General features: G+C 38.5%; 1 long non-coding RNA gene across 5 annotated transcripts; it reads left to right on the top strand.

Annotated features, from left to right (window-relative positions):
- The first annotated feature begins 12,393 nt into the window (after window positions 1-12,393).
- On the top strand, window positions 12,394-56,531 carry LOC123334670. Of its 5 annotated transcripts, XR_006552694.2 has the most exons (5): window positions 12,394-14,541; window positions 23,332-23,442; window positions 23,569-23,645; window positions 54,292-54,394; window positions 56,254-56,531. It is a non-coding gene; the product is annotated as an uncharacterized LOC123334670 (long non-coding RNA). The 5 variants fall into 5 exon arrangements; XR_006552698.2 differs by lacking the exon at window positions 54,292-54,394 and having other exon boundaries at window positions 12,403-14,541; XR_006552697.2 differs by lacking the exons at window positions 54,292-54,394; window positions 56,254-56,531 and adding an exon at window positions 32,383-33,565 and having other exon boundaries at window positions 12,403-14,541.
- Window positions 56,532-72,089: the final 15,558 nt, after the last annotated feature.

Here is a 72,089-nt window from a genome sequence, read left to right as displayed (position 1 = left end):
AAAATTGAAATACTCTAAAAAACATCTTTTTCATTGTATATGGGGGAGAGCTACATCAAACATCTGCTCTTTCTTACATAAATTCACACAAATAATCAATCCATAGCCTCTTCTATAGCTTTGCCTTATATTTCCTTATAGCTTTTGTTTCTTGCCTCTCCAGCTTGGTGGCTCTGACCCTCTCATCCCCACTAAATCCCCATATGTAAATTTTATGTGGATAAAGCATTGTATGTTTTGATCCACTGTGTAATCCTAGTGTTAGCTATAGAATGCAAGCTAAGTAAATATTCCATAAATATGTAGCAGGGTTGTTGTGAGATAATAGGGGCTAGGAATTCAGGGGTCCAAGTTACTCTCTATTGCATCTCATATTTTGCATATTGCAGGAGCAACACAAAATATCTGGGTCTCCCAGAAGTCCAGAGTTTAGCTAAAGCAGTTCTTTATAAAGGACTTCAAAAACTCTGGTAGCTACCAGTCTCAGTCAGGTCAAAGATCACCTTGATTAGCAGACATCCCTGTGAGTCAGTCAGTTCATCAGATAACTGATCCGTTGCTGATAACGTTGTTGATAACTGATCCGGATAACGGAGTTAGAGCATATACCAGGCATGTTTACATTAATCCTTAGAGTAATTCACAGCGTGATATATATATAAAACTCTATTTTACAAATAAGGTTATAAAGTTCAGAGAAGTTGAGTAACTTACCCAGGATTTCACAGCCACTAACTGACCAAACCAGGATTTGAATTTAAGTTTGACAGATTCAAAGCCCCATGACCTCACCTCCACCCAACTTTGTCTCTAGTCAAAATAGTCATTCTAACAGAGCTGGGGACTCATGGCTAATTACAGCCCAATCATACTTTAAAATATCTTGCTTTTTTGAAAAGGATGAAAAATTTGTCAAAATTCTACTTTCCTTTTCATTAGAGTCCAACAAAATATTGGCCTGTTGATGTAAATACAGCATGTGTAATTAAAAGCTGGGTGGTATCTTCTGAAGAGAAAGAAATCATCTATCTTTTCTCAACTGATTTTCTCATAACTAGACTTCAGCTAACCTTATTAATCACAACAATGAAGAAAAATTCACATGGCCCATGAGTCAGTCCATGTCAGATTCTCAGTGTCAGCAAGTGGCCTCAAAATCCAAATAAAGTCTTTTCACATGATGCATCTTGGACAGTTTATTACAGAGGAGGTAGAAGAAGAAGAAAACAGTCTGTTTTGTGATCCATCCAGGGTTGTAGTTAAATGTCTCTATCCCCAAAGGCAATTTGGCAGCTTTGGGCTTGGTGACCATGTTGTTAAAGCTGTGTCTATTCTCAAGTCTCTAGAATTGTTTTTATTTAATATTTTAAATATTCCTGTTTCCTCGTGTCCCCTTCCCAGTCTATAGAGGAACTGTTTAAATCATATGATGGATCTAATTTGGAGCAGCAATTCTACTATGCCAATACTTCAGCAGGGAGACTTGTCTTTTTGTAACTTTATTACAACCCGCTAGTCATTTTAATATCATTTCTATCTATCTGCAATTCCAGTCTGCAATTCTAGTGACTGGAGTTTAATATGGGGTAGAACAAGTTCAGGGTGCATGTATATAATTACTGTGTATTAAGAGGCGTTCAGTAAGTGATTGCTGATTTGAACTAATATGCAGCCATATGTCCTGTTCACTTGCCTCTGATCCCCTGTTCTCTGTCACTTGTTGGTGAGACCTCCAAAGTCTATTCCTTTGATTCAAATCTCCCTTGAGGCTGCTCCACAAGATGACATTTTGCAAGGTACTCAAGCTCCACATTCAGTTTTCATGTTTGTTATGTGTGTAATAATGGTATGTGTCTCAAGAAGTGTGCAAGTTGAATAGGAAAATCCATGTAAAGGACTTGAACCAGTGTCTGTGATATCATACTGCCTAATCGCTATTCCATCTTGTTATTATTGTGGTTATTATTATCATCACAGAAAACACAAAAAAATACTCTTAGCTTTTGAGGAAAGGAAGAAACACCATGTCTCTGAACTTTTCTCCTTCCAGTTCTGTGCATATTTGAAGCTGAGAATCACTGAGATTTGTACTGCCAGCATGGCTGCAGCAAGGTTAACAGTACAAACTTGCTACCCCAAATCTGAATTTTTTATTAGCTTTTGCCACACTTCAAATCCTTTCTCAGCCATGCTCACCGACACAAAAGTACATATAAGATTGTATGTGTGTAGTGAGGGTGAGAGGCTTCCCTTGTTGCTCAGATGGTAAAGAATCTGCCTGCAATACAGGAGACCCAGGTTCGATCCCTGGGTTGGGAAGATCATCTGGAGAAGGGAGTTGGCAATGCACTCCAGTATTCTTATTTGGGAAATCCCATGGACAGAAGAGCCTAGCGGGCTATAGTCCATGGGGTCGAAAGAGTTGGACATGACAGAGCAACTAACACACACATGCAGTGAGGAAGACAGGCTGGACCTCCACTACTAAATATTGAATAGCACTAGGTCACTGGGATGAGTGGTTCTCTCCCTAACCTCCTCACCTTCCCTCAATAAATCTGATTTACTTGCTGTCACTCAGGAGCAGGGGAGGAAAGGATGACTAACTCTCTGCAATGAGAAGGACTGTACTGTAAAATACAATGGGTCAGAGGATCTATGGGTCTGTGGGTCCATGGAGGAGCTAGGCTAGGTCACCAATCTGAGATCTAGGACCAAGCATTATACTACAAGTCTTTTATGTGGTTGGTTATTTTCCAATATTTAAAACAACAACAAAAATAAAAACAAAACAAAACAAAAAAACACCTGCTGACTACTTAAGGTTTTAAGGGTAACAGAATGCTGCTGCTGCTGCTAAGTTGCTTCAGTCGTGTCCGACTCCGTGCAACCCCATAGACGGCAGCCCACCAGGCTCCCCCATCCCTGGGATTCTCCCCGCAAGAACACTGGAGTGAGTTGCCATTTCCTTCTCCAATGCATGAAAGTGAAAAGTGAAAGTGAAGTCACTTAATCGTGTCCGACTCTTCACGACCCCATGGACTGCAGCCCACCAGGCTCCTCCGTCCATGGGATTTTCCAGGCAAGAGTACTGGAGTGGGGTGCCATCGCCTTCTCCGGGGTAACAGAATAAACCCCCTATTTTCTTGGTTACTGACCACACAGCCACTAACAAGTCAGCTCCTGATTTGATTTAAAAATGAAACACTGAGGCAAGTTTTTGCAAAGAGTTTTGAAATTGTTGCCATTGAGTATAGACACAGTGCTATAGAAAAATCAAAGGATATGAAATATATACAAGCCATATTGTTGTCGTTCAGTGACAAAGTTGTGTCCAACTCTGCAACCCCATGGACTGAAGCTTCCCTATCTCTCACCATCTCCCAGAGTTTGCCCAAGTTCATGTTCACTGAGTCGGTGATGTCATCCAATCATCTCATCCTCTCCCACCCTCTTCTCCTTTACACAGCCATACTACTTCTTTTGACAATACTCCTGCCTCTTATATGCATTCAAACACAATCAGAAACAATAAAAACCTAGTGAACTTTTCAGGTTGAGGGCAAGTAGTGCATCAGTTGCAGAGAAAGCAATGGCACCCCACTCCAGTACTCTTGCCTGGAAAATCCCATGGACGGAGAAGCCTGGTAGTCTGCAGTCCATGGGGTCGCTAAGTGTCGGGCATGACTGAACAACTTCACTTTCACTTTTCACTTTCATGCATTGGAGCAGGAAATGGCAACCCACTCCAGTGTTCTTGCCTGGAGAATCCCAGGGACAGAGGAGCCTAATGGGCTGCCATCTATGGGGTCGCACAGAGTCAGACACGACTGAAGCGACTTAGCAGCAGCAGTGCATCAGTTGATGTCTTCAGGGTCATACCATGCTTGTTACTCCAAGAAGTGTCTGGAGGAGCATGCAGCACAGGCTGGATGGTGGAGCATCGAGGAGTTATTCCATCTTACATGACCAAGTGCTGTCAGTCTTGTGGATCTGTGGCCTCTGGTAGCTGCTAAATACCCTGGAGTCAGTGTCTCTGCTTCACTTTGTCTCTACAATTAAACCTGAGATTTATAACATATCACATTTTTTCTCTTTCCCATGGAGTACCAAAATCACTTCTCTCCAGAATGCATGTTATTACTCTCCCCCAGACATAAGGCATATAAGGGGGCCAGCAGAGAGTCCCTGAGTGAGGGTAATCCAGCAGAAGCACACACGGTAACTGTCCCTCTTGCCTCTTCTAGGACATACCCATGTGGCAGCCCTTCTCACCTTCCATCACTGCCCCAACCACAGGAAAGAGAACTAGTGCAAAGCATGTTTTGGGCACTGTGTATTACTTTGCTGCTGCTGCTAAGTCACCTCAGTCGTGTCCGACTCTGTGCGACCCCATAGACGGCAGCCCACCAGGCTCCCCCGTCCCTGGAATTCTCCAGGCAAGAACACTGGAGTGGGTTGCCATTTCCTTCTCCAATGCATGAAAGTGAAAAGTGAAAGTGAAGTCGCTCAGTCGTGTCCGACTCTTAGCGACCCCATGGACTGCAGCCCACCAGCCTCCTCTGTTCATGGGATTTTTCCAGGCAAGAGTACTGGAGTGGAGTGCCATCGCCTTCTCCGGTGTATTACTTTACATAGGGCTAAAAACTCCAGGCATTTGAACTTGCTATCTTACTCATCAGTGTCACATGTAATCTTGCTTCATCATTCCAGTCAGAGGAAATAGCATGTTCCGCATTTTTACAAAATGTAGGACTCCCTCACAATTCCTGAGATCTGAGTTTGAAACTGGAAGTGAACCTTTCCAGAACTAAGTTAAAACTAATGTCGTCAAGCACAACATCATGGTTCAGAGAGAAAAAAGAAAAGCATCCAACCAAGGTTAACCTACTGAAAAGTTCTTCAGTCCCCCCCGACATTGAATGCCTCCTTAGAAACCATGTTGATGAATTACATGTAAATAAATCAGAACAGAGGTATTATTCACTCAAGGCTTCAAAGGGAAAAATATTTGGCCATAGGTTCTTTCACATTTTCTAAATGTTGTTCAATTCTACAACCAGTATGTTGAAAAGTAGAATTTTTACAGCTTTTTTGAGCTATAGTTCATATACCATACAGTTCAACATCTAAAGTACACACATCAAAGAGTTTTAATATATTCATACATATATATGCAAGGACTATCATAGCCAATTTTAGAATATTTTCATCATTTCAAAAATAAACTATCATTTAAATACCATCACCCTATGCACCCCACTGCCATGCAGTCCATGGGGTGGCTAAGAGTCCAACACGACTAAGCGACTTCACTTTCACTTTTCACTTTCATGCATTGGAGAAGGAAATGGCAACCCACTCCAGTGTTCTTGCCTGGAGAATTCCAGGGATGGGGGAGCCTGGTAGGCTGCCATCTATGTGGTCACACAGAGTCGGACACGACTGAAGCGACTTAGCAGCAAGCAACTAACAATCTGGCTGGACATTTCCTGTAAGTGGAATGATGTCATAGGTATTTTTCTGTGATTGGCTTCTTTCATTTAACGTTAACATTTTCAGGGTCTATCAATGTTACCAATGTTCATCAATGTAGCACATAATAGTATTTCACTCATTTTTATGGTCAAATAACATCCCTTTGTATGGATATGCCACATTGTATTTATCCACTTATTGCTGACAGATGTTTGAGTTCTTTCCACTTTGTAGCTATTTTAAGTGATGCTACTATAGAGATTCACATACAAGTCTTGGTTTGTAAATATGTGTGTGTGTGTGTGTGTGTGTGCTCATTTCTTTTGGGGATGTTACTAGGAGTAGGATGGATGAGTTATATAATAAATAACTCTATGTTTAATTATTTGAAGAACTGTTCTTGTTTTCCAAAACGGTCTCACCATTTTACATTCCCATCTGCAGTTCATGAGGGTTCCAATTTTCCCACATTCTTGCCAATACTTGTTATTATATGACTTTATGATTCCAAGCATTCTAGTGGGCATAAAGAGGAATCTCATGGTTTTGATTTGCATTTCCCTGATGGCAAATGATGTCAAACATCTTTTTATGTGCTTACTGGCCATTGAAGTATATCATCTTTGGAGAACTTTATATTCAGATCCTTTGCCCATTTTATTTTTTGCCTGTTTTAAAATTAGGTGATTTGTCTTTCTGTTATTGAGTTGTATGGGTTCTTTGTATATTGTAGGCACAAGTCACATATATGTTTTTCAGATACTTTCTCCCATTCTATTGGTTATCTTTTCCTTTTTTGCTAGTGCCCTTGAGGCTCAAGAATTTTGAATTTTGATGAAGTCTAATTTATCTGTTTTTCCTTTTGTTGCTCAAGTTTTTAGCATCATATATAAGAATTCATTGCTAAATTCCAGATCATGAAGATTTATTCCTGTGTTTTCTTCTAAGGGTTTGATATTTTTAGCTTTTAGTTAATTTTTGACCTCTTTTGAGTTAAATTTTATATATGTCATGTTTTAAGGGCCCAATCTCATTGTTTTCCTTGTGGCTATCAGGTTGTCCTAGTACTGTTTGTCAAAACAACCATTATTTCCCCTCTAAATGGTCTTAGCATCCTTGCTAAAAATCAGTTGACCTTAGACACATGGATTTATTTCTGGACTCTCAGTTCTATTCATTTGATCTATGTCTATCCTTATGACAGTACCACACTGCCTTGATTAATGTTACTTTGTAGTAAATTTTGAAATTGAGATATGTGAATCCTCCTACTTTGATTTTTTTTCCCCAAGATAGTTTTATCTAGTCTGAATCCCTTGAATTTCCAGTTAAATTTTAGAATCAACTTGTCAATTTCTAATAGGGAGGGCATACAATCTATATATCAATTTAGGGACTATTGTCATGTTAACTATTAAGTCATCCAATACATGAACATGGACAACCGCACATTTATGTAAATATTTTAAATTTTTCAACAGTGTTTCCTAGTTTTCAGAATAAGTTTTGACTTCTTTTATTTAATTTATTCCTAATTATTTTGAAGTGAAGTGAAAGTCTCTCAATCATGTCCAACTCTTTGCAACCTCATGGACTGTAGCCTGCCAGGCTCCTCTGTCCATGGGATTCTCCAGGCAAGAATACTGGAGTGGGTTATCCATTTCCTTCTCCAGGGGATCTTCCTGACCCAGCGGTCGAACCCAAGTCTCCTGCATTGCAGACTCTTTACTGATTGAGCTACAAGGAAAGCCCTTGTAGCCCATCCCTAATTATTTTATTATTTAAAAAATGTTTTATAATATTTATTTACTTACGTATTTCTGGCTGCACTGAGTCTTTGATGCTGCAGGCAGGTTTTCCTCTAGTTGTGGTGAGCAAAGCCAACACCCTAATTGTGGTGTGTGGGCTTCCCATTGCAATGGCTCCTCTTGTTGCAGAGCATGTGCTCCAGGGCATGCAGGCTTCAGTAGTTGTGAATCCCAGGCTCTAGACCGTGGGCTCAGTAGTTGTGGTGCATGGCTTAGTTGCTTTGAGGCGAGTGGAATCTTCCTGGGCCAGGATGGAATGTGTGTCCCCTGCACTGGCAGGTGGATTTTTTTTTTTTTAACCACTGGACCACCAGGGAGGTCCCATTTTATTATTTTTGATGCTTCTGTAAATTGAATTTTTCTCCATTCCACTTTCAGATTGTTCACTGCGAGTGTAATAGAAACACTATTGATTTTTGTATATTTACCCTGAAACCTTGCTGAACTCATGTATTAGTTTTTTGTCTGTATGTTTGTTGTTTTAAACTCCTTAGAATTTTCTGTAGATAAGATCTGGATGCCTTTTATTTATTTATAGTACCTAGTTTTCCTGGAGCCTTCAGTATAATTTTGAATAGAAGTGGTGAGTGTTGACATCATTGTCCTATCCCTGATCTTAGAGGGAAAGCAACCTGTCTTTTTACCATTAGCTGTGGACTTTTTTATAGATGCCTTTTATCAGGTTCAGAAGAATCTGAGTGATATTATCATGAAAGGGTGTTGGATTTTGTCAAATATTTTTTCTGAGACTATTGAGATGATAATGTGGTTTTTGTTTTCGATTCTGTTGACATGGTATATTACATGAATTGATTTTCAGATACTAAACTAATTTTGCATTTCTGGGATAAACCCCATGTTGTTATAATGTATGTTTTTTTTTTATGTTGCTAGATGGCCAGTATCTTGTTGAGGACTTTATATACATATTCATAAGAAATATTGGTCTACAGTTTTCTCCTGATTATCTGATTTTTCATGTCAGGATAAAAAAAATAGCCTCACAGATTGCCTTCTTGGACCTCCCTCCCACCGCCTCATCCAACCCCTCCAGGTCAGCACCCAGCACCGAGCTGAGTTCCCCTGTGTTATACAGCACCTTCCCACTAGCTATCTCTTTTACCCACGGCAGTGTATCTATGTCCATCATATCTCCCAGTCTACCCCACTCTCCCCTTCTCCCCTTACTTTGTGTCCACATCTCCGTTCTCTACATCTGTACCTCTGTTCCTATTCGAAATAGATTCATCTGTACCATTTTTCTAGATTTCACATATATGCATTAATATATGATATTTGGGTCGCCATCATCAAAAAATCTACAAACAATAAATGCTGGAGAGGATGTGGAGAAAAGGAAACCCTCCCATATATTTTAAATCATCTCTAGATTACTTATGTTACCTAATACAATGTGAATGTTATGTAAATAGTTGTAATTGCAGTGTAAATACTATGTAATTTGTTTCCAGTGCATGGAAAATCCAAAGTTTGCATTTTGGAATGGAGTTAAAAAAATGTGTTTTGGATCCATAGTTGGTTTAATCCATGATGCAGAATCCAAGGGTATGTAGATTCAATGGTAATTTGGTTATAGTTTTTGTTCAAGTCTTTTTTGTTCTTGTTCTGCCTAGTTGTTCTATCCATTATTAAAAATGGGGGAAAGTTGAAGTCTCTGTTATTGTTGAGTTTTCTATTTCTCCCTTCATTTCTGCCAAGTCTTATTTTATGTATTTTGGTACAATCTTACTAGGTGCATATTTGTTTATAATTGTTTCACTTTCCTAGTGATTTTACCCTCTTGTGATTATAAAATTTCTCTCTTTTATCTCTAATAACATCTTTTGTCTTAAAGTTTATTTTGCCTCACATATAGCCACTTCAGTTCTCCCATGGTTACTGTTTGCATAATATATCCTTTCACTTTCAATTTATTTGTATCTTTGAACTTAATTTGTGTATCCTATAGACAGTATGTACTTGAGTTGGGAATTTTTAACAATCTAGTCTGACAATTTCTGTCTTTTGGTTGAGTTGCTTAATCCAGTCACATGTAATGCTATTATTCATATAGTTGGATTTATATCTGCTGATTGACTTTTTGTTTCTATATCTCTTGTCTCTTTTGTTCTACTATTCTTCCTTCACTGCTTTCTTTTGCATTATTTTCTAATGTAACAATTTAATTAAATTTTTTCATTACATTTTGATTTATTATTTTCTGAATGGTTGCTTAAGGCTTACTTTGTACATCTTATCTCCTCAAAATCAGACTTGTACTAAATTTTGCTGAGATATGGAAACATTACTCCTATAGCACTCTATTCTTGTTTTCTGTTTTTGTGATATTACGGCCCTAGACATTATATGTATAAATGTTACAAATTGAATAATATATTGTTTTAAGTATTGCTTGATATAAGTATATGACTGAAGAAGCCTTTTTAAAAGAAGAATTAAAATGTGATACTGTGCTAATGAGGGTTTTAAAGCCTTTTTAGAGATGACTCTTACTGTGGTATTTAACTTTGGTGATGATTTGCAGGTGCTGTTTTATCCTTTGAGTAGCACTGCTATGGTTGCCTCAATATTGCTACCATTTAATTGCTTCATATCTCATATTATGTGACTTGTAATAACAAGACTAGATGGCAAGAACAACTTAACCTGTTTAAAAGCATCCTAAAATAATGATGGGTTCAAATCTATTGTGTACCTAATAATCAAAGGTAACTCAGTCCCTCTACCAGTATCTTTTTTGTGGGTTAAAAAATATATATAATAGAAATTGAAATGTCAGAGGGAGCCTTGAATTTTTGTCTATATTTTAAAATTTGATTGGGAAAGCATATCATGCAAAGTATGAAATAAATCTACCTGTGCCTTTATGAAATAATGTAAGAGGGTAACAGTGTATATTCTGTTTTCTGATTTTATCTTTTTCCCTCTTAATTATCTATACAGGTTATGACACTTTCCATGTATTATTGTTTTGACCTTTCCTAATCTTGAGGGATTGTATCTTGTATATCTTGGTTCCTCTAGAACCTAATAACCACTAGCACATAACAGATCCTCAGAAACTCTGTGTGGAATATTGTAAGTATTTTAAATTGATTGTTCAAGATGTGGCTCTGTTTCCCCTTAAGAGGTTTTGTGCATTCTTTAACTTAATGCCAAGGATGATCTTTTTTGAGAAAGTGCAAATACAGTGCTTTTATTTCACATCTTCTATTACTTTCACTCATACGATGATTATTATAATAAAGAAGCCAAGTGTGCCTCCACAAAACTGATTCTGCTTAAGCATAAGCATATGGAGCTGTCTGCTTAGGTTTCACTTTAGATGGAAATAACGTAACAGGTGAATTACTAGGTAGGAAGAATGGGCAAACGAGGAAAGTGCCCTGGGGTTCTGTAGTCAGGGAAGATAACCAGATAGAATGGCTAGGAACTACAAGTATGCAGAGTGAGGTGACAATGGTGACGATGGGTACAGCTATTAATAATAAGAGCTGAAGTTCATACCTGGGAGAACTGAGCACCCGCCTCGGTCTGTTCATAAAGTGTCTACCTCTCCAGGGAACAGAAAGAAGTATGAGTTCAGGATCCAGGTTTTAATCAGTATGTGGCATGTATTTTGAAGACACAGTAGCATAAAGGAACATTTTACATTACAGGTATGACAACATTTTTCTTTTTATATTTCTGATGCGTAATGAAATGGTCTTGTTCCATAGTCAGTTTTGTTGGAAGGAGAATGGAAATTGACATTTAGATGCCTCTTCCAGATATGTTTGTTAACATATTTAACTTAACAAGCATAAGGAACTAGAAGTTTTGGTATTTTCCTGTCCATTTTTTCAGATAAGGAAAAGGAAGTTCAGTGAATTTAAATTGAAGTGGTCAAAGTCACAGAGCTAGGCAGTAGTAAAATACTGGAATTTACACCACTCCCTTACACTGTGGATGACAGAAAATGGGAAATTCAGGGACTTCAGTTTTTACCATGAAAAAGTAATCAGCCCCAGTTGTGCCTTACTGCTATAAATAACTAGAAAACGGAACAAAATATATGAAATCTCAGGTGTTGGATGGCAGACACTACAGGACCGTGATCTTTAAGAGAAGGGAAACAAAATGAACCTTAGACGGTACTGTCTTTCTACCTGAAAAAATTTCCTGGAAGGAAGGAGGAACCCAGGGGAAGTCTTGCTTAGTGGAGGAATGAGAATCAGAGTTCTGGGGCACCAAGGCAACTGAAAATACAAAAATAGCAGAGAGGCTGCGGCTAAATCCAAAAGAAGCATAACAGTCTGCATCGAGGTGTCTGGAGTCCGTGACTGATTACTAAACCATGCACGTATAGGAGGAAACTTCATGAGGTCATGCTCAAAACTACAGGGAGCTCTAAGCTGAACATCCCTAGAACTCACATGGGAATGGGGGATATTTGAGTTCCAACTAGCCAGAGACCTTGTTGAACACCTGAGACATCAGAAGATATTAAAATACACTGACTTAATAGTAAAGCTAAGCTAGATGCAGAGTAAAAGATATTCTGGACTGTGCTGTGCTTAGTCCCTCAGTTGTGTCTAACTCTTTGTGACCCCATAGCCTGCCAGGCTCCTCTGTCCATGGGGATTCTCCAGGCAAGAATAATGGAGTGGATTTTCATGCCCTCCTCCAGGGGATCTTCCCAACCTAGGGATCAAACCCAGGTTTCCGACATTGCAGGCAGATTCTTTACTGTCTGAGGCACCAGGGAAGCCTGAGAATACTGGAGTTGGTAGCCTATCCCTTCTCCAGGTGATCTTCCCAACCCAGGAATTGAACTGGGATCTCCTGCAAAGCAGGTAGATTCTTTACCAGCTGAGCTACCAGGGAAGCCCCAAAGGGTACTCAAGACCTGCCCTGCTGCTGCTAAGTCGCTTCAGTCGTGTCCGACTCTGTGCGACCCCAGAGACGGCAGCCCACCAGGCTCCCCTGTCCCTGGGATTCTCCAGGCAAGAACACTGGAGTGGGTTGCCATTTCCTTCTCCAATGCATGAAAGTGAAAAGTGAAAGTGAAGTTGCTCAGTCGTGTCCGACTCCTAGGGACCCCATGGACTGCAGCCTTCCAGGGTCGTCCGTCCATGGGATTTTCCAGGCAAGATTACTGGAGTAGGGTGCCATTGCCTTCTCCAAGACCTGCCCTAATATAACCTAAAACTAAGCTTTGAAATAATCAAGCTGACCTGCAAATAATTTAAGTCCCAAACAAAATGAAGTTCAATACTCTTTAAAGAAAGACACAAAATTCAATCAACAACATGCTATTTACAATGGGAGGGCATAATAGAATCACAAAGCTGCAAAGCTTTTACTTTTTTACTTGATGTGGTATAATGTTACTTGATGATAGACTGAAATATGTTAAAGATGCATATTGTAAACTATTGAGCAACCATTAAAAAACATCAAAGTAAAACAAAAACCTTGGCATCAAATTTAAGCAAAAACAAACCCCCAAACAAAAAATAAAAGAAGTATAGCTATTGAGCTAAATTTACATATTATTTTGAAAACTATAAGATATCACTTACAAGAGCCTTGCTAGGTAGAAGATTCTTGGTTGTAGGCTTTCCTTTTCATCACATTTAAGTATCTGGTCATTCCCTTCTGGCCTGCAGAGTTTCTGCTGAAAAATCAGCTGATAACCTTGTGGGAGCTAACTTGAATGTTATTTGTGGCTTTTTCTTTGCTGCTTTTAATTTCTCTCTTTATCTTTAATTGTTGTCATTTCAATTACAGTATATCTTGGTGTGTTCCTTTTTGGTTCACTCCGTGTGGGACTCTTTATGCTTCCTGAACTTGGGTGACTGTTTCCTTTCTCAGATTAGGGAAGTTTTCAGCTATTGTGTTTTCAGATACGTTTTCAGCCCGCTTGTTTTTTTCCAATCTCTTGTGGAACTCCTATAATAGAAATAGGACTGTGATTGATGTTATCTCAGAAGTCTTTTAAACTGTCCTCATTTATCTTCATTTCTTTTTATTCAGCAGCAGTGATTTCCACTCCTCTATCTTCCAGCTTACTGATCCTTTCCTCTGTATCATATAGTGTACTGTTGATTTCTTCTAATGTTTTTCATTTCAGGTATTGTATTCTGCTTTTCTATTTGGTTGTTCTTTGCATTTTCTAACTCTTTGTTTCAAAGCTTCTAACTATTTACTCTGTGCATCCATCCTTCTCTCCTGAGTTCTTTCATCATCTTTACAACTGCTTTCTTGGGCAGATTGCCTATCTTCCCTTCACTTAGTTCTTCTGGGGTTTTATCTTGTTCCTTCATCTGAAGTACGTTCCTCTGCCTCCTCTTTTTGTCTAAATTGCTATGTGTATTTTTACCTATGTGGTAGGTTAGTTATGTTACTCTGCCTTATAGAAGTGGCCCTCTGTAGGAAAAGTCCTGTCCGTCCCTACAGTGCACTCCCCTCACCCAAGTTATATGCTCTCAGGATTTCCCTTAAGAGGACTGTGTGGGTCCTTCTGTTGTGGCAGGATGAGTAAGTGGGTGATCTGATAGGTTTGGTTGGCCCCCAGCCCAGTTGGTTCCCAGGCCTTGCCTTGTGCAGATGCTGCTGGTGCTGATTAGCAGGGCCTGGCTGTGAGGTGGCTGATGCAGAACCCCAGGGAACTCTGAGCCTAGTGCTGGCCCACTGGGGGGCATAGTCAGGGTCCCAGAAGACTCTAGGGCTTTTGCTCCCACATTGGTGGGTGAATCCAGGTTCTGGGGTTAGAACTGAACAACTGACAGGCCAGGCTGTGGAGTTGTGGTTTTCCTGGGTCTGGTGTCTGCTCCTGGTGGATGGAGACTAGACTAGATGCTAATACAGGCTTCCTGGAGGGCAGGGCTGTTGTCTGACCACTTGTGGATGGAAGTAGCTGGGTGTTTGTCTTGTGGTGAGCGGGGCCCTGTGGAGAGGCAGCTGTGAGCTCAGGAAGACCTTGTGCAACCTGTTTGCTGCTGGGTTAGGCTCTCTTCCTGCCTTGTTAATTGTTTGGCCTGGGGTGTACCAGCACCAGGGTCTATAGGCTATTGAGCAGGACCAGGGCTTGGCGCTAATAAGAGAGAGGGAGGGCCCGCCTGACGCTGCCAGCACGGGCTCTGGCTTCCACGCATGCGTGTGAATTGAGCTACCAAATATGGCTTCTCTGAGCGTCTGCGTTCCCAGTCGCCTGCCCCATCCTCTACTGGAGAGTCTCCAAGACCAGCAGGTAGGCCTTTCCTAGATGTCTGTCGAACTTCTACTTTATTCTTTGGGTCTTGCTGGTGAGTTTGTGTGAGGAAGTCTCGATCGCCAACAGGCATGTGGTGCTCTTGAAATTAAGCCCGGGGGATCTTCAAAGCCGAGCACTCTTCCTAGGTGCATTACCCCTGGCGAGGAGCCTGAAATGGGCCTCAGAATTCTCACTCCTGTGGGAGAAACTCGCGCTATAATTATTCTCCAGTTTGTGCATAGCACACTGGAGGGTATGGGGGTCGATTATATCATTAATTGCCCCTCTTGGTTGTTTTGTTGTTCAGTTCATTCCAGTTGCACAGTCATGTCCAACTCTTTGCAACCCCATGGACTGCAGCACGCCAGGCTTCCCTGTCCGTCACCAACTCCCGGAGCTTACTCGTGTTCATCCAGTCAGTGATGCCATCCAATCATCCCATCCTCTAGCGTTCCCTTCTCCTCCTGCCTTCAATCTTTCCCAGCATAGGGGTCTTTTCCAATGAGTCAGTTATTCACATCAGGTGGCCAAGTATTTGAGCTTCAGCATCAGTCCATGCAATGAATATTCAGGACTAATTTCCTTTAGGATGGACTGATTTGGTCTCCTTGCAGTCCAAGGGACTCTAAAGAGTCTTATCCAAGGCCACAAAAACATCGATTCTTTGGCGCTTAGCTTTGTTTATAGTCCAACTCTTACATCCATACATAACCACTGGAAAAACCATAACTATGACTAGACGGAGCTTTGTCGGCAAAGTAATGTCTCTGCCTTTTAATATGCTGTCTACGTTGGTCATAGCTTTTAATATAGCAAGTGTCTTTTAATTTCATGGCTACAGTCACCATCTGCAGTGATTTTGGAGCCAAAAATAAAGTCTGTCACAGTTTCCATTGTTTCCCCATCTATTTGCCATGAAGTGATGGGACCAGATGCCATGATGTTAATTTTCTGAATGCTGAGTTTTAAGTCAACTTTTTCACTTGCCTCTTTCACTTTCATCAAGAGGCTCTTTAGTTCTTCTTTGCTTTCTGCCGTAAGAGTGGTGTCATCTGCATATCTGAGGTTATTGATATTTTTCCTGGCAATCTTGATTCCAGCTTGTGCTTCACCCAGCCTGGCATTCACATGATGTACTTTGCATGTGAGTTAAATAAACAGGGTGACAATATACAGCCTTGACGTGGTTATTCCTTCATTTTCAGCAGTGGAAGATCTTTTCTGGTAGGTTTTGGGTTTTTTTCATGGATGGTTGTTCTGCAGATAGTGATTGTGGTGTGCTCATGAGAGGAAGTGAGCTCAAGTTCTCTTTACTCCGCCATCTTGACCAGTCTCCTAATCATTCCAATTAAATGGCAGAGATTGTGAGAATGAATTATGTAAACCCAACTATAATGCAGTCCTTAAGAGATGTCTTATGGTACCTGAAAATATATGTATTAATATTATTGTATATACTATACATTAGATGTTAAAAGAAATGATGGGAAAAGATAGACAATGCAATTACAAACTAATGATTGTGTATATTTAACAATGTAGAGTTAATGACAAATAATATTAGGAATAAAGAGTTGCTCTTTCATAATAACAAAAGGGTTAAGCATAAATAAAACATAAAAATTCAAAATGTTTGCATCTAAAGTCACAACTTCAAGTACTGATCAAAACACCAAAGGGAAACACACAAATCCAGTTATAGTTGAAAATGTCAGTTATTAAGAGAAAACTACACAGAAAATCAATAAGGATATAGAAAACTTGAAAAGCACTGTCAACTAACTGATGATTGAAAAACCTAGCAACAGCAGATATACATTCTATTCCAGGATATGGGGCATTCACCAAGATAGACCTTATTCCTAGCCATAAAGCAAGTCTCAAAAATGTAAGGGAACTGAAATCATATAGATTGTGTATTAAATTCATATCACAATGGAACTAAATTGGAAATCAATAACAGTTACTTTAAAATACCTAAATATCTGAAAATTAAATAGCCCTCTTCTAAATAACCCCATAGGTCAAAGAATAGATGACCAGAGAAATTAGAAATATACTATTAATTGAATAACAATGAAAACACATGTAAAATTTGTGTTTAAGTAGTGTTTAGAGGGAAATACTATTTTTAAATCCTTACTTTAATGAAGAAGCAAGGTCTAAAATCCGTGGTCCAAACATTGATCTAAAGAAGACAAAGAAACGCAAACTCCAAATTAAGAAAAAAAATTAGGAACGAACAGGTGTTAACAATATGGAGGAAATCAATGAGCTAAAAAGGCATAGGGTTTTTGATTTTTAGTATTTTCTTTGATACTTTCTTAAATTATCTGTGCTGTTCTATAATTCAAACTCCATGTCATATCTGATTTGTCTCTTCAGACTGTGGATTTTTAGCCTTTTAGCATGCCCTGTGTTTTTCTGTTGTTGTTGCTGAAACCTGAGTATGATATACCTGGTAATAGGAACTAAGGTAAAATAGGCTTTTAGCATGAGGTTTCATGTTAACATTAAACACAGCCCAACTAGGCATTGTCCTTTTTTCTTCCTTGTTGATTTTGGGTGTCCTGAAGTATTCCTCCTCAGATAGTCTCTTTTGATGCTTGTTCAGCTGTAATCTGCTATCATACTGAAGCCCTGTTTCATGATGGCAAGGTGTAGATAGGAGGGAAAATGTTCTATAATTGATTGATTAAATCCATCTGTTAGTGGGCCTGTGACAGTAAGCTTTATTATCTTCACAAGCGTTTCTTAGCTGTTCCCCTCTCCTTTAGGTTAGACAAGTCTAGAGGGGGCTGAAGTGGGAGAAATGCTCTTTCCTCAGGTGAGATCTGGTTCTGGTAAAGTCTTGTTCCCTTGGAAAGTAGGGCCAGCAGACCTTTGTTACGGAGAACACTGAGAGTATATTTCACAACGATTATCTTTCACCTTCTCTGCCAAAGCCACAAAGGTATCTTTCTCTTCTCTTCACCATCTTCTTGGACGTAAGCTTATAGAAGTATGAGAGATCTCCCCCAAAGACTGAAGTCCCCAAGAGTTTCTCATTCTCACACTAGTCCTCCTCACTCAGCCTCTAACAATTCACCAAAATTGTCAATCAGTGTTACCACCAGTTAATGGCTCCACCTGCTTCTGCTTCAGAAAAGTAGATCTTCGCTGTACAGTTCTGGATTTACCTGATTCTCATCAGATTCAGGGTGGTGGTTTATTTTTAGAACTCGTTTCTCGGAGTCCAAGAAAAGTCATTGTGGTTTTCAATTTGTTTATTTTTTATTTTTTTAAAGGTGGGAGTGATGACTTCCAGGCTAATTACATTTTGGATATGAAACCAAATCCATCTACTGAGTTTTTTTTTTACTTTGGTTATTTTCATTTTTAATCTCTAAAATTTCCATTTTGTTCTTCTTTATATATATATATATATTCTACTTTTGAGACTTTCTGTATTTCATTTATTTCAGGTATATTTGTAATTGCTCATTAAACATTTTAATGATGGCTGCTTGAAAATTCTTGTCAGATAATTCCAGCATTTGTGTCATCTGGTGTTGCATTCTGTTGAATTCTTTGCTCATTCAACTTGAGATGTTCCTGATTCTTTACATGACAAGAGTTTTGATTGAAATCGGGACATTTGGGGTGCTATATTATAATATACTGCACCTTGTTTACATCTGGCATTTTAGCAGAGCTTCCCTGACACCGCTCCACTGAGTGATGAAGGATGCCACATCATTACTACCAGATGGCAGTGGAAGTCCAAATTCTTCACTAGGCTTCCACTGATACCAATGTACAGCGGTAGGGGGTTGCCCAGTAGATCTCAGCTTACAGCACTCTGGCCATTCCTTGGGTCCTAACATCATCAGTTGGTCTGCCTTTTCTCCACTTTCTTATGTTTTATATATAACATCCAGGCTTTTAATAAATGGTTCTTGGTGTGAGGAAAAGTATATTTATTACATTACTAAAAACAAACAAACATAACATTTTTATGAGACCTGTAATACCTTAATGTGTGCTAAGTTGCTTCAGTCGTGTCCAACTGTTTGCATATAGACAATAGCCCGCCAGGCTCCTCTATCCATGGGATTCTCTAGGCAAGAATACTGGAGTGGTTACCATACCCTCCTGCAGGGGATCTTACCAACCCAGGGACTGAACCAGCTTCTTTTGTGTTTCCTCTCTTGCATGGCAGGTGGATTCTTTATCACTAGCACCACCTAATATCTTAAGACTAGAAACACACAAAGGTATTTTAGGAAAAGAAAACTACAGATAATATTCCTTTTGAACATAGATGCAAAAATCTTTTATAAAATCCTAAGCAATTTGGGAAATTTAGGAAAGCAGTATATAGAAAATATAATATATAGGGAAAACAACATTTGAAAAATTAATGTAATTCACTGTATTACATATGTAACTGTAAGAAAATGAATGATTGTCTCAAAATATGTAAAAAATTCATTTGAAAAAATTCAACACCATTGAATTCAGCACCACCAAAACTTTAGAAAACTAGAACTGGTCAGGAGCTTCTTAATTCTAATAAAGGACATCATTTACAAAGCTTCACTAATCCCATACTTGCTATTCAATGACTGAATACTTTCCCTCTTAAGATCAGAAACTAGAGAAAAATTTCTGTTCTCACCAATTCTGTTTAATGTTACACTGGATGTCTTAGATATTTCGGCAAAGCAAGAAAAAGAAAGAAAAACATACCAATTAGAATAAACACCACCAGGAAAATTAAAAAGCAGGTCACAGACTGAGAGGAAACATTCACTTTATGTATAACCCACAAAGTGCTTTGTATTTAGCATATGTTAAAAACTTACACAAATAAATAAGAAAAATCAACCTGAAAAATATGGGCAAAAGATTTAAATGAGTACTTCGCAAAAAATTACAAATGAGAAACATAAAGATACTGAACTTGACTCGTTATCAAGGAAATGCAAATTAAAACTCCAAAAAGACACCCTGTTCACTCACTAGAATGCTAAAACTAAAAAGAATGACAGTGCAAAGTGTGGGTAAAAATATGGCACAACTAGAAATCTCATAAACTGTAATTAAGAGCACAACTGTTATACTTTAGAAAATATTTTGGATGTTCTTTTAGAGTTCACTGTTCTCCTATTATATGATTCATCAATGTTATTTCTGTATTATTTTTTTCCTGAGAATGTCAAAACATATATAAACCCAGAGTTTTAAATGTAAATTTTAATAGCAACTTTATTCAAAATGATCTCCTGCCAGAGAAACCTATCTTAGAAATTTTCATCAAGAAGGTGGACCGCTCATGCAAAATTGAATTCAGGTATTGAGACTGATAATGCCACACACACAAAGAAGTTAAGTTCAGTCACTCAGTCGTGTCTGACTCTTTGCAACCCCATGAATCACAGCATGCCAGGCCTCCCTGTCCATCACCATCTCCCGGAGTTCACTGAGACTCACGTCCATCGAGTCGGTGATGCCATCCAGCCATCTCATCCTCTGTCGTCCCCTTCTCCTCCTGCCCCCAATCCCTCCCAGCATCAGAGTCTTTTCCAATGAGTCAACTCTTCGCATGAGGTGGCCAAAGTACTGGAGTTTCAGCTTTAGCATCATTCCTTCCGAAGAAATCCCATGGCTGATCTCCTTCAGAATGGACTGGCTGGATCTCCTTGCAGTCCAAGGGACTCTCAACAGTCTTCTCCAACACCACAGTTCAAAAGCATCAATTCTTTGATGCTCAGCCTTCTTCACAGTCCAACTCTCACATCCATACATGACCACTGGAAAAACCATAGCCTTGACTAGACGGACCTTTGTTGGCAAAGTAATGTCTCTGCTTTTGAATATGCTATATAGGTTGGTCATAACTTTTTTTTTTTTTTTGGTCATAACTTTCCTTCCAAGGAGTAAGCATCTTTTAATTTCATGGCTGCAGTCACCATCTTCAGTGATTTTGGAGCCCAGAAAAATAAAGTCTGACACTGTTTCCACTGTGTTTCCCCATATTTGCCATGAAGTGATGGGACCGGATGCCATGATCTTCGTTTTCTGAATGTTGAGCTTTAAGCTAATTTTTTCACTCTTCTCTTTGACTTTCATCAAGAGGCTTTTTAGTTCCTCTTCACTTTCTGCCATAAGGGTGGTGTCATCTGCATATCTGAGGTTATTGATATTTCTCCCGCCAATCTTGATTCCAGCTTGTGCTTCCTCCAGCCCAGCGTTTCTCGTGATGTACTCTGCATATAAGTTAAATAAACAGGGTGACAATATACAGCCTTGACATACTCCTTTTCCTGTTTGGAACCAGTCTGTTGTTCCATGTCCAGTTCTAACTGTTGCTTCCTGACCTGCATATAGGTTTCTCAAGAGGCAGGTCAGGTGGTCTGGTATTCCCATCTCTTTCAGAATTTTCCACAGTTTATTGTGATCCACACAGTCAAAGTCTTTGGCATAGTCAATAAAGCAGAAATAGATGTTTTTCTGGAACTGTCTTGCTTTTTTGATGATCCAGCAGATGTTGGCAGTTTGATCTCTGGTTCCTTTGCCTTTTCTAAAACCAGCTTGAACATCTGGAAGTTCACGGTTCACGTCTTGCTGAAGCCTGGCTTGGAGAATTTTGAGCATTACTTTACTAGTGTGTGAGATGAGTGCAATTGTGCAGTAGATTGAGTGTTCTTTGTCATTGCCTTTCTTTGAGATTGGAATGAAAACTGACCTTTTCCAGTAGAAAATCTAATTCACATAATGAGACTTTCTGGAGCACGTCGGACAAGTGCTCCCTGAAAATGATACATAAACAAATGAAAAGTGTTCAGTCTTGCAAATTATAAAGGCAATTGATGTGTGTATATGTGTGAAGAGCTAAAACCTAGAAAAATAGTATGACTCAAAGTCCTTGAATTTAAATTGTGAAAGTACTTACTAGTTAGATTAATTTGGGCAAATTACTTCATCTCTCTGTCCCTCTTTTTCTACTTCAGCAAATAGATCCCATAGTAGTACCTCTTGAGTTACTGAGAAAACTAAATGTGTAGACATACTACAATGCTTAGAACAGAGTCTAGGAAGAAATAAGCTATTGTTAAATACTGGCTTTTTTTTTTTAACAAGAATGTAGGGAGTTACTTTCATGCACAATTGCTAGAAATATAAATTATTACATTCTTTTTGATACTACTACAGATAAAATCCCTTTAAAGTGTGTATACATTAGTCCAACAACATCTCTGGGAATGTGTATGCAAAATTAATTTGGTGTATATGCAATTAATTCTGTCCAAGAATATATAACCAATATTTACAGAAGGAATAAAAACTGAAATAACACAAATACCCAAATTTCCAATTATAAGGGATTCAGTTTTGGGATAGTTGTATATTATTTCCTTAAATTTCCATGAGAATATGTAACAGTATGCAACAATGTACACTTCATATTAAGTGTGGAAGGATGTCAGATTGAGGATTAATGATAAATTGATGCAAAAAATATATATACACAGAATCAACAACAAAATGGTGGAACCTGATTAAGAACTTTCAGGACTCAAAGGAATTGTCTATATAGAAAGAAGGTAGAGCCATATGTAGGTGAAAAATCATATCTGTGTCACAAGCTGACTACATAGTAATCATTAACAATGCACTTTTTGAGCCTCAGTTTTCTAAGGATTAAAATGGAAAAATATAGAGGATACATATTAATTGTATGGATTTTTGTGAATACACTAATAGAGTTGATACATATTAATAGAACATTTTAGGTGAATGTATAAATTGTTATTCAAATTAATTTAAGAGACTTAAATGAGTAGATTAAGAAACCATTTTCTGGGATGGTAAAAGTAAGTGTTATAAAGATGGACAAACTAGCAAAAACTTAAGTTTTGCACATATCTATTCATAACATTACTAGGATATTTAAATACTCTTATCCTTCACTTGGCAAAAATTGTAAAAATGTCTAAGAAAATTCTGAAAAAAGGGAGGAGGGCAAAAGGATGGTATTAAAATATACCATAAAGCTATAATTATTAAAGCAGTGTGATTTCATGGGAAAAAAATAGATGTGGAATGGAAAATTATAGCAAATATATTTTTATCTCCTCTTATTGATATTGACATATGTGTATGTATCTATATAAGAGTTTACTATAAAAAGGTACAACTAAAAGCCACTAATGGATTTATTGTTAATCTAATATCAGAAAAAATGAATATATACTTGAAAAAGTTAGTTCCTTACCTCATACCATATCCAAAAGTTTATTTTAAAGATTAAGAAAATAAATGATAAAAAGTAAAGGAATATGAATATCTGATCTCTAAAGAGTTTCTTAATGAAAGTAATTACAAAGGAAAATATCACTAGCATAATTATATAAAACATATGTCTGAAATAAAAGTAACATTAGGAAACAGAATTTGGGAAATATCTTTAGCAAATATGACATAGTCTTGAGGGTCTTACTATATGTTATTTTTTGCCTTAAAAATTATTCTTCTATAACATTCCAAGCTGTCTTTATAACTTTTTGTTCTTTTTTAAAAATTTGTTTATTTGGAGGCTAATTACAGTACAATATTGTGGTGGTTTTTGCCATACATCAACATTGATCAGTCATGGTTGTACATAGGTCCCACCATCCTGAACATAGGTCCCAACCCATTGTCAGGGGACGTTCAACTTTAAGGAATCCAATATGTTGCACTTTTCTTCTTTTGTGTGCCATTTCTTAAGAATTATCTGTTCCTTATCAATTCCTATTCCAGGAACAAGTAGAGCTGCATGCAATTCTCAGGACTGAGATCATGAGAAAGGGTACCTGCCTGGATTCCTCTCAGTGGCTCTCTTCAATGACTCTTTTCAGCGTCAATGACCTTGTATGTATTAGACTATCCATTTTGTTGCAATTGAAGGGATTTCATCCTTTGTAATGGCTGAGTAATCAGTTTACTAAAGATGTATAAGCCTGCATTTTTGCTAATAAAATACCTTTGTTTCACTAGAGACTTGTAGAAACCTGCCAAGCCCCCTTTCCTACCCGGGCTTTAAAGACCTCTTCGAGAGGACACCCTATGCCTCCGTGAGTAGTACAAGCCCTGTCCTAGGGCTTTATTGGTTCTCTGTGTAACCCAGGAAATTCTAGCCTCTTTTTCTCTTTTGCTTCCTTATCGTTGACTCCAGACCACCAGGTTCCGGTCCATTAAAGGACCACAACAACCCATCCAGAGCACCAGCTCTGGATGCCCTGCTTCATTCATCGAATTTGCACTGGTCATCTATTTTACATATGGTAATATACATGTTTTAATGCTAATCTCTCATATTGTCTCACCCCTGCCTTTTCCCACAGAGTCCAAAAATCTGTTCTTTACATCTGTGTCTCTTTCGCTGTCTTGCATATAGGGTCATCTTTACCATCTTTCTAAATACCATATGTATACTTTAATATACTGCATTAGTATTTCTCTTTCTGGCTTACTTCATTCTGTATAATAGGCTCCAGTTTCATCCACCTCATTAGAACTGACTCACATGTGTTATTTTTTTATAGCTGAGTAATATTCCATTGTGTATATGTACCACAATAAAACCATTAATCTGCCAATGGACATCTAGGTTGCTTCCATGTCCTAGCTATTGTAAACAGTGCCACAATGAACATTAGGGTACATGTGTCTCTTTCAGGTCTGGTTTCCTTAGTGTGTATGCCCAGCAGTGGGATTGCTAGGTCATATGGCAGTTCTATTTCCAGTGTTTTAAGGAATCTTCACATTATTCTCCATAGTAGCTGTACTAGTTTGCATTCCCACCAGCAGTATAAGAGGGTTCCCTTTTCTCCACACCGTCTCCAGCATTTATTGTTTGTAGACTTTTTGACGGCAGCCATTATGACTGGTGTGAGATGGTACCTCATTGTGGTTTTGATTTGCATTTCTCTGATAATGAGTGATGTTGAGCATCTTTTCATGTGTTTGTTAGCCATCTGTATGTCTTCTTTGGAGAAATGTCTCTTTAGTTCTTTGGCCCATTTTTTGATTGGGTCATTTAGTTTTCTGGTATTGAGCTGCATGACCTGCTTACATATTTTTGAGATTAATTCTTTGTCAGTTGCTTTGTTTGCTGTTATTTTCTCCCATTCTGAAGGCTGTCCTTTCACCTTGCTTATAGTTTCATTCATTGTGCAAAAGCTTTTAAGTTTAATTAGGTCCCATTTGTTTATTTTTGCTTTTATTTCCATTTCTCTGGGAGGTGGATCACAGAGGATCCTGCTGTGATTTGTGTCAGATAGTGTTCTGCCTATATTTTCCTCTAAGAGTTTTATTGTTTCTGGTCTTCCATTTAGATCTTTAATCCATTTTAGTTTATTTTTGTGTATGATGTTAGAAAGTGTTCTAGTTTCGTTCTTTTACAGGTGGTTGACCAGTTTTACCAGCACCACTTGGTAAAGAGATTGTCTTTTCTCCATTGTATATTTTTGCCTCTTTTGTCAAAGATAAGGGGTCTGTAGGTGCATGGATTTATCTCAGGGTTTTCTGTCTTGTTGCATTGATCTGTATTTCTGTCTTTGTGCCAGTATCATATTGTCTTGATGACTGTAGTTTTGTAGTATAGTTTGAAGTCAGGCAGGTTGATTCCTCCAGTTCATTCTTCTTTCTCAAGATTGCTTTGCCTATTCAAGTTTTTTTTTGTGTTTCCATATGAATTTTGAAATTATTTGTTCTAGTTCTGTGCAAAATACCGTTGGTAACTTGGTAGGGATTGTGTTGAATCTATAGATTATTTTGGGTAGTATACTCATTTTCACTGTGTTGATTCTTCTAATCCATGAATATGGTCTATTTCTCCATCTATTTGTGTTATCTTTGATGACTTTCATCAGTGTTTTCTAGTTTTCTACATATATAGGTCTTTTGTTTCTTTAGGTAAATTTTATTCCTAGGCATATAAGTATTGTTAAACATTTGTAGATTTTGTAACTTTATAAGAACAAATAAGTTAATGAACAGTTAATAACAAGATTTAGCCTTAGAAACCAGGTGATTCGGGAGCATTGAAGAAAATCTAAACATATTCTTGACTTGAGTAGCAGAACTTCTAAGTAAAGAATCACACTGATTGTCCTGAGTTTCTTACTCTGTATATATAAGTATTTTAAAGTTGACATCACTTGAAAGGAAAAGGAAATCAAGGTCATAAGCAATGAATTGTTGATAAAATAAATATCAGTTCAGTTCAGTTCAGTCGCTCAGTCATGTCCAACTCTTTGCGACCCTATGAATCGCAGCACGCCAGGCCTCCCTGTCCATCACCATCTCCTGGAGTTCACTCAGACTCACGTCCATCTAGTCAGTGATGCCATCCAGCCATCTCATCCTCTGTTGTCCCCTTCTCCTCCTGCCCCCAATCCCTCCCAGCATCAGAGTTTTTTCCAATGAGTCAACTCTTTGCACGAGGTGGCCAAATATAGCTGATGTTAAAAAAAATTCAACCCCACTTATAATGAAGGGAATGCAAATTTTAAAAACTTCAAATGCTCGTGTCTCAGATTAAGAAAGCTATCCTGATTGTTAAATAGTACAGAAGGGCATGTCAGTGATGTTCACTCATTCCCTTTTGGGTCAGTAATGTTATGAGAGTTTTTCCCCCAAGAAATGTGAATTAAAATTTACACATAATGATATTTGAAATATAATTAATTATAATATAAGGAATAGAATGATTTTATTATTCTATATTAGAGAATAAATTAACACCCAGTCCTATGTTAAAATGGTACATAAAAATTAAATTTTTTTAGAAAGAATATTTAATGATATTGAAAGTAGTTATATTAAATGGAACAAGCAGAATGCAAAATTTTTATTATGTATAATATTTATTTTTTAAATTAATTTTTATTGGATGTAGTTGTTTTAAAATGTTGTGTTAGTTTCTACCATACAGAAAAGTGAATCAGCTGTGCGTACACATATATTCCCTTTTCTGGATTTCCTTCCCATTTAGGTCACCACAGTGAATCTAGTTCCCTGAACTATACTGTAGTTTCTCATTATTTATGTATTTTATGTAGTATCAGTAGTGAATATATGTCAATTCCAATCTCCTAATTCACCCCCACCCTTTTCCCCTTGGTATCCATACATTGTTTTCTATTTCTGCTTTGCAAATGAAATCATTTTTACCATTTTTTTAGATTTTATAATACATATATGCATTAATATATTATATTTGTTTTTCACTTTTTTATTTACTTCACTCTGTATGACAGTCTCTAGGTCCATTCACATCTCTCTAAATAACCCAATTTCATTCCTCTTTATGGCTGAGTAATATTCTATTGTATATATGTACCACATCTTCTTTATTCCTCTGTTGATGAACACTTAGGTTGTTTCTATGACCTGGCTATTGTAAATGATGCTACAATTAACGTTGGGGTGTGTATGTCATTTCGAATGATGATTTTCTCCAAGTATATGCCAGTGGTAGGATTGTTGGGCCATATGCTATTCTATTTTTAGTTTTTTAAGGATCCTCTATACTGTTCTTCTTAGTGGCTGTATCAATTTACATTCACACCCTCTCCAGCATTTATTGTTTGTAGAGTTTTTGTTAATGGCCATTCTGATTGGCAAGAGGTGATACCTCATTGTAATTTTGATTTGCATTTTGCTAATAATTAGTGATGTTGAGCATCTTTTCATGTGTTTGTGGCCATCTGTATGTCTTCTTTGGAGAAATGTCTATTTAGGTCTTCTTCCCATTTTTTGATTCTTTGTTTTTCTGATATTGAGCTGCATGAATTGCTTTTGTATTTTGGAGACTAATCCTTTGTCACTTGCCTCATTTGCAACTATTTTCTCCCATTCTGCGGGTTGTCTTTTCATCTTGTTCATGGTTTCCTTTGATGTGCAAAATATTATATGTATTCTTAATTCTGACTTTTAAAGTATTCATACAAAAAGGCTAAAAATATGGGCATGATTATGGGTATTATTTTTTCATAATTTTTTGTTATTCCAACAATATTTCTCTGCATTGCAATGTTATTTTTATAGCATGAAAAATATGCTCTATATAAAATTATTTTACAATGACCATCAAATCTTGAGTTAGTATATTATAAAAACATTTTTTTTAATTTTATTTTATTTTTAAACTTTACATAATTGTACCAGGATGGGGAACACATGTATACCTGTGGTGGATTCATTATGATATTTGGCATAACTAATATAAAAACATTTTAGATGATTTGTATAATTTGCTCCATTTGAGGCTTATAAAAAGGATGAATTTCATGAATATATTAAATACCTGGTTAGTTGAAGAATTCAAATAATTTTTCATGCTACTTTAAAAATATTTGGTTTGTATTTAGATGTACTTAACATTATAAAAACAAATTTCTGTTTGGCTCTTTCCTCCTACACTGAAGAACACAAAGTCCTAAAATGTGGAGGAGTTAGGAAACTCTGGAATTATCTTCTCAAGATGACAGAGTTTATTGTTAAAAATTATTTTTTAATAAAATATTTCCTTAGGTGGATACTAGTTAAATGCTGACACCTTGGCAATTGTCAATTTTTGACAGTGCTTTGTTTCTTGTGTTTGTTTTATCATTGTATAGTCAGTTGGAATAACAGTTTCTCTTGAGTTTTCATGGAGTTGCAGCAGGTTGAGAGCATTCCCTAAAATGTCCTTAGCAAGAGTGATTTTAAATAATACTAAGTTTTCTAATTTCTGAAAACATTCAGAATAACTGATAAAAAGGATTAAAATATTAGTCTCATCACATCTGTAGGTATTCTTGTAAAAGAAAGACAAATAAAAATATAACTTTTTCAAAAAGTAGGGAGTTTGAAAGATACCATGTTAGATGATGGATCCTCTTTCCTTTGAGCTACTTCTGTGCCAAAGGCCCATAAATACTGTCATTCATATATAAAACATTTAAAAAACTAATTATCAATATGCATACCTTTTCATATTCACTGGAAATGGTAGATATTTAACATGTGTATGTCAATTCACATGCTACTTAAATCACTCTATGGCATCCCTATCACATTTATTCAATATTTTTCTCTAACTATGTTTCTCCCCTCATTTTTTTGATTATTGGATTTTAGTTCTGTGTCCCATGTAAATTTACTCAAACAGGAAAAATACTACCATGATCCTCTTCCCGTGGAACAGGGACGTTTCCAGTGAGAGAGTCAAACATGCAAAACTAGAAATTGGTAAATAAGAAATCTAGACCAGTAAGAATTGGTATTTATTTAATTGGTATTTATTTATTTAAACAGTTACACTTGCTTGCCAGTGTGTTAACTGGTTTATATGGATTCATTTATTTAATCTTAAATCATTTTCATGAAACAGACTGATGAAGAAACTGATGACCACAGAGGTTATGAAACTGGTGTAAGGTCATATGGCTGGTAAATGGAATATCTGAGTCTGGAATCTGACTCTGCCTGGCCTCAGAGCCCACACTCTAAATTACCAAACTGTGCTAAGAGATTGGGAAGCAAGCTGAAAGCCTAGAAACCACCCAGTGCTTTGCTATTTTTTGTCAGAGGTTGGACTTATCACAAACAGAATCACTAGTTCATCCAGTAAGTTTTCTAGTATCATATCCCAACTGGTAAACAGGATCCCTATAGTGAGGTCTCAGAACAAACAGAGTTCTCCGGCAGAACAGGATGTATTCATCAGAAAACCTCCTGATAACTAGCTGTCCCACTGGCTGTTGAATAGTGGAATTAACTGGTATTGACCACAAATAATATGTGCAGCAAAATCATTTTAAGGCCATGTAGATGTGTACAAATTATGTCAGTCAATGTGCTTCATGGAATGAAATGGTAGAAAAATAATGGCCTTTGGAGTATAAATCACAGTTGTTCTTTAAAACTCATTACTTGAATGAGGTACTCTCAGAAATCTTTAGCTTTTCATTGTAGCATGGCCTCATAATGCCTGTGGAAGAGTTATTATGAGGAATAGTGACACTATTTTGAAAGCACCCATATGACACAATAAATCTGAACTATTGTGTATACTATGAGTAATAGGTATTATTTATAGAATAAAGAGGGCCTTTATCTGCTCTGTGTGGAGTTCTCACATTAAGAAAAGATGTAATGCATTATATGAGCAAAAAGGCATACATGCAAATGCATTTCTAATCATAAAATGTAAAAATAGGTATCTTACAATTAAAAGACAATTTTCTCAGTATGGAAGGGTGTGCTGATAATGTGTGTGTGAAAAATGACAGCATTAATTTCATTGTTCAGTCAACAAATTGTTATCCAGAGCCTAGTCTATTCTAGGTGGTAGAGATAGATTCAGTCTCTTTACACTCAAGAAAAGTAATGTGGGCATATACCTAAATCAGGCCATTTTTAATTGGTTTATTCTCATTTCAAAGTAGCAGGAAAGACCTGCTTGAGAAAAATGAAAACCTTACTTTAGGGCTTAAAAAACAATGAAGTAAAATGTGGTATCCATGAATAAGAAAATGTTTAAAATTTAAACTTAATTGACTAAACCCTGAATTAATTTTTTGAAAATGAGATAATCCTTAAAAAATATAAGGACAATTCAGTTGTAAAGTGAACTATTTCTGATTGAAAATCTTGACATCTAAACATGGTATATTGTGCATTTCAATAGTTAATGCCATACTAGTTATTATAATAGAAAATCTGCTCAAATTTAGTCATTTATCATGGTGAAAGTGACAGTAGTTCAGCTGTGTCTGACTGTGCGACCCATGGACCATACATGGGATTCTCCAGGCCAGAATACTGCTGTGGGTAGCAGTTCCCTTCTCAAGGGGATCTTCCCAACCCAGGGATCGAACCCAGGTCTCCCATATTGCAGGGGTATTCCTTACCAGCTGAGCCACCATGGAAGCCCAAGAATACTGGAGTGGGTAGCCTATCCCTTCTCCAGTGGATCTTCCTGACCCAGGAATTGAACTGGAGTCTCCTGCATTGCAGGTGGGTTCTTTACCAGCTGAGCTACCAGAGATGCCCATAATTTAACATAGTAATAATTCATATTTTGCACACAGAAAGGTCAATATAAGTGTCCATGTCGGTTTTTAGAGGGATCTAGACTTTTTGCCTGGGGCTTCCCTGGTGGCTCAGATGGTAAAGAATCTACCTGAAATGCAGGAGACCCGAGTTTGATCCCCAAGTTGGGAAGATCCCCTGGAGGAGGGAATGACAGCCCACTCCAATATGCTTGCCTGAAGAATCCCATGCACAGAGGAGCCTGACAGGCTACAGTCCAAGAGGTGGCGAAGAGTCAGACACAACTGAGTGACTAAGCGCACATGCAGACTCTTTGCCTAAGTATATCATCTTCAACCACATAGCTTCCAGAAGTCACTGGATAATGGAGAAGAACATGAGAGATTTAAGTCTGCAGCCTTGGAAATGATGGACCGTATTTCCAACCACATTCCAGTGGTTAGAACTTACTATCAGGGAGACTACAGTGTAGGTCAGTGGTATTCAATTTGTGGTCCATGCACTGGCTGCCCATCTGCAAAACTATTTGTTACTGATCTTTGATAAGATCAGAAACTTGTTTTGGATGTAAATTAATTATGTATGTCACTAAGGACACTGTTGAGTATAGTGACAACTAATCTTGATGAAGGAAGCCATTTATTGATTTACGGTCTGGTATAAACTTCTCCAGTACTTTGGCCACCTCATGCAAAGAGTTGACTCATTGGAAAAGACTCTGATGCTGGGAAGGATTGTGGGCAGGAGGAGAAGGGGACGACAGAGGTTGAGATGGCTGGATGGCATCACTGACTCGATGGACGTGAGTCTGAGTGAACTCCGGGAGTTGGTGATGGACAGGGAGGCCTGGCGTGCTGTGATTCATGGGGTCACAAAGAGTCGGACACGACTGAGCGACTGATCTGATCTCATCTGATAAACTTCTAGTCGTGAACCAGCACTTTGAGTAGCACTGACTTAGCTGTGTGCTCCGGAGAAAGAGGAAACAGATTTGATGACCAGTTAGCCAGCTTTTGCTACATCCAACAGTATAGTTTAGATAGACATATATGCGGGGGTGATAATTGAGTCTGGGTTTTAAACATCTTTGAAGTCTTTTAATATTAAAATATATTACATAAATGAAAAATTATTTGCAATAGGTTAGTTTTTATAATGTTTGAAAATATTAAAGCATTGGCAAATTAAGAATGATTTAAAATAAACAACAATATAGGTTAACTGATTATCCTTACTGTAAATTTTAAAAATCAAATCTTACTGTAATTTTAACATGTAGCAGTTATGTTACACACACTCATATAGCTCTTGTTAACTGATTGCTAAGTCACTTCAGTTGTGTCTGACTCTATGTGACCCCATAGACGGCAGCCCACCAGGCTCCCTGTCCCTGGGATTCTCCAGGCAAGAACACTGGAGTGGGTTGCCATTTCCTTCTCCAATGCATGAAAGTGAAAAGTGAAAGTGAAGTCGCTCAGTCATATCCGATTCTTAGCGACCCCATGGACTGCAGCCTACCAGGCTCCTCTGCCCATGGGATTTTCCAGGCAAGAGTACTGGAGTGGGGTGCCATCGCCTTCTCCACTTGTTAACTGAGGTAACTCAATTAACTCATATTAAAGCTAAAAATGTGAGACTTGACATGAAAGGATGCTACAAAAAGCATTACAGATAAGAAAATAGCTGCATTTGAAGTAAATATTTGCTGTATCTCAACTATGTAATTCATCAGGTTCTTCCTATTTCTAAAATAAGGATTCTTTTCAGGATTTTAGACATAACTCTCATGAAGTATACCAAAGGAAGGATATGAGATAAAGTATGGATAATTAAACAGCAAAAACAAGGAAAGGGAAGACATTTAGAGAGTGACTTCATCTGTTTGAAGAGAATTTTCAAAATATAATGATGTCCACATTTAATGGTAGCACAAGACATATTAAAATTTTAAATATCTTTTGGATTAGTCACCATTTTGATTTATCCACCCCATGTTTCTGTCTTTTAATGTGGAGAATCGAGTGTTTTCTGGCTTGCATGTTGTACCATTATTGTGACTTAATAATTGGGGCATGGAAGGGGACCAGCATAATCATATGGAAGAGACAGTACTGCCACGTTGTAAACATGGGTGTATGCAGTACATGGAAGGGAGAAAAAAGTGACTTATACCATGTAGGAAAAATCAAAAGTGCCTGCAGATGGAATTAATGGAATAGATTTAGGTTGCACCTGTAGACTATGTTTGACATTCCTCTCTAAAACATCTCATATGGAAAGCCCAGTCTGTTCTGGTTAATATAGCTTTGACATACTCAGTGAATTCAAATCTAGATTGCAGAATATTTACACTGGTCAAAGTTATTTCGATAATTTAGAATGAAGTGAATCTCGGGGATGAAAATGTAAAGGTGTAGCTTTTAATATTCATAAAAACTGAAGATTCAAAAGTGAGAAAACATAGATCCTAGTGTAGCTCTGGTTCGATGTAGAAAAATAATTTCACCACTCGAGATTTTGGTTTCTTCATCTGTATTAAAAAAGTTTACTCCAGATGTTTTTTTGATATTTTTGCTGTGCTATGTTTTAATCACAGAACATCAAGGGCCTCTTGGTAGAAATCTTGAGAATCACATGAAAGCAGAAAGCTGGAGCTTAATGGTAATATAGGATTTTTTTTTGTATCAATGATACTTAAACGATGCACTCAGATATTAAGCCAGAAATTTCAGAGCCATCCTTTATATTCCTCTGAATGGAATGTATTTCCTCCTTGAGTTCACTCCACCCCAGCTTCAGTTTTATTATCAGTGTTTATTGAGGGCTTCACTTGGAGCAACGTGCTGTGCTTAGTCGGTCAGTCATGTTTGACTCTTGTGACCCCATGGACTGTAGCCTGCCAGGCTTCTCTGTCCATGGGGATTCTCCAGGTAAGAATGCTGGAGTGGGTTGCCATGCCCTTCTCCAGAGGATCTTCCCAACCCAGGGATCAAACCCAGGTCTCCCGCATTGCTGGCAGAATCTTGCTGTCTGAGCCACCAGGGAAGTCCGTGAATACTGGAATGGGTAGCCTATCCCTTCACCGATGGATCTTCCTGACCCAGGAATTGAACTGGGGTCTCCTGCATTGCAGGTGGATTCTTTACCAACTGAGCTACCAGGGAAGCTCCCACTTGGGGCAATAGGAGACCTCATTTCTTTTCCTTCAGACCTCTTTTCTCTTTTCTACCTTCCACTGTTAGTGTTTGCTCTTACTCTGTCTCAGCAAAGCATAATATAACTGCTTTGCTTTCCTCCCTGCAACAGTACAAAGGTAAGAGGTTCATTTTCAGCCACTTCTGCCTCTGAAACATTGGGACTGAAAATAAGTATGGCAGAATTTTAACAGTTGAAGAGGCAACTATCTCATGAATGATCCACACTGACTTCCATCATTTCTTCTTCTTTTTTTTTAATTAATTTATTTTAATTGGAGCCTAATTACTTTACAATATTGTGGTGGTTTTTGCCATACATTCACATGAATCGGCCATGGGTGTACATGTGTTCCCCATCCTGAACCTCCCTTTCACCTCCCTCCCCATCCCATCCCTCAGGGTCATCCCAGTGTACCAGCCCTGAGCACCCTGTCTCATGCATTGAACCTGGACTGGTGATCTGTTTCACATATTCACCAGTGGAAAGTCAGATTCCCTTTATGGTCTTTACTGGATAGTCAGAATCTCTTTTGAAAACTAGAAACATTTTTGAAAAGAGTTCTTAAACTCTTAGTCTCAGGAACCCTCCTTAGAAATTATCGAGCTCCCCAAAGAGTTTTTTATCTGGGTTATATGCATTAATATTTACTTTATTAGATATGAAAACTTAGAACATAATTTCCTAAAGAATAACTGTATTTTCTGAGTAAGAAGTTTAGTGAAAAGAGTGACATGATGTTACAAGTTTTGCAAATCTTTTGGTGTCTGATTTAAGGAAAAACTCAGCTACATATTGCTTCTACATTCAGTCCGCTACAGTGTGTTTTAATTGGCATATGTGGTAAAAATCTGGCTTCACAAAGATATGTAGTTGGGCAAAGGAGGGGTATTTCACTAGCCTTTGTAATTAGCAACATTATTCTTTGATAGTATACCAAAACTCAACAATAGTGGTAACTTAAAGATTAGTTTAAATTTGGGATTTGAAACCACATCAGTGCATTTTTCATCTCTGTTCCATTAAAATCTATTCATATACCTTTTACTTTGAATAGATCTTTTACCACTGTGTGATTTTGTAACATTATATATTGATCATTTGGAAAATAGTGGTTCAAGTTATGCAGAACTTCTAAATGCGGACACATTTTACTATACAGAAAAACCCCTCACATTCATTAATATCACCAATCTCATCCAGAAATCTTAAAGTATTAGGAAGCTGTCAGATTCATAATGGTTAATGCAAGTTTTCCAAAACTGAAAAAATCTATTTGAAAGATTGAATTTTATCATTGGCAACAAATGTGAAATTGAAAAATTATTTTAGAGTGACAAGCCCATTTTGGTAAACTTTGAGGAAAATAGCTGGTAAATATCCAAGGCCAAAGAGCCAGTTTGTCTGGCAGTCATTCTTTCAAGTAAAAAAATGACCCTAATTGCCCTTTCTATATCCTTTCTTGCTCAGGATACTCCAGCAAGAAAGGGTGTTCTTATGCCAATTGTCTTACACAGGGTTGTCACAAAACAAATATTCAATATATAGTTTTTAATAAATATTGCGTAGTATTGTGATATCACTGATATACCAGACCAAGTTAGGCAGTTGTCCTTTCCCCTGATGCTAGAGTGTCCAATTCTGAAAGTCACCTGTCATCTGTTTAGTGTACCTTAATGGACATAGGTGAGTCTGTTTTATATACATATTATTGTTTTTAGGCACCATTTATTTAAGGGAGTTAAATTGATAATAAAAATCTGTTCCCTGTAAGAGCTTGCATTTGCTTAAATTCTTAATATATCTCAAGTTTTCTGAGACTAAAAATTACCCCAACCACTAGAAAGAAAGGTAATTATGTGAGACAATAGAGCTGTGAGATACCATGACAACAGCACTCATATTGCAATACACAAATGTATCAAATTAACACGTTGCACACCCTCAATTTACACAATGTTATGTGTCAAATATAGTCAGTAAAAAAATAAATAAATCCAGGGAAGATCAAGAGAAATTCTAGTGCCTTCTATTTAAAGGTTTTCTAATTTTGGATAAATAGATTTAGCCTTATAATACTACTTTAATGATAATTTATACTATATTAAAAGTTCTCCATTTTAAAAATAAATAAGCCTCAAGAATGACCATGACATATTCATGTTCAGCATTATAGAATTTTACTTCCTATCATTTAAGTCTCATACCTCCAGCAAAATCTTAGGGTTTATTTCATATTATTTTTAATTTTTATTATTTCATTTTATAGTTTCATTAGGTTACTTCTGGCTGTGCTGGATGTTGGTTGCTGCCCAGGCTTTTCTTAGCTGGGGCGAGAGGGGGCTGCTCTCTAGTTGTGGGTGTGCTGGCTTCCCTTTGGTGGTGGCTTCTCTTGTTGAAGAGCACAGGCTGGGCACTGGGCTCAGTAGCTGCACCTCATGGGCTCCAGAGCACAGGCTCGATAGTTGTGGTACATGGGCTTAGCGGCTTCATGGGATGAGGAATCTTCTGGACTAGGGACCAAACCTGTGTCCCTCATACCAGCAGGCAGACTCCCTACCACTGAGCCACCAGGGAAGCCTATTTCTTCTTCTTTTTTTTTTTAATCAAAAAGAAATATCAGGAGAAATGATCACTTGGTAATGAGAAACAAGCTAAAATATTCCAATACTCATGAGTTGGGATAATGGAAAAATATAATAGTGGAACCAATTTGTGTCCTTTCTTTGATTTAAATTTATAAAAACTACACTGACTTAGTTTCAGAATTTTTATAAACATTATCCTGTTACTGGCTTTATTCTAGATATGTATAGGTATAGCAAAACATAGAACTAAGTAAGCACTTAAGCACTTACCAAGGGTATTTTATCACTGCAGAAAGGAAAACCGATTTTTGTTTTCCTAAGCAGAAGATTTGGAGGTCCAATTTGGAAAACTGCCTCCACGCTTTTTACCTAATTCTGATAGATGGACGATCATGAATGTCTAGCAGCCACTATTGCTTTGGGAGAATGGAGTGTAGAGAGTGGTGTGTGTGTGTGTGTGTGTGTGTGTGTGTGTGTGTGTAAGTGTGTGTGTGTGTGTGTGTGTGTAAGTGTGTGTGTAAGTTCTCCGGAAGCCAACATAAAGACCTTCTAGGGTATTATTTCTTGTGTTCAGAAAACTAGGCAAGGAGAAAGATTGCTGGCTTCAGTAAAACCTAAAAATACATCCTAGGTTAGGATTGTGCCTTCAGGTATATAATATTTTTTACTCTAGCCTGTCTTTCTTAGAAAATAAACTTCTAGTGGTGGCAGAAGTATAATTCTTAACCTGATTGTCATATTCTTCCAGCTTCATTTGCACCTACCAGAATTCAGTTGAATGTGAGAAAATGTAACTGTTTCTGCAAATAAATGAATCATTAAATAGACTTTGAACTGACAAGTAAAAGACTGTTGGAATGCTTATAAGCTTGTTATTCTTCTTTATTCTTCATGGGTGTTCAAAAAATGTGGATTCTTGATAAAACTTGTTAAAATCATATTAAAAATCATAATAAAATCATATTAATACTTGTTAAAATCCAAAGAACCCATATCTACAAAGAAGGATAAAATAGATTGAGGTTTAGAAGTCACTTGGCCTTTTTTTTGAGGGAGGGGGGGGCGGGTGTAATCTCACAACAGTTAACTTCCTTGAGCTTCAGGATCGCCATTTTTAAGACATGAGAAATAATATCTTGTGAATATCAAAGGACCTATTATATGTTTAAATATGTAATATGGCCCCTGACATAATATAGACATTTTATAATTTTCATTTTCTTCCCTTACATTTCCCAAGATAATATTCCAAGTAAAATTGTTTTAATTAAATTCATCATCCCATAATCATTGGAAATTAAGAATGGCAATGGGGCTAAAATAACTAGGAAATAGCCTCAATATCAGGAATTGAGAGTTTAGAAAGGTAAAAATATAATTTCTGAGCCAATAGGAAAATTTTAATAGGAAAGCAACACTCTTCAATGGTTTGGTTCTTTCAGATGTAGCAGAATTGCTCTCCTAATTAAGTGGCAGTTACTGCCATTATACATCATTATGTTTAAATGGAGTATCTGGAAGATGTCTCAGTTAGACAGTCCTCCCAATTAAGTGTCCTATAGGTTAATAGGAATTGCTTCCTTTCCCTCAGATAGTGTGGTTTGGGAAAAATACCTAAGTCCCAGTCTTTAAAACGTCAAAATTATGTTTCTCAGTTAATACTCCATAAAGTGGAAATGGGAAAATTTGCCATGACCATCATGGTTTTTGTCAGTCTGGCTGCAAAACATGAAGACAACTGCATTCTGAGTTACAGTATGATATACATTTTGAGACAAAATAATGCATAGAGAAATACCAACAAAACTCTTGAGTTAAAATCTGACAGTTGTTAGATTATCCACCATATTATGATTATTCAGGTTTGATGCAGTTTATAACATATAAATGCTGAGCTTTTGAACTAGCTGCAAAGAAGAACACTTTATAGAAGAATGGTGCATTCGCAGATAATCATACTGTATGCAGCAGAAAATATTTTGCCCTGTGGCATCGAGACATTGAAAAATGTGGCCGTCGCATAGAGGATGTTCAACACTCCTTGGCAACTACTATGCCACTAACTTTTGCACGTGCTGGTGATTCTTAAGTCACTGGAATCCTGGAATTTGGTTTACAAAATTTATAGGTTACAAATGTGTAAGCTAAACACTTTGGATGAATCTAAGACCTGATATTTCATTCCACTTATGCTACCTCAAGCTATTTCTTGTCTGGGAAGAAGTCACAGAAGGCAAACACATCTTGCTCTTCAGGACACACACACCATACACAACAGAAAAATATAAGGGGAGAACATTTCCCAAGGACATTATTAATGTAATTTTGCCAGGTAGTCTAGAAAATCTCAGGATATTTGCATCTTTTAAATATCAGCACAGAGCCAGGAGTTGAAAATAGTGCAAAAATTTTTAAAAAGTCATTCATTTATTATGTACTCATAAACCTAGGTTTTACATTATTAAAAGGAGTATACTCAAATTACATGTAACAATGGTACTCTTAACAATCCTCCTTATCTCTAACAAGCTCAGTCTACTACTTGGCTTTGTTTATGGTGGTTTTGTTGCCAGGTCGTGTCCATTCTTGTAACCCCATGGACTCTAAGGGGTCTGCCTGGTTTCTCTGTCCATGGGATTTTCCAGGCAAGAATACTGGAGAGGGTTTATCATTTCCTTTTCCAGTGCTGTGGCTGCATGGGCTGGGAAATGAATGAATCCTTAAAATGCTTGTGATAAATATTCATATGTTTTATGTAATTTTCTTAAAAAGCAGATGTCATTTTTAAGAGTTAAGAAATGTGAGAAAATCTTTTTTTTCTCATTTGAAAATGGAACCTTTTCTAATTGATAAGGTGATGGTGATTCTTTATTGGCATTCTTTCTTTGGCAGAATACACACACACACACACACACACACACACACACTTGATAAGAAGAACCTAAATCATGAACAACCCTGCAAAATTTGTCAATAAGGTCCATTTTCCAAGGAATTGAGGGTTTCAGTCTCTAGATAAGGCTGAATCTTGGCAATCAAGGTGATGCATTGTAGTGGAAGCTTTAGGGATATTAAAAATTGAACCAAAACTTACGTGTCCATCTTCCTCAAACAGCCTAGGGCACCTTTCATAGAGCCTAACATGATGTCAGAAACAAAGATGGAGATCTCTGGTGGACAAGGGCTTGTGGGCCCAGACCTCATTTCATGGGATGATGTTTAATCCTGACTGTCAGCAGGCAGACTTGCATTGTCAGCCCCTTCAGGGTTTCCTCAGCTGTAGAGCATTGTCTGGGCCCTAGGCACAATTTTCCAGAAGCAACTCATATCTAGTGACTAGTCACAGGGTGACATAAAACCTTGACCATTTCGGCTCAGTGCTAGATATCTCTGAAGAGCTATTCTAATTCCAGACCTCCTTGTGGTGTTGGCAGAGGCTTTGTAGGGTTTGCATTCCCAAGCTGAATTCCCTCTGGCTCTTTCTACTTCATCTCTTTCCCTTCCAGTGGTATTAATTCCTGAAAACTTCGTCTCAGCCTCTGCTCCCAGAGACCCTAACCTGCAATAAGCACAATACAAACTTGTTGCCTTTCTGGGTTTCCGTATCTCTATTTGCTCCTTTTCTTTGTTTGTTTGTTTGTTTTGTGTCTAATGGCTTCTGTTAGATAATACCTTAATTCTCAGGGTCTGTTTGGCCTGAAGATATCTGTCCTTCTCTTTGAATCATCTAGTAAACCCTGTGTTCTAAGGCTAGGCATTCTTTGTGATAAATCTACAGAACTATTATCAAAAACTGCATGCAGTAGGATCTGTGTGTATTTGCTACTGATGAAAACGTTATCCACAAAGTTACTTAACTCACTTTTTAAAGAGAGGGACTTAACTGCACTTATTTAAGGGATTTTTATGTACCAAGGAGAGTCAAAAATTAATGACTTAAGCATTCAGCTGGATGACCTAGGGAAATAACAAAAAGTCCCATAGAAACAATAAATAATTAAATAAGAGCAAAAATTAATGAAATAAAGCAGAGGTCAGCAAACTGTAGCCTTTAGCCCTGTTGACTATTTTGTAAATAAAGTTTTATTGAAACACATTTATGTCAGTTCATTCAGTATTGACCATGCCGCTTTCATCCCACAATGTAAGTGTTGAGTAGCTGTTATGGTAGCCATATGATCTCTATAAAACACAGTTAAAAATATTTACTATATGGCCTTGACAGAAAGAGAAAACAACTGATTCAGAGAAATGAAAGCATAAAAGTTTAATCTCAGAAAAGACTTATAAATAGACAAAATTTTGGTGAGACTAAGAAAATTACAGAAGGCATAAATAATCATTATTAGAAATAATAAAAGGAGCATAATCTGATATAGTAAGAGAAAATTATAAAGAAATGTATATCATTACATTTGCAAACTTGGCAGCAGTGGTCAAATTCCTAGGAAGCTATAACTAAAATTACTAAAGACATATGAATTATCTCGATAATGATGTAGGAGTCACTAAATTGGTAGTTAAAAATTTTTAAATGTATTTTCATTGGAGGATAATTGTTTTACAGTATTGTGTTGGTTCCTGTCATAAACAAAGATGAATCAACCATAGGTGTACATATGTCCCCTTCCTCTTGAACTCCCCTCCCACCTCCAGCGCCATCCCACTTCTATAGGTTGTCACAGATCACTGATTTGAACTGCCTGAGTCATACAGCAAATTCCCACTGGCTATCTGTTTTACATATGGTAAGTGTATTAATGTTTCCATACTATTCTCTGCATTTATCCCACCCTCTCCTTCCCACCTCCACCGCCCATGTCCATAATAAGTGTGTTCTCTATGAGGTTCATCAGTACCGTCTTTCTAGATTCTATATATGTGCGTTAATATATGATATTTGTTTTTTCTTTCTGACTTCACTCTGTGTAATAGGCTCTAGGTTCATCCACCTCATTAGAATTGACTCAAATGTGTTCCTTTTTATGGCTGAGTAATATTTCATTGTATATGTGTCACTGCTTCTTTATCTACTCATCTCTTGATGGACATCTAGGTTGCCTCCATGTCCAAGCCATTGTAAATAGTGCTGCAATGAACACTGGAGTACATATGTCTTTTTCAATTATGGTTTTCTCAGAGTATATGCCCAGTAGTGGGATTGTTGGGTCATATGGTGGTTTTATTCCTAGTTTTTAGAAATCTCTATACTGTCCTTCATAGTGGCTGTGTCAATTTACATTCCCACCAACATTGCAAGAGGGTTCCTTTTTCTCCACACCCTCTCCAGCATTTATTGTTTGTAGACCTTTTGCTCATGGCCATTCTGAGTGGTGTGAGGTGATATCTCATTGTAGTTTTGACTTGTCTTTCTCTAATAATGAGCAGTGTTGAGAATTTTTCATGTGTTTTTTAGCCATCTGTATGTCTTCTTTGGAGAAATATCTGTTTAGGTCTTCTGCCCACTATTTGGGTTGTTTGTTTTTCTGGTATTGAGTTGCATTTTCCCAAATAGAAAACATTAGGTCCAATTTGTTTTCACAGGCAAGTTCTTAGAACACCTAAGAAACAAAAAGAAGTTGATACTATACAAATTACTCCAGAGAGGATAAAAATAGAAAACACTCCCTATTTATCTTAGGTGGCTTAAATAACTATATTTTCAAATGTAGATAAGAGTACAAGAAAGGAAATAATAGGTAACTCTCACTTAGATAAATGCAAAAATTTGATAAAATGATAGTTTAAAACCCCTCAAGTCATGTATACAAAAACTCATGAAATAGAACTCATGAGGAAATTAATTACTGGTCATCATATTAATACATGATCAGAGAAACTCATGGGATCACCTCAGTAGATGAATGTAATGGTTAATTTTACATGCTAACTTGACTGGGCCATATAGTGTCCAGATATTTGGTCAAACATTATTCTGGGTGTTTTTGTAAGGAGTTAACATTTAAATCAGTAGGCTAAATAAAGAAAATTGTTCTTCATAATTCTGTGGGTTTCATCCAGCATGTTAAAGGCATGAATAAGACAAAAGACTGGCTTTCCCCTGATAAGAAGTCTCTGCCTGGTGGCCTTCAAACTGAGACATAGCCTTTTCCTGCTTATACAGCAATCTGTCAGCCTTCAGACTCAGACTTGAACTGGGGCATCAACTGCATATTTTAGACTTGCCAGCCCCTATAAGTGAGCAAACCAATTGTTATTCCCACCTAATTTAGTCTTCATTAATAAAAATATCAAAAAATTTTTTGTAAAACTCAATGAGTTGATAGTAAAATTTACATGAAAAAACAAATGATTAAGAAATGCTAGGACAACTGAAGGGCAACTTGGTACAACTTGCTTCATAAGCTACTTAAAGTTATCATCAAGTTCTAGTAATTAAGGTAGTATAATATTTGTACAGGGCTAGGAAAAAACCAGGCTCCCCAGGTGGTGCTAGTGGTAAAGAACCCACCTGCCAATGCAGCAGATGTAAAGAGACATGGGCTCAATCCCTGGGTCAGGAAAATCCCCTGGAGGAGGACATGGCAACCCATTCCAGTATTCTTGCCTGGAGAGTCCCCTGGACAGAGGAGCCTAGTAGGCTGCAGTCCATAGGGTCTCAAAGAGCTGGACATGACTGAAGCAACTTAGTAGTAGCATTAGCAGCAGAAAGAGAGCAATGGAACAGATTTATATACAATAGGAGAAATGTACAAAAATATCCATAAGAGTATTTTTCACACTAGCAAAAATCTAGAAACAGTGCAAAGGGTTCATCAATCAGTAATGGATAAATGGAATTCATTGACACAATGGAATACTATACAGCAGTCAAAATAAACTGTGCAAATATAAAACAATATGTGTGCATTGCAGCAATATGATTTTATATGAACAAGCCTAAAAATAGTAAACATTTTATCCTTTTGATACATTGAAAAGAGCTAAAATAAGATATACTTGCAAAAGAATACTTACATAGGTGTTAAATCTGTGAAAAAGTAATGCATGGGAAGGATGGTAAACATAAAATTCAAGAGAATGACTATCTTGGGGAGAAGTCAAAAGAATGGAATGGTAGGCAAGCAGTATTGTCAGATTTAAGTAGTTTTCAAAGTCCTGACTTTTGTTTTTTTTTGCTGAATTTTAGGTCGGGGCTTATGAATGATAAATACAAATGTATAAATAACTATATAAAGGAAAGTAGACCATGCAGTGCTAAAAGTTGGTTATGAACTAAAGGATTATGATGGGGCTTCCCTTGTAGCTCAGTCGGTAAAGATCTGCAATGCAGGAGACACAGGTTCAGTTCCTGGGTCGGGAAAATCCCCTGGAGAAGGAAATGGCAACCCACTCTGATATTCTTGCCTGGAGAATCCCATGGAGAGAGGAGCCTGGCAGGCTGCAGTCTATGTGGTTGCAAGAGTTGGACACGACTGAGCAACTAAGCACACTCAAAAGGATTATGACTAGTTCAATTTTGCATAACCCCAAACATACGGAAATGAAAATAAAATTCTGACTTAACAATGGGATTCCTAGTAACATCTCACATTCCTTTTGGAACTAAATTCAAATCAAATGAAAATTTCTAAAATAGATACTATTTTTTATCATTATTGCAGTGAGTGAGTGTTACGTCCATCTTGTAGTTGTTGTTCAGTTGCTCAGTCGTGTTCAACTCTTTGCAAGCCCATGGACTGCAGCATGCCAGGCTTCCCTGTCTTTCACTATCTCCCAGAGTTTGCTCAAACTCATGCCCATTGAGTCGGTGATGCCATCTAACCATCTCATCGTCTGTCACCCCATTATCCCCCTGCCCTCAATCTTTCCCAGTACCAGGGTCTTCTCTCATGAGTCAGTTCTTCCCATCAGGTGGTCAAAATATTGGAGCTTCAAGTTCAGCATCAGTCCTTCCAATGAATATTCAGGACTGATTTCCTTTAGGATTGACTGGTTTGATCTCCTTGCTTTTCAAGGGACTCTCCAGAGTCTTTTCCAACAACACAGTTTAAAAGCATCGATTCTTCACCACTCAGCCTTCTTTATGGTCCAACTCTCACACCCATACGTGACTACTGAAAAAACAGAGCTTTGACGATAAGGACCTTTGTCAGCAAAGTAATGTCTCTTCATTTTACATTGTCTAGATTTGTCATAGCTTTCTTTCCAAGGAACAAACGTCTTTTAATTTCATGGTTGCAGTTACCATCCACAGTGATTTTGAAGCCTGAGAAAATGAAGTCTGTCACTGTTTCCATTGTTTCCCCATCTATTTGCCATGAAGTGGTGCAACTGGATGCCATGATCTTTGTTTTTTGAATGTTGAGTTAAGCCAGCTTTTTCACTCTCCTCTCTCACCTTCATCAAGAGGCTCTTTAGTTCCTTTTTGCTTTCTGCCATTGAGGTGGTGACATCTGCATATCTGAGGTTGTTGATACTTCTCCCAGCAATCTTGATTCCAGCTTGAGCTTCATCCAGCCCAGCATTTCACATGATGTACTCTGATTATAATTAAATAAGCAGGGTGACAATATACACCCTTCAGGTACTCCTTTCCCAATTTGGAGCCAGTCCATTGTTCCATGTCCAGTGGTAACTGTTGCTTCTTGACCTGCATACAGGTTTCTCAGGAGGCAGGTAAGGTGCTCTGGCATTCCCACATCTTTAAGAATTTTCCAGTTTGTTGTAATCTACACAAAGGCTTTAGCATAGTCAATGAAGCAGAAGTTTTCTGGAACAAGGGAGTTCTCTGGAACTCCCTTGCTTTTTCTGTGATCCAGCAGATGTTGGCAGTTTGATCTCTGGTTCCTCTGCCTTTTCTAAATCCAGCTTGTATGTCTGGAAGTTCTCAGTTCACATACTGCTGAAGCGTAGCTTGAAGGATTTTGAGTATTATCTTGCTAGCCTGTGAGATAAGTGTTATTGTGCAGTAGTTTGGACATTCTTTGGCATTCCCCGTCTTTGGGATTGGAATGAAAAAATTTATCTCTTCCAGTCCTGTGGCCACTGCTGAGTTTTCCGAATATGCTGGCATATGGAGTACAGCACTTTAACAGCATCGCCTTTTAGAACTCGAAATAGCTCAGTTGAAATTCCATCACCTCCACTAGCTTTGTTCATAGTGATGCTCCCTAAGGCCCACTTGACTTCACACTCCAGGATATCTGGCTCTAGGTGCGTGATTACACCTTTGTGGTTATCTGGGTCATTGAGATCTTTTTTTATAGTTCTTCTGTGTATTCTTGCCACCTCTTCTTAATATCTTCTGCTTCTGTTAGGTACATATTGTTTCTGTCCTTTATTGTGCCCATCTTTTGCATGAAATATTCTCTTGGTATCTAATTTTCTTAAAGAGATCTCTAGTCTTTCCCATTCTGTATTGTCTTCCTCTATTTTTCTTTGCATTGTTCACTTCAGAAGGCTTTTTTATCTCACCTTGCTATTCTTTGAAACTCTGCATAACTCCATCTAAGCATCATTTACTTAGAATATTCTATAGTTTTAAATCCTAGATGCCACATATTTATTGTGGGCAAAAACATCATTCTAACAAAATGCATCTCAATAGAAAAAGATAATGAATCTCTATTTGATACATTTTCTTCACTTGGTTTCAAGGTTATTGCTGCTGCTGCTGCTGCTAAGTTGCTTCAGTTGTGTCCGACTCTGTGCGACCCCAGAGACGGCAGCCCACCAGGATCCCCCGTCCCTGGGATTCTCCAGGCAAGAACACCGGAGTGGGCTGCCATTTCCTTCTCCAATGCATGAAAGTGAAAAGTGAAAGTGAAGTCGCTCAGGTTGTCTACTTGAAAGTTACATAGTCGTGTCTGACTCCTAGCGACCCCATGGACTGCAGTCTACCAGGGTCCTCCGTCCATGGGATTTTCCAGGCAAGAGTACTGGAGTGGGGTGCCATTGCCTTCTCCGTCAAGGTTACTACACTCCCATAATATTTGTCCACATTTTTATTCTTCTTCACGTTCCCTTTATGATCCCTTCTGTTTTCCTCAACCTGAGAGAATTGGTTGAAATGCTTCATGAGTCAGTTTTTGGTTCTTCATGTTGTTGTTTTTTCTTTAATTAACTTTTATTGGAGTATAGTTGCTTTACAGTGTTAGTTTCTACTGAACAGCAAAGTGAGTTAGCTATACTTATATCCCCTCTTTTTTGGATTTCCTTCCAGTTTCAGTCACCAAAGAGCACTGATTATAGTTCCATGAGCTATACAGTAGGTTCTCATTAGTTATCTATTTTATATATAATATCAGTATTGTGTATATGTCAAATGTAATCTCCCAAGTCATCCCACTACCCCCCTTCTTGTTCTCTACGTCTTTGCTCCTGTTTTTCTTTTATAAATAAAATCATCTATACTATTTTTCTAGATTCCACATATATGCATTCTGACTTACTTCACTGTATATAACAACATCTGGGTTCATCCACCTCACTAGAAATGACTCAACTTTTTTCCTTTTTTGCTGAGTAATATTCCAGTGTATTTATGTTCCATGTCTTCTTTATCTGCTCCTTTGTTGGCGGACATTTAGGCTGTTTCCTGGCTATTGTAAACAGTGCTCCAGTGAACACAAGAGTGTATGCATTGTTTTGAATGATGGTTTTCTCTGGGTAAATGCTCAGTAATGGCATTGCTGAGTCATATGGTAGTTCTGGAGAAGGCAATGGCGCCCCACTCCAGTACTCTTGCCTGGAGAATCCCATGGATGGAGGAGCCTGGTGGGCTGTAGTCCATGGGGTCGCTGGGAGTCGGACGCGACTGAGAGACTTCACTTTCACTTTTCACTTTCATGCATTGGAGAAGGAAATGGCAGCCCACTCTGGTGTTCCTGCCTGGAGAATCCCAGGGACGGGGGAGCCTGGTGGGCTGCCGTCTGTGGGGTCACACAGTCGGACATGACTGAAGTGACTTAGCAACAGCAGCATGGTAGTTCTATTTTTAGTTTTTTAAGTACCCATACTGCTGTCAATAGTGACTGTATCAATTTACAGTTCCACGAGCAGTGCAGGTGGGTTCTCTTTTCTCGAAATCCTCTCCAGAATTTATTGTCTGTAGATTTTTTGATAATGGCTATTTTGACTGGTGTGATGTGATACCTCATTAAAATTTTCATTTGCATTTCTCTAATAATTAATAATGTTGAGCACCTTTTCCTGTGCCTTTTGGCCATCTCTATGTCTTCTTTGGAGAAATGTCTATTTAGGTCTTCTAGTCATTTTTTGATTGGGTTATTTTTTTTTAATACTGAGTTGCATGAGCTCTTTTTTTTTTTTAATTTTATTTTATTTTTAAACTTTACATAATTGTATTAGTTTTGCCAAACATCAAAATGAATCTGCCACAGGTATACATGTGTTCCCCATCCTGAACCCTCCTCCCCTCTCCCTCCCCATACCATCCCTCTGGGTCGTCCCAGTGTACCAGCCCCAAGCATCCAGTATCGTGCATCAAACCTGGACTGGCAACTCGTTTCATACATGATATTTTACATGTTTCAATGCCATTCTCCCAAATCTCCCCACCCTCTCCCTCTCCCACAGAGTCCATAAGACTGTTCTATACATCAGTGTCTCTTGTGCTGTCTCGTACACAGGGTTATTGTTACCATCTTTCTAAATTCCATATATATGCGTTAGTATACTGTACTGGTGTTTTTCTTTCTGGCTTACTTCACTCTGTATAATAGGCTCCAGTTTCATCCACCTCATTAGAACTGATTCAAATGTATTCTTTTTAATGGCTGAGTAATACTCCATTGTGTGTATGTACCACAGCTTTCTTATCCATTCATCTGCTGATGGACATCTAGGTTGCTTCCATGTCCTGGCTATTATAAACAGTGCTGCGATGAACACTGGGGTACACGTGTCTCTTTCCCTTCTGGTTTCCTCAGTGTGTATGCCCAGCAGTGGGATTGCTGGATCATAAGGCAGTTCTATTTCCAGTTTTTTAAGGAATCTCCACACTGTTCTCCATAGTGGCTGTACTAGTTTGCATTCCCACCAACAGTGTAAGAGGGTTCCCTTTTCTCCACACCCTCTCCAGCATTTATTACTTGTTAGTTGCTTCATTTGCAAGTGTTTTCTTCTATTCTGAGGGTTGTCTTTTTATCTTGTTTATAGTTTCTTTTGCTGAGCAAAAAATTTTAAATTAGCTCCCATGTGTTAATTTTTCTTTTTCTTTTTATTGCTGTAGGAGGTAGCTCAAATAAGACCCTGCTGTGATTTATGTCAAAGACTGTTTTGCCTCTCTTTTCGTCTAAGAGTTTTATAGTGTTTGGCCTTACATTCAGGTCTTTAATCAATTTTAAGTTCATTTTTGTGTATGATGTTAGGGAGTGTTCTAATTTCATTCTTTTACATCTAGCTGTCCAGTTTTCCCAGCACCACTTTTTGAAGAGGCTGTCTTTTCTCCACTGTGTATTCTTGCTACCTTTGTCATTGGTTGCTGCTAAGTCGCTTCAGTCGTGTCCGACTGTGCGACCCCATAGACAGCAGCCCATTAGGCTCCTCTGTCCCTGGGATTCTCCAGGCAAGAATACTGGAGTGGGTTGCCATTTCCTTCTCCAATGCATGAAAGTAAAAAGTGAAAGTGAATTCTCTCAGTTGTGTCCGACTCTTAGCGACCCCATGGACTGCGGCCTACCAGGCTCCTCTGTCCATGGATTTTCCAGGCGAGAGTACTGGAATGGGGTGCCATTGCCTTCTCCATGTCATTGGTTAGGTAACCATAAGTGTGTGTGCTTATCTCTGAGCTTTCTATCCTGTTCCATTGGTTTGTATTTCTATTTTTGGGCCAGTACCATATGGGTCTTACTGTATCTTTGTAGAATTCTCTGAAGTCAGTGAGCTGGGCATATTTCCTTCTCACTATTCCTTTGGCTATTTGGGTCATTGGTGTTTCCATACTAATTGTAAAATTTTTCTGTTTGAGTTCTCTGAGAAATGCCATTGGTAATTTGGTAGGGATTGCATTAAATCTGCAAAGTGCTTTGGGTAAAATAGTCATTTTTACAATATTGGTTCTTCTAATCCACTAACATGGTATATCTTTCCATCTTCTTGTGTCATCTTTGATTTCTTTAATCAGTCTTATTTATTTATTTGCATATAGATCATTTCCCTTTGGTTAGGTTTATTCCTAGGTACTTGATTATTTTTGTTGTAGGGATAAAATGGATTGTTGCCTTAATTTTGCATCCTGTGACTTTATTAAATTCATCAGTTAGCTCTAGTAGTTTTCTGGTGGCATCTTTAGAAATTTTTATGTATAGTATCATTTCGTTTTCAAGCAGTGAGAGTTTTATTTCTTTTCCAACTTGGATTCCTTTTACTCCTTTTTCATCTCTGATGAAATGATACTAGACGTCGCTAAGGCTTCCAAAGCTATGTTGAATAAAAGTGGTGAGAGTGAAGACCCTTGTCTTGTTCCCAGTCTTAGAGGAAATGCTTTCAGTTTTCCACCATTGAGAACATATTTCCACATTGAGAATGTGGGTTGGTCATATATGGACTTTATTATGTTGAGGTATTTTTACTCTGTGAACACTTTTGAAGACTTTCTATCATAAATGGGTGTTGAATTTTGTCAAATGCTTTTTTTCTCATCTATTAGATGATCATGTTGAAGAGTTTGTTAATATGGTATCGTCATGTTGATTTGTGTATATTGAAGAACCCTTGCATCACTGGTATAAATCCCACTTGTTCATGGTGTATGATGCTTTCAATGTGTTGTTGGATTTGGTTTGCTAGTACTTTGATGAAGATTTTTACATCAAAGTCCATCAGTGATATTGGCCCATAATTTTATTTTTTTTGTGTGTGTGATATCTTTGGTTTTGTTAGCAGAATGCTGCTGGTCCTATAGAATAAGTTGGGGAGTGTTCCTTCCTCTGCTATTTTTTGGAAGAGTTTAAGATAGATAGGTATTAGCTTTTTTTTAAGTGATTGATAGAATTAGCCTATGAAACATCTGGTCCTGAACTTTTGTTTGTTGGAAGATTTTTTTTCTTTTTGCCTTTCCTATACCTTTTAAAAATTTTTATGTATTTTTTAATTGAAGGATAATTGCTTTACAGAATTTTGTTGTTTTCTGTCAAACCTCAGCCATAGGTATTCATATATCCCCTCCCTTTTGAACCTCCTTCCCATCTCCCTCCCCATCCCACCCCTCTAGGTGATACAGAGTCCCTGTTTGAGTTTCCTGAGCCATAAAGCAAATTCCCGTTGCTATTTATTTTACATTTGGTAATATAAGTTTCCATGTTACTCTTTCCATACATCTCACCCTCTCCTCCCCCCTCCCCATTTCCATAGGTCTATTCTCTATGTCTGTTTCTCCACTGCAGCCCTGTAAGTAAATTCTACAGTACCATTTTCCTAGATTCTGTATATGTGCATTAGAATACAATATTTATCTTTCTCTTTCTGACTTACTTCACTCTGTATAATAGGTTCTAGGTTCATCCACCTCATTAAAACTGAACATAAAAAGGTGTTCCTTTTTATGGCCAAGTAATATTCCATCATGTGTATTTACCACAACTTCTCTATCTATTCATCTAGGTTGCTTCCATGTTCTAGCTGTTGTAAATAGTGCTGCAGTGAACAGTGGGATACACGTGTCGTTTTCAATTTAGGTTTCCCAGGGTATATGCCTAGGAGTGGGATTGCTGGGTCATATGGTGGTTCTGTTCCTAGTTTTTTAAGGACTCTCCATACTGTCTTCCATAGTGGCTGTATCAATTAACATTCTCACCAACAGTGCAGGAGCATTCCCTTTTCTCCACACCCTCTCTACATTTATTGTTTGTAGACTTTTTGCTGATGGCCATTTCTGACCAGTGTGAGATGATACCTCATTGTAGGTTTGGTTTATTATGATCTCTAATAATGAGTGATGTTGAGCATTTTCTCATGTGTTTGTTAGCCATCTGTATGTCTTCTTTGGAGAAAGGTCTGTTTAGGTCTTTTTCCCACTTTTTGATTGGGTTGTTTGTTTTTCTGGTATTGAGTTGTATGAGCTACTCGTATATTTTGGAAATTAATCCTTTGTCAGTTGTTTCATCTGCTATTACGTTCTCCCATTCTGAGGGTTGTCTTTTCACCTTCCTTATAGTTTGTTTGCTGTACAAAAGCTTTTGAGTTCTATCAGGTCCCACTTGTTTACATTTGTTTTTATTTCCATTACTCTAGGAGGTGGGTCATAGAGGATCTTGCTTTGATTTTCATAGAGTGTCCTGCCTCTGTTTTCCTCTAAGAGTTTTATCATTTCTGGCTTTACATTTAGGTCTTTAATCCATTTTGAGTTTATCTTTGTGTATGGTGTTAGGAAGTGGTCTAATTTTTTTCTTTTACATGTAGCTGTCCAGTTTTCCCAGCACCATTTATTGAAGAGCCTGTCTTTGCCCCATTGTATATTCTTGCCTGCTTTGTAAAAAATAAGGTACCCATAGGTGCATGGGTTTATTTTTGGGCTTTCTGTCTTGTTCCATTGGTCTATATTTCTGTTTTTGTACCAGGACCATAATCTCTTGATGACTGTAGCTTTGTAGTATAATCTGAAATCAGGAACGTTGATTCCTCCAGCTCCATTCTTCTTTCTCAAGATTGCTTTGGCTGTTTGGGCTCTTTTGTGTTTCCATCTGAATTGTGAAATTTTTTGTTCTAGTTCTGTGAAAAATGTCATTGGTAATTTGATAGGGATCTAACTAACAAATATGTTGATAGGAAAGGAAAGAAAGGAAAGAAAAGAAAGAAAGAGTAGATATGCAAAGTTAAATAGAGGTAGATGAAGATTTATTTACCTTAAAAATTAACTTCAAGGGGAAAAGAACAGTGGGAAAGGCAAACAAAGGAATAAATGTAGAAAAATAAGTAATACATTAAAAAATTAAAAAAAAAAAGGAAGATGAAAGAAAAAGAAAAGGAAAACTCCACAGAAATTCAAAAGCCCAATGTAGGGGCAGAGTTTTATAACAATAAAAAATGTGATTTAAAAAAACTCAAAAGCTTAATTAGATTTCATAGTGCCAATAAAATTGACAACTACAACAGGGGGCAGGAGGAAGGAAAAAAAAAAGAAAAGGAAAAAAAGTAAAAGAAAAACAAATCCAAAAGAAACTACAGAACAAGTCAAAACATAAGAATAATAAATGTGTTTCTTGAGTCACTTCTGTCAGGATCCTTTCCCTTGCTGGCATTCACAGTCCACCTCGCATCCTTAGGATGCCCTGCAACACTGTGTTGGTCTCTGGACCTGCTGTGGGGGCAGCTCACATTCTAATCTGGTCCTACTCCTGTGTGTTCTTGCCTCCTATGTCCACAGCTATCAGAGCTAGTGCATTTTCTTTTGTGGGAGCTCTCAGTGTCCTTTCATATACTCCGAAGACACAGAGTCTGCCCAGTTGATCGTGTGGATTTAATCTGCAGCTTGTTCAGTTGGTGGGAAGGTTTTGGGTCTTCTAGCTTAGCTGCACTGCTCCTGGGTTTCAATTATGGTTTCATTTCCACCTCTGCATGTGGGTCATTCACTGGGGTTTACTCCTGAGGCTGCCCTGGAGGATTGGGTCTGCTCCAGTGAGGGCCAGATGCGGAGGTAGTGCAGCTGCTTGGGTCGCAGAGGTTCTGGCAGCACCAGGTACTCAGGGAAATTGGCTGCTAGGGCAGCAGGAAATATAGTGCTCTAGAAGGGTACTATGCAGGTCAGGAAGCAACAGGACCTGTTAGAACAGTTAGAACTGGACATGGAACAACAGACTGGTTCCAAATAGGAAAAGGAGTACGTCAAGGCTGTATATTGTCACCCTGCTTATTTAACTTATATGCAGAGTACATCATGAGAAATGCTAGACTGGAAGAAACACAAGCTGGAATCAAGATTGCTGGGAGAAATATCAATAACCTCAGATATGCAGATGACACCACCCTTATGGCAGAAAGTGAAGAGGAACTAAAAAGCCTCTTGATGAAAGTGAAGGTGGAGAGTGAAAAAGTTGGCTTAAAGCTCAACATCCAGCAAACTAAGATCATGGCATCTGGTCCCATCACGTCATGGGAAACAGATGGGGAAACAGTGGAATACTTTATTTTTTTGGGCTCCCAAATCACTGAAGATGGTGACTGCAGCCATGAAATTAAAAGATGCTTACTCCTTGGAAGAAAAGTTATGACCAACCTAGATAGCATATTGAAAAGCAGAGACATTACTTTGCCAACAAAGGTCTGTCTAGTCACGGCTATGGTTTTTCCAGTGGTCATGTATGGATGTGAAAGTTAGACTGTGAAGAAGGCTGAGCGCCAAAGAATTGATGCTTTTGAACTGTGGTGTTGGAGAAGACTCTTGAGAGTCCCTTGGACTGCAAGGAGATCCAACCCGTCCATTCTGAAGGAGATCAGCCCTGGGATATCTTTGGAAGGAATGATGCTAAAGCTGAAACTCCAGTACTTTGGCCACCTCATGCAAAGAGTTGACTCATTGGAAAAGACTCTGATGCTGGGAGGGATTGGGGGCAGGAGGAGAAGGGGACGACAGAGGATGAGATGGCTGGATGTCATCACCGACTCGATGGACAAGTTTGAGTGAACTCTGGGAGTTGGTGATGGACAGGGAGGCCTGGCATGCTGCGATTCATAGGGTTGCAAAGTGTCAGACACGACTGAGCGACTGAACTGAACTGAACTGAGAAGGGTACGGCAACCAGTATTGGCCAGTACACTCCAGTATTCTTGCCTGGAGAACCCGCCTGACAGAGATGCCTGGTAGGCCACAATCCACAGGGTTGCAAAGAGCTGGACACTACCAAAGTGACCCTGTGTGCATAGATGCAAGGCTTTTTTTTTTTTTTTTTTTTTTTTTTGCCTGTGACAGCTATGCCCTAGTGAGGCTTGAGCATGAAGGTGGCACAGCTGCTTGAGTTGCGGGCACCCTGGTGATACCAAGTTTGCAGAGACATGGACTACCTCTGCTGCAGGTATGGCCTTATCAGAGTCTTTTTTTTCTTTTTTTTGAGCCTCTGGTAGCTGGCGATAGAAGGCCTCTTTGGCTAGTCTTTCTCTGTAGTTTCTCTGTAGTTCACTGTTGTTTGGCACATAAGGCACATAGAGGGGCCTCCCTGGCTGGGGTCCTATTGTGTAGGTTGGTGCATCAGAAACTTAAAGGGGCAACCTGGGTGGGGTCCTCCTCTGTAGTTTCGTGCATCAGGCACTTGATGGGCCAGCCTCTGTATTGTTCAGCTGCAGATGCTATAGCCGTGTGGGGGGACAGAGGCTATGGTGATGGCTCCACTATGTGTGACTCAGCAGTATCGCCTTACTTCCATGGCTGCCTGGCATTCCTCCACAGGCATTTCCCACCACAGTCTCCTCTCTCACATCCCCTAGGTCTGTCTCTCCACAGTAAACAGCAGCCCTCACCCTGGGATTGCTGCACAATCCCTAAGCTCCAGCTCCCAGCTGCTGCACCTTCTAGGGGACCTGCATCCCTGCTTGGGGGTTGGTATGGCTGTGGCAAGGGCTGTCTGATTCTCATTCCATTTAGGCTGCCACAGATGAGCTGTTTCACTCTCAGCCTTAAATGTTTCTCTCTGACTCAGAAAATTGCCCCAATGTGGGGATCGGACATCTGCTTCAGTTCCCCCACCTGCTGAGGGAAGGTCCAGTCCTAGTAACACTCCTGTTTTTCCCCCTAGTTCCTTCATTCTACCGAGTTTTGCGTGGTTCTATACGTTCTTTTCCGCTGGTCAGGTACTCCTGTCCGCTCTCAGCTGGTGTTCTGCATGCGCTTCTGTGTCTGAAGGTGTATTCCTGATGTGTCAGTGGAGAGAGATGTACTCAATGTCCACCTACTCCTCTGCCATCTTGTTCTCTCTATTGGAAGATTTTTTATCATAGTTTCAATTTCATTACTTGTGATTGGTCTGTTTATGTTTTTTATTTCTTCTGGTTCATTCTTGAAGTGTACTTTCCTACAAATTTGTCCATTTTTTCCAGGTTGTCCATTTTATTGGTGTCTATATGCTTGTGGTAGTCTCTTGCTGCTCCTGCTGCTGCTAAGTCGTTTCAGTCGTGTCCGACTCTGTGTGACCCCATAGATGGCAGCCCACCAGGCTCCCCCATCCCTAGGATTCTCTAGGCAAGAATACTGGAGTGGGTTGCTGTTTCCTTCTCCAATGCATGAAAGTGAAAAGTGAAAGTGAAATCGCTCAGTCGTGTCTGACTCTTAGTGACCCCATGGACTGCAGTCTACCAGGCTCCTCCATTCATGGGATTTTCCAGGCAAGAGTACTGGAGTGGGGTGCCATTGCCTTCTCCATGGTAGTCTCTTATGATCCTTTATATTTCTGTGATGTCAATTGTAACTTCTCTTTTTTCATTTCTCATTTTGTTTTGAAACTTCTTCTGTATTTTCTTGATGAGTCTAGCTAAAAGTTTATCAATTTTGTTTATCTCGTCAAAGAACCAACTTTTATTTTTGTTAATTTTTGCAATTATTTTCTTCATCTGTATTTCATTTAATCTGATGTGACCTGTTTCTTGAGGTGGATTGTATTGTTCTAAACTTCCCTCTTAGATCTGCTTTTGCTGCAACCCATAGGTTTTGGATCATTGTGTTTTCATTGTCATTTGTTTTTTGATATCCTCTTCAATTTCTTCAGTGACCCATTGATTATTTAGTAACATTTTGTTTAGCTTCCATGGGTTTTTTTTTTTGTTTTTTTTTTTTTTTTTTTTTTTTTTACAGTTTTTTCCTCCTGTAATTGATTTCTAATCTCATAACATTTTCATTGGCAAAGATGCTTGATTTGATTTCAATTTTCTTAAATTTACCAAGGCTTGATTTTGACCCAAGACGTGGTTTACCCTGAAGAATGTTCCATGTGCACCTGAAGAAAGTGTTCTGCTTTTGAATGGAACGTCCTATAAGTATCTGTTAAATTTATCTGGTCTAATGTGTAATTTCTGTCTTGTGTTTCCTTATTAATTTTCTGTCTGAATGGTTTGTCCATTGGTGAAAAAAGTCCCCACATTTCTCCTTTTATGGGTATTTGCATTAGCCATATGTATTGAGGTGCTCCCACATTGGGTGAATAAATATTTATGTTTTATCTTCTTGGATTGATCCCTTGATCATTATGTAGTGTCCTTCCTTGTCTCTTTCTAACAGTGTTTATTTTAAAGCCTGTTTTGTCTGATATTAGTATTTCTCCTTCATCTTTATTTTGATTTCCATTTGCATGGAATATCTTTTTCTGTCACCCCCCCCCCCCCCCACCTTCAGTCTCCATGTGTCCTAGATCTCAAATGGGTCTCTTGTAGACAGCATATATACGGGTCTTTTGTATCCATTCAGGCAATCTGTCTTTTGGTTGGAGAATTTAATCCATTTAATTTAAGGTAGTTATTGATATGTATGTTCCTATTATCATTTTATTAATTGTTTTGGGTGGTTTTTTTTGTAAGTCTTCTTTCTTCTCTTGTTTTTTCCACCTAGAAAATTTTCCTTAGCAATTGTTACAAAGTTGGTATGATGGTGCTGAATTCTCTTAGCCTTTACTTGTCTGTAAAGCTTTTGATTGCTTCATTGAATCTGAATGAGATCCTTGCTGGATAAAGTAATCTTGGTTGTAGGCTTATTCCTTGATTCTTATGTATATATACCCTCTTAATGTTTTTCTTCTAAATGTTGTTGTTCAGTCACTAAGTTGTGTCTGACTCTTTGCTACCTCAGGGACTGCAGCATGCCATGTGTCCTTGTCCTTCACCACCTCCTGGAGATTGTTCAACCTCATGTCCATTGAGTCATGATGCCATCCAACCAGCTCATCATCTTTTGCCCCCTTCTCCTCCAGCCTTCAATTTTTCCAGTGAGTTAGCACTTTGCATCGGGTGGTCAAAGTATTGGAGCTTCAGCTTCAAGATCAGTCCTTCCAATGGATATTCACGGTTGATTTCCTTTAGAATTGCTTTAAATAGAATGTGTATTTTGGTGACTTTAAATTTTATTGTCCATAACCCAGACCCCTCTTCCAAAGTCCAGATTTATGTTTGAAGCTCTCTACCTGGTATCATTACTTGCTTGTTCAAAAGACATCTGAAAGGAAAGATGTTAAAAACTGATTTTCTGGTCTTTTCTATGGAATCTCCTCCACCTTTGGCTTTCTCCATCTAATTCATGGACATCTCCATCTTTCTAGTTCTCAGATGCCAAACTTTGGAGTCATCCTAGACTTTTTTCTTTTTCCAGTACCCTACATGATTTCCATTAGTAAAGTCGATTAGTTCTGTCTTCAAAATATTAACATCACCATCTGGATGGATGGCTTAGCTGTCCAGACTGACCTCCCTGCTCTTAAAATCTGTTCTCAACAAAGAAGTTAAAATGATCCTTTGGAAATGAGATCATGTCACTCTTCTCCTCAGCCCCCTGCCATGGATTCTCTTTTCACACAGGCTGAAAATCAAAGTCCTTGGAAAGCTTACAAGGCTCTGCAGAATCTGATCCCTCCCCCGGTCACTTCTTTCCTGTGCTCCGTCATATACACCCTACATGATATTCCTTAAGTCCTCTGGGTTATGCCTTACCCTAGCTGCTCCCCACAATGTAGGCTTGGCTCTTTCCCCAGATGTAAGTGTGGCTGGCACCTGCAATGTCTTCAAGTCTTTACACAAATTTTCTTCTAGAGCCAGCTTTTGCCAATTCATGAGAGCCAATTATTAAATAGTCAGAAAATTTACAAGCCAGTTTCAAACCTTTGGTAGCTTGAAATTGACCAAAGTGGGAGTATTTATCCTGTGGAAATAAGGCCTAACTTGATCACCCTTTTTAAATTTGCAATTTTTATATTCTTCATCTTTAAATCCTTACTTGCCTTATCCCACTCTACTTTTTCCTTTTCTCTTTCTAATGGCACATGCTGCTTAATATCTTACATGTATGTCTATGTATCATATTTTATATGTGCATGCATGCTCAGGTCCTCAGTCATGTCCAACTCTGTGCAATCCCAGGGACTGTAGCCTGCCAGGCTCCTCTGTCCATGGAATTTTCAAGGCAAGTATAATGCAGTGGGTTGCCATTTCCTTCTGTAGGTGATCTTCCTGACCCAGGGATCAAACCCTCATAATTGTGTCTCCTGCATTAGCAGTGAGTTCTTTACCATTGTGCCATCTGGGAATCCCCTTATTATATATATATACACACACACACACACACACACACACATACATATATGTATATGTTTATATATGTATGTGTGTATATATGCATGTATATATATGTATGTGTGTGTATAGAATTATACCTACTTAAATAATTACATTTAGCTATAAATAATAAAATGGTTAAATAAGCATATCAAGTTAATATGCTTTGTGTTGAGATAATAGTGTCTTCAAGGTCAGAAAAATAAATGATTTTTGTATATATTAAGCATTATAGTCATATATTAAAAAAATAATAGTTTCTATAAACCAGGAGTTTTATACAAAAATATATCAAACCAAAAAGATGAATCTCTATAAGTATACCTTACTCTTGTTCCCAGGCACTTTGAAATTCAATACCTAACATGCTTTTCAAGAATCTTGAATATGTTTCTCAGAAAGTGTTTAACTTTTCTAAAAGTATAGAAGCTCCCCAAATTGTTTATTTTGCTTATTACAATGTCTGTGGGGAAATATACTGATTAATAGAGTAAACTTTGGTGTAGGAAGGAATTCATGCAAATCAGATTGCATATCAGAAATAAAGTTGAAATGTTTTGTGATGAAGATACTAAAGCAGTGAACTCTCCCCGTAAATCTAACATTGACAATTGATAATCAGTAACTGACCTCTATTCAAAAAGTCTCCTGCTCACAGTATTCCGTCACTCAAGTTCTTTTTCAGAATACCCAGTCATTTCTGCCAGCATTAATGTGGACCATTTTCAAAATTCTAAGTAGTCATTGTTCTAAAGTCTATCACAAAATCTTAAAGGGACCTGCTAGTCTGAAGTCTGTCATATTTCTTGACTTAATTGAATACCCCAGGATTACTACAGGCCCTCTGTAGCCCCTCTTTCCTCTGAATCTAAAGGCACCCAGTCTATCTCAGGATGGGAAAGAGTTTGCTAGTACCCAGGGGTAGGATCAGCAAAATTTGGGAGGTTATGATTTGAAGTTTGATAAATATAACAACAAAAGTTGCCTGCCAGTTACACGTTGAGGAGGTCATGTTTTGAGTCTTTTTTTTTAATCAGTTCACAATATATTCTTCTATAGATAAGTGAAAATACACCTATAACAGCTTAAAAAACTAGAGGTGTTTTCCTACCTTATAACATGAATGTCATTGGTAAGCTGCTCAAGGCCGATGCAGACACTCAATAGCAAGTGTCAGGGATCTAGGCTCTTCCTTCATTCTTTGTGCATTGCTGTGCCTAGCATGTTGTCTTTGCCCTCATGCTTGTCATTTCTTGTTCACAGCACAACCTGTGTACCAACAAGGTTGTCCACAGTCCAGGCTAGGGGAAAGGAAAAGACCAAAAATCTGTGCCAGCCATGTCTGTTCCTTCATTTTTCTTTTACATTAAAGAAATTATATGAAAAACAATAAATTGACAAAGCTTGGGAAATATTTGCAATATAAATGAAGATAAGTAATAGGTAAAAAGCTCTTTACAGATAAACTTTAATGACTAAAGATAAACATCAAAGTAACAGGAAAATGAACACATGCTATCCGTTCAGTTCAGTCGCTCAGTCATGTCTGATTCTTAGCTACCCCGTGGACTGCAGCACGCCAGGCCTCCCTGTCCGTCACCAACTCCTGGAGTTTACTCAAACTCATCTCCATTGAGTAGGTGATGCCATCCAACCATCTCTTCCTCTGTCATCCCCCTCTCCTCCTGCCTCCAATCTTTCCCAGCATCAGGGTCTTTTGAAATGAGTCAGCTATACGCATCAGGTGGACAAAGTATTGGAGTCTCAGCTTCACCATCAGTCCTTCCAATGAACATTCAGGACTGATCTCCTTTAGGATGGACTGGTTGGATCTCCTTGCAGTCCAAGGGACTCTCAAGAGTCTTCTCCAACACCACAGCTCAAAAGCATCAATTCTTCGGCACTCAGTTTTCTTTATAGTCCAATTCTTCCATCCATACATGACTACTGGAAAAACCAAAGCCTTGACTAGACGGACCTTTGTTAGCAAGGTAATGTGTCTGCTTTTTAATATGCTGTCTAGGTTGGTCATAACTTTTCTTCCAAGAAGCAAGCATCTTTTAATTTCATGGCTGCAGTAACCATTTGCAGTGATTTTGGAGCTCCAAAAAAACAGTCTGCCACTGTTTCCACTGTTTCCCCATCTATTTGAGAGAGGGCATCAGAGGGCATACAGACTGAAACCACAATCACAGAAAACTAACCAATCTAATCACATGGACCACAGCCTTGTCTAACTCAGTGAACACATGCTATAGATACCTTATAAATGAAATATAAATAATTCTTAACTATGTGAAAAGAAATCAACCTTTTCCAGAATAAAAGAATTAAGATCTAATCATACTTACATACCATTCTTTAACTTTCGCATTGACAAATACCAAAATTTTAAAAAAAGAGGAAGGGTGTGACAAGCAGTACTCTCACACATTGTTTATAGTACTAATGATATCAATTGGTACAATTTTTTGTTAGGACAATTAGCCAATGTCTACAAATTTTAAATATGGATATGTTTTGACCCAGAATTTTTACCAAGAATTTATACTGTTTACATAATTCCGTATGTGTACAAAGAAATGAATATAAAAATAAGGTGGAGAGACATAGCAGTTGGTGCACTAGATGACTGTGGCGGTATTCCTTAAGGTGGTCCAACAGGAAGGACTTCAGAATACCCGGCTGAAACTAATGCCAATAGGCAAGATTTCCAAGCAGCTATCAACTGAGTGTTTGTTCAGTCGCTCAGTCGTGTCTGACTCCTTGTGACTCCATAGACTGCAGCACACCAGGCTTCCCTGTCCTACACTGTCTCCTGGCGTTTGCTCAAATTCATGTCCGTTGAGTCAATGATGCCGTCCAGCCATCTCATCCTCTGTCGCCCCTTCTTCTCCTGCACGCAATCGTTCCTACCATCAGGGTCTTTTCCAGTGAGTCATCTCTTCACATCAGGTGGCCAAATATTGGAGCTTCAGGATCAAAATCAGTCATTCCAATGAATATTCAGGATTGAGTTCATTTAGGATTTACCAGTTTGATCATCTTGCTTTCCAAGGGATTCTCAAGAGTCTTCTCCAGCATGACAGTTGGAAAGCATCAATTCTTTGGTGCTAAGCTTTCTTTATGGTCCAGCTCTCACATCCGTACATGACTACTGGAATAGCTTTGACTATACAGAACTTGGTTGGCAAAGTGATGTCTCGGTTTTTTAATACATTGTTTAGGTTTGTCATAGCTTTTCTTCCAGCGAGCAAGCATCATTTAATTTCATGGTTGCAATCACTGCCTGCAGTGATTTTGGAGCCCAAAAACTAAAGTTTGTCACTATTTCCATTTTTTCCCCTTCTATTTGCCATAGTGTCACAGGACTGGATGCCATGATCTTAGTTTTTTGAATGTTCAGTTTTAAGGCAACATTTTCACTCTCATCTTTCACCTTCATCAAGAGGCTCTTTAGTTTCTCTTCACTTTCTGCCATTAGGATGGTGACATCTGTGTATCTGAGTTGTTGATATTTCTCCCCCAATCCTGATTCCAGCTTGAACTTCATCAAGCCCAGCATTTTGCATGATGCAGTCTACATATATGTATGCAGGTCAAGAAGCAACAGTTAGAACCAAACATGGAGCAACAGACTGGTTACAAATTGGGAAAGGAGTATGTCAAGGATGTATATTGTCATCCTGCTTATTTAACTTATATGCAGAGTACATCCTGCAAAATGCTGGACTGGATGAAGCACAAGCTGGGATCAAGATCGCTGGGAGAAATATCAATAACCTCAGATATGCAGATGATACCACCCTTATTAGAAAGTGAAGAGGAACTAAAACGCCTCTTGATGAAAGTGAAAGAGGAGAGTGGAAAAGTTGGCTTAAAACTAAACATTCAGAAAACTAAGATCATGGCACCTGGTCCCATCACTTCATGGCAAATAGATGGGGAAACAATGGAAACAGTGAGAGACTTTATTTTGGGGGGCTCCAAAATCACTGCATATGGTGACTACAGCCATGAAATTAAAAGACACTTGCTCCTTGGGAGAAAAGTTATGACCAACATGGACAGCTTATTAAAAAGCAGAGATGTTACTTTGCCAACAAAGGTCCGTCTAGTCAAAGCTATGGTTTTTCTAGTAGTCATGTATGGATGTAAGAGTTGGACTATAAAGAAATCTGAGTGCTGAAGAATTGATGCTTTCGAACTGTGGCCTTGGAAAAGACTCTTGAGAGTCCATTGGACAGCAAGAAGATCAAACTAGTCAATCCTAAAGGAAGTCAATACTGAATATTCACCGGAATATTCATTGGAAGAACTGATGCTGAAGCTGAAACTCCAATACTTTGGCCACCTGATGTGAGGAACTAACTCATTGGAAAAACCCTGATGCTAGAAAAGATTGAAAGCGGGAGGAGAAGGGGACAACAGAGGAAGAGCTGGTTGGATGGCATCACTGACTCAATGCACATGAGTTTGAACAGGCTGTGGAAGTTGGTGATGGACAGGGAAGCCTGGCATGCTGCAGTCCATGGGGTGGCAAAGAGCTGGACATGACTGAGCAACTGAACAGAACTGACCTCTGCATGTAAGTTAAGTAAGCAGGGTGACAATATACAGCCTTGACGTACTTTTTTCACAGTTTGGAACCAGTCAGTTGTTCCATGTCCAGTGCTAACTGTTGCTTCTTGACCTGCATACAGATTTCTCGGGAGGCAGGTAAGATGGTCTGGTATTCCCGTCTCTTGAAGAATTTTCCACAGTTTGTCGTGATCCACCCCATCAAAGGCTTTAGCATAGTCAGTGAAACAGAAGTAGATGTTTTTCTGGAATTCCCTTGCTTTTTCTGTGATCCAATGTATGCTGACAATTTAATCTCTGATTCCTCTGCCTTTTCTAAATCCAGCTTGTGTATCTGGGAGTTCCTGGTTCATGTACTGTTGAAGCCTAGCTTGAAGGATTTTGAGTTGTATCTTGCTAGCCTGTGAGATGAATGCAATTCTGGGGTAGTTTCAACATTCTTTAGCATTGCCCTTTGTTGGGATTGGAATGAAAACTGACCTTTCCCAGTCCTGTGGCCACTGCTGAGTTTTCCAAATTTTCAGGCATATTGACTGCAGCACTTTAGCTCTATCATCTTTTAGGATTTGAAATAGCTCAGCTGGAATTCCATCCCCTCCACTAGCTTTGTTTGTAGTGAGGCTTCCAAAGGCTTTCTTGACTTCACACTCTAGGATGTGTGGCTCTAGGTGAGTGACCACACCATCATGGTTGTCTGTGTCATTGAGCCCTTTTTTGTACAGTTCTTCTGTGTATTCTTGCCACCTCTTCTTAATATCTTCTGCTTCTATTAGGTGGATACTGTTTCTGTTCTTTATTGTGCCCATCTTTACATGATCTGTTCTCTTGGTATCTCTGATTTTCTTGAAGAGAAGTCTCATCTTTCCTTTTCTATTGTTTTCCTCTATTTTTCGCATTGTTTACTTAGGAAGGCTTATCTCTCATTGTTAGTTTTTGGAACTCTGCATTCAGATGGGTATATCTTTCCTTTTCTCCTTTGCCTTTCGCTTCTTTACTTTGCTATTTGTAATGCCTCCTCAGACAACCATATTGCCTTTTTGCATTTCTTTTTCTTTTGGGATAGTTTTGATCATGACCTCCTGTACATGTTACAAACCTCTGTCCATAGTTCTTCAGGCATTCAGTCTATAAGATCTTATCTCTTGAATCTATTTGTCACTTCCACTGTATAATCACAGTTCAGTTCAGTCGCTCAGTTGAGTAAAACTCTTTGTGTCCCCATGGACTGTAGCATGCCAGGCTTCCCTGTGCATCACCAACTCCTGCAGCTTGCTCAAACTCTTGTCCATCGAGTCAGTGATGCCATCCAACCATCTCATCCTCTGTCGTCCTCTTCTGCTCCTGCCTTCAATCTTTCCCAGCATCAAGGTCTTTTCCAATGAGTCAGGTCTTCGTATCAGGTGGCCAAAGGATTGGAGCTTCAGCATCATTCCTTCCAATGAATATTCAGGACTTGCAATGAATATTCAGCCCAAGAAAATAAAATCTGTCACAGTTTCCATCACTTCCCCATCTATTTGCCATGAAGTGATGGGAGCAGATGCCATGATGTTAGTTTTTGAATGTTGAGTTTTAAGCCAGCTTTTTCACTCTCCTGTTTTGCTTTCATCAAGAGGCTCTTTAGTACCTCCTCGCTTTCTGCTATAAGGGTGGTGTCATCTGCATATCTGAGGTTATTTCTCCAACAATCTTGATTTCAGCTTGTGTTCATCCAGCCTGGTATTTCGTATGAGGTACTTTAACATCATGTAAGTTAAATAACCAGGGTGACAGTATACAGCCTTGACATATCTTTTCCAAATTTGGAACCAGTCCGTTGTTCCATGTCTAACTGTGTCTAACTGTTGCTTCTTGACTTGCATACAGAGTTCTCAGTAGGCAGGTGAGTGGTCTGGTATTCCCATCTCTTGAAGATTTTTCCAGTTTGTTGTGATCCAGATAGTCAAAGGCTTTGGTGTAGTCAATAAGGCAGAAGTCTGTGTTTTTATGGAACTCTCTTGAATTTTCTATGATCCAACAGATGTTGGCCATTTGATCGTTGATTCTTCTGCCTTTTCTAAATCCAGCTTGAACATCTGGAAATTCTTGGTTCACATACTGTTAAAGTCTAGCTTGAAGAACTTTGAGCCTTACTTCGCTAGTGTGTGAGATGAGTGCAATTGTGCAGTAGTTTGAACATTCTTTGGCATTGCCTTTCTTTGGGATTGGAATGAAGACTGACCTTTTCCAGTGTATAATCATAAGAGATTTGATTTAGGTCATACCTGAATGACACAGTGGTTATCCCTACTTTCTTCAATATAAGTCTGAATTTTTCAATATGGAGCTCATGATCTAAGTCACAGTGAGTTCTACGTCTTGTTTTTGCTGACTTTATAGAGCAAGAGCTATCTCATGACAGTATGACTATAACTTTGAATGCGCAGCTAAGGGTCTTCCAACTTACTTGAGCAATTCCTGCCTCTTCCTTATACCTTTACAAATATTTGAGGAGGCACTGCCCCTAAATTACAAGCCAGTGTGTGCCCAGCCACCCCCAGTCCAAGCTTGCTTTCCATGTGTATTAGTTTTCTGTTGCTGCCTAAATAATAGCCAAAAACTTAGCTTAAAGCAACACACATTTACAATCCCAGTTTCTGTGAGTATGAAGTCTATGGACAGTTTAGCTGGACCTTGTACTTAGAATCTCACGAGGCTGTAATCAAGGTGTTGGCCAGGACTGTGTTCTCATCTGAAGGCTCAAGTAGGAAGAATGTGCTTCCCAGCTTATGAATTGTCTGCAGCATTCAGGTCCTTGTGTCTGTAGCCACTTGCTCTACATAGCGGCAATGGAGAGGAGAGTCTGCTAGTAAGACAGAGTCTCCTGTGATGTAACATAACCATGGGAGTGATAGTCTCATCACCCTTACCACATTCTATTGATTGGAAGCAAGTCACGGATCCCACAAACAAAAGGGGAGGTGAGAATACTAGCACATGAGTACTTGGAGGTAGGAATCTTGAGTCACAATAAAACCTGTCCACAACACCATGTGATGGAAAGAGTCTAGGGGGCCTGTACAGCCTGCTAGGCCTTTGCCAAGGGCTGTCTGCTTTGGATGAGCCATATGCTGTTTGTGCTATTTTGAGATGATACTTGCTGTAGCACCACTTGTATTTTTATTTATTTTTAAATAGAGAATAATTGCTTTACAGTGTTCTGTTGGTTTCTGCTCTACATCAACTCAAATCAGTCATAATTTTATATGTCACCTCGCTGTTGAGCTTCCCTCCCTCTGCACTCCCATCCTACCCTTCTAGATTGTTAGAGAGTGCCAGGCTGGGCTCCCTGTATGTATAACCGCCCCCCACTCACTCATTATCTATGTTGTGCGTGATAGTGTATATATGTCAATACTATTTTCTCAATTCGTCCTACCCTCTCCTTCCCCCTCTGTATCTGCAAGTCTGTTCTTTACATCTGCATCTCCATTCCTTTCCTCTAAAGAGAGTTTCATCAGTACTGTTTTTCTAGATTCCATGTGTGCTTGTTCTTAGTCTCTCAGGTGTGTCCAACTCTTTGTGACCCCAGACAAGAATGCTGGAGTGGGTTGCCATGCCCTGCTCCAGTGTATCTTCACAACTCAGGGATTGAACCCAGGTCTCCCATTGCAGGCAGATTCTTTACCGTCTGAGTTAATATATGATATTTGTTTTTCTCTTTCTGACTTACTTGGTATAACAGGCTCTACATTCATCCACCCCACTACAACTGACTCAGATTTGTTCCTTTTTATGGCTGAGTAATATCCCATTGTGTATATGTACCACATCATCTATCCATTCATCTGTCGATGGACATCTAGATTGCTTCCACGTCCTGGCTATTGTAAATAGTGATGCAGTGAACATTGGGGTACCTGTGTCTTTTTGAATTGTGGTTTTCTCAGGGTATATGTCCAGTAGTGGGATTACTGGGTCATGTGAAAGTTTTAGTTTATTGAGAATCTCCATACTGCTCTCCATAGAAGCTGTGTCAGTTGACATTCTCACCAACAGTGTAGGAGGGTTCCCTTTTCTCCCCATCCTCTCTAGTACTTATAATCTGTAGTGTTTTTTTGTTTGTTTGTTTGTTTTTGGTGATGGCCATTCGGATGAGTATGAGTTGATACCTCACTGTAGTTTTGTTTTGCGTTTCTGTAATAATGAGTGATTTGAGCATCTTTTCATGTATTTGTTGGCCATCTGTATGTCTTCTTTGGAGAAATGTCTGTTTAGGTCTTCTGCCCATTTTTTGATTGGGCTGTTTGTTTTTCTGATAATTAAGCTGTATGAGCTGCTGATCTGTTTTGGAGATTAATCCTTTGTCAGTTTCTTCATTTGCAATTATTTTCTCCCATTCTGAGGATTATCTTTTCATCTTATTTATGGTTTCCTTTGCTGTGCAAAAGCTTTTAAGTTTAATTATATCCCATTTGTTTATTTTTATTTTTATGTCCATTACTCTAGGAATGTGTCAAAGCGGATCTTCCTCTGATTTATGTCAAAGGGTGTACCGTCTATGTTTTCCTCTAAGAGTTTTATTGTTTATGACCTTATATTTAAGTCTTTAATCCATTTTGAGTTTGTTTTTGTGTATGGTGTTAGGGAATGTTCTAATTTCAGCTTTTACATGTAGCCGTCTAGTTTTCCCACCCCACTTATTGAAGAGATTCTTTGTCCCGTTATATATTCTTGCCTCCTTTGTCAAAGATAAGGTGCCCATAAGTGTGTGGGTTTATCTCTGGGCTTTCTTTTTTTTTTTTTTTTTTTTTATTTTTAAACTTTACAAAATTGTATTAGTTTTGTTCTATTGATCTATATTTCTGTTTTGGGGCCAGTAACATACTATCTTGATGATTGTATCTTTGTAGTATAGTCTGAAGTCAGGAAGGTTCATTCCTCCATTTCCATTTTTCTTTCTCAAAATTGCTGTGACTATTCAAGGTCTTTTGTGTTTCCATACAAGTTGTGAATTTTTTTTTTCTAGTTTTGTGTAAAATACCATGGTAGTTTGATAGGGATTGCATTGAATCTGCAGATTGCTTTGGGTAAGTATAGTCATTTTCACAATACTGATTTTTCCAGTCCCAGAACATGGTATATCTCTCCATCTGTTTGTGTGATCTTTGATTTTTTTAATCAGTGTCTTAGAGTTTTCAGCATACAGATCATTTGTCTTTCAGGCAGGTTTATTCCTAGGTATTTTATTCTTTCCGTTTCAGTGGTGAATGGGATTATTTCCTTAGTTTCTTTTTCTGGTTTCTCTTTGCTATTGTATAGGAATGCAAGGGATTTTTCTGTATTAATTTTATATCCTGGGGCTTTACTAAGTTTATTGATTAGCTGTAGTGATTTTCTGGTGGAATCTTTAGGGTTTTCTATGTATAGTATCATGTCATCTACAAATAGAATTTTACTTCTTCTTTTCCTATCCAGATTCCTTTTATTTCTTTTTCTTTGATTGCTGTGCCTAGGATTTCCAAAATTATGTTTAATACTAGTGACAAGCGTGGGCACCCTTGTCTTGTTCCTGATTTTAGAGGAAGTGCTTTCAGTTTTACACCATTGAGAATAATATTTTCTGTGGGTTTGTTGTGTATGGCCTGTATTAAGTTGAGATAAGTTCCTTCTATACTGATTTTATGGAGAATTTTTATCATAAATGGGTGTTTATTTAAGATAAAAATAAAAAAGCTTTCCCTGCATGTATTGAGATGATCATATGTTTTTTTTTCATTCATTTTGTCAATATGGAATCACATTGATTTGTGTATATTAAAGAATCCTGCATCCCTTGGATAAACCCCAATTGATCATGGTGTATGATCTTTTTAATGTGTTGTTGGAGTTTGTTTGTTAGAATTTTGTTGAGAATTTTTGCATCTATGTTCATTGGTGATATTGGCCTGTAATTGTTTTTTTTTTTTTTTTTCTGGTATCTTTGTCTGGTTTTGGTATCAGGGTGATGTTGGTCCCTTAAATAAGTTTGGGAGTTGTCCTCCCTCTGCATACTAGCCCCCTCAGAGTATCCTCAGGGCAGTCAAACCCTGTCCTTTCCCTGGTGTCTGAAGCCTGAGCCTTGTTACCCAGCCCTCACTTGACACAGTGTGCATGGAAACAAGGATCTCAGACTGGTAAGTTCTAGTTGGCACTGATCTCTGTGGTGAATTCTCTCCTCTTTGCCTTTCACACACCTGTCATTGCACTCCCCCCTGAGATTGCAAAGCTCCCCCCTGTCCCCACCCTTAAGGGGATTTGAAACTTTTCCTCTTTCACAGCTCCCTCCTAGAGGAGCAGGTCCCATCCCAATTCATTTTTTTCTTACATTTTTTGCCCAACCCTGTTATATGGAGATTAGCTTGCCTTTCTGGATGTCTGGGATCTTATGACAGCATTCAGAAGGTGTTCTGTAGGAGTTGTTCCATGTGTAGATATATTTTTTGATGTATTTGTGGGGAGGAGGAGGATCTCCATGTCTTATTCTTCTGCTCTCTTGAAAGTCCCCACTGTGTTCCTTTTTTATTGAGGAAGAACAAGGCTTTCCAGAAGCTCAGCTCAGTAGACTTCCTCTTATATTTTATTGGCTAGAAGTAAGCTCACATGACTACTTCCAAACTAAGAACTGATCCAAGAGGATCAGATAACTACAATTGTTTAGACTAAGGGAGATTTACTCCTTGGGCTGTGGTAAGAATCAAAAGTCTCTGAGATCAAGGTACCACAGGCACCATCTGAACGATCTAAACTTTCCCTGTCAGTAAGGAAAGATTATTGGATATTGTACAGACAATGGAAGGGTGCTTTCATATCCACAGTGCATCTCACTCTTCTTAAAATTAAATCACTAGTATTAGTAAATAGCACATAAAACAAAAGTATAAAATATAGCAGTAGTTGATTGAGAACATGTTTTGGCCTCCATTTTCTTGTGCTACCTAGGTTTTAGGTATGAAGGGTTCTAAATGACATTCAGACTTCCTATTAATAACTTGATTTATTAATGTGCTTCAAACCCATGGTATAAATAAATTATAATTCTCAAGAACTTAATTTAGATTCTGGTATTTAGGACCTTTGGAGGTATGTTAATTAAATCTCAGTGTTCTCATTTGTAAAACAGAAATATTATCATTTATTTTGGGGACGTATGCTATAATGTGGTTGTAAGGGTTAAATTCCTAGTGCAGATTATGGCATTCTATAATGCGTGCTATGGAGAAGGCAATGGCACCCCACTCCAGTACTCTTGCCTGGAAAATCCCATGGATGGAGGAGCCTGGAAGGCTGCAGTCCATGGGGCAGCTGAGGGTCGGACACGACTGAGCGACTTCACTTTCACTTTTCACTTTCATGCATTGGAGAAGGAAATGGCAACCCACTCCAGTGTTCTTGCCTGGAGAATCCCAGGGATGGGGGAGCCTGGTGGGCTGCCGTTTCTGGGGTCACACAGAATCGGACACGACTGAAGTGACTTAGCAATAGCAATGTGTGCTAAGTTGCTTCAGTCATGTCTGACTCTTTGTGACCCTGTGGACTGTGGGCCACCAGGCTCCTCTGTCCATTGGATTTTCCAGACAAGAATACTGGTGTGGGTTGCCATTTGTTTCTCCAGGGGATCTTCCCAACCCAGGAATCGAACCCACATCTCTTATGTCTCCTGCATTGGCAGGTAGGTTCTTTACCACTAGCACCACCTGGGTTAGGAAGATCCCCTGGAGAAGGTAATGGCTACCCACTCCAGTTTTCTTGCCTGGAGAATCCCTTGGACAGAGGAGCCTGGCAGACTATAGTCCATAGGGTTGCAAAGAGTCAGACACGACTGAGCAACTAACACTTTTGTGGCATTCTGTAAGTTACCTATGCTGCTGCTGCTACTGCTAAGTCGCTTCAGTCATGTCTGACTCTGTGCGACCCCATAGATGGCAGCCCCCCAGGCTCCTTTGTTTCTGGGATTCTCCAGGCAAGAATACTGGACTGGGTTGCCATTTCCTTCTCCAATGCATGCATGCGTGCTAAGTCGCTTCAGTCGTGTCCAACTGTGTGTGACCCCATGGACAGCAGCCCACCAGGCTCCTCTGTGCACAGGATTCTCCAGGCAAGAATACCGGAGGGGGTTGCCACTTCCTTTTCCAAGATAAATACTGCTGCTGCTGCTGCCAAGTTGCTTCAGTCGTGTCCGACTCTGTGCGACCCCAGAGACGGCAGCCCGCCAGGCTCCCCCGTCCCTGGGATTCTCCAGGCAAGAACACTGGGGTGGGTTGCCATTTCCTTCTCCAATGCATGAAAGTGAAAAGTGAAAGTGAAATCACTCAGCCGTGTCCGAGTCCTAGCGACCCTGTGGACTGCAGCCTACCAGGCTCCTCCGTCCATGGCATTCTCCAGGCAAGAGTCCTGGAGTGGGTTGCCATTGCCTTCTCCAAAGTTACCTACAAATGTTTGCAATCTCAAATGTTTGTGCAATCTCAATTGCAAAGTTACCTATAAATGTTTGCAATTGAGATTGCACACTTATTACTATTCCTATATCCATGACTTATTGAATTATTGAAAGTGACCTCTATTTACTATTCATTGAGTAGTATAAAAAGTGGGAGAGAGGGACATAGCTATAATACATTGAGAAATTCTGGCTTCACTTTAGTTAGGTGAGCACAAATAAATTTAGTTACTATCACACTAAATAAATACTAAAAAGTTAGTATTAAATAAACACATATTCCCAACAAATTGGGAATCTTATAGGAATTAAGGCTGCTCCAGGAGTTTTTGGAAGACTAGACAGAAGTGGGATTTTTTTTGGATACTCCATCAAAGGAATTGCAATGTAGCTGCATTTTAAAACCTAGTATAAAACCAAACTCC

The sequence above is a fragment of the Bubalus bubalis genome, chromosome 8, assembly GCF_019923935.1.
Source record: "Bubalus bubalis isolate 160015118507 breed Murrah chromosome 8, NDDB_SH_1, whole genome shotgun sequence".
Lineage (NCBI taxonomy): Eukaryota > Metazoa > Chordata > Mammalia > Artiodactyla > Bovidae > Bubalus > Bubalus bubalis.
Note: the sequence above shows the minus strand (reverse complement) of the source record. Positions and strands in the feature narration are given on the sequence as shown.